General features: G+C 43.2%; 1 protein-coding gene across 1 annotated transcript; it reads right to left on the bottom strand.

Moving 5' to 3' along the window:
* Positions 1-27,853: 27,853 nt before the first annotated feature.
* LOC122941830 (CMP-N-acetylneuraminate-beta-galactosamide-alpha-2,3-sialyltransferase 4-like) lies at positions 27,854-39,680 on the bottom strand. Its single transcript, XM_044299289.1, has 2 exons — positions 39,621-39,680; positions 27,854-29,637 (listed from the first exon to the last, which is right to left on the bottom strand). Exon 2 carries the CDS (start codon positions 29,561-29,563, stop codon positions 28,553-28,555), a length of 1,011 nt encoding a protein of 336 aa, XP_044155224.1. The 5' UTR covers positions 29,564-29,637; positions 39,621-39,680; the 3' UTR covers positions 27,854-28,552.
* Between the last annotated feature and the right edge of the window lie 32,409 nt (positions 39,681-72,089).

The following is a 72,089-nucleotide window of genomic DNA, read 5'->3' as shown; positions in this document are numbered from 1 at the left end:
TCTCCAGGTGATTTCGTCTCCACACTACTCGGTGGTCTTGGGGTACCCCTGGCTCCAGAAGCATAATCCGACTTTCGATTGGAGATCGGCCGAGATCCTCTCGTGGTCACCGCAGTGTGGGGCTAGTTGCATCCATGGGCCTGTCAAGTTGCTGTGTACTTCCTCGGACTCTCTGTTGCCTCCTGAATACGAAGAGTACCGGGATGTATTCGATAAGGTTCGCGCGGTTGCCCTACCTCCGCACTGCCCATACGATTGTGCCATAGAGTTACAATCTGGTGCCGTTCCTCCTCGTGGCAAAGTCTATCCACTGTTGGTAGCGGAGAATGAGGCCATGGAGGAGTACGTGAGGGAGGCGCTTTCACGCGGACACATTCGCAAATCCTCGTCCCCGGCAGGGGCTGGATTTTTCTTTGTGAAAAAGAAGGGCGGTGAGTTGAGGCCTTGCATCGATTACAGGGGTCTCAATCGCATCACGATCAAGAACGCTTACCCGATACCCTTGATTTCCGAGCTGTTCGATCGCCTCAAAGGGGCCACGGTCTTTACCAAACTCGACCTGAGGGCGGCATATAACCTGGTAAGGATCAAGGCGGGCGATGAGTGGAAGACCGCGTTTAACACCAGGACCGGTCATTATGAATCCTTGGTTCTGCCCTTTGGGTTGTGCAATGCGCCCGCAGTCTTCCAGGAATTCATCAACGATGTTTTCCGTGACCTGTTGCAGCAGTGTGTGGTGGTCTATTTGGATGACATCTTGGTATATTCTGAATCCATGGAGGCCCACATTCTGGATGTCAGACGAGTGTTGCAACGGTTACGAGAGAACAAGCTGTTCGGTAAGCTTGAGAAATGCGAATTTCACCGATCCCAGGTAACCTTCTTAGGTTACATCATTTCCGCTGAGGGGTTCTCCATGGATCCTGAGAAGGTTTCGGCTGTCTTACAGTGGCCCCAGCCCAGTGGTCTCCGTGCCCTGCAGCGCTTTTTGGGCTTCGCCAATTATTATCGGAAGTTCATCAGGGACTTTTCTATGCTAGCCAAGCCTCTCACGGATCTGACCAGGAAGGGCAGTAATTTCCAGGTCTGGCCGCTCGAGGCCATCCGAGCTTTTGAGGCTCTAAAGTCCGCCTTTGTGTCGGCTCCGATTCTGTCGCATCCCAACCCTGGGTTGCCCTTTGTCCTCGAGGTGGACGCGTCTGAGACGGGAGTAGGCGCCCTTCTGTCTCAGCGTAGAACACCAGAGGGTCCTCTGCTTCCTTGTGGGTTTTACTCCCGGAAACTGTCTTCCGCGGAGTGCAACTATCAGATTGGTGACAGGGAGTTATTGGCCATCGTGCAGGCCCTTAAAGAATGGAGGCACTTGCTCGAGGGTTCGGTGGTTCCGGTTCTCATCCTGACGGACCACAAGAATCTGACCTACCTTTCTGAGGCCAAGAGATTGACACCACGTCAGGCCAGATGGGCTCTGTTCTTGTCACGTTTTAATTACGTGGTCTCCTACCTACCCGGTTCCAAGAACATCAGAGCGGATGCCTTATCACGGCAGTACTCCGAGCTGTCCGGGGAGGAGTCGATTCCGACTTCGGTCATACCTCCGAATCAGATCCTGGCCGCCATTCGCACCAGCCTGACCTCTCCCCTGGGTGAGCAGATTTTGGCGGCTCAATCTGGTGCTCCCTCTGGGAGACCCAACGGCAGATGTTTTGTGCCTGAGGAGTTGCGCACTCGGTTGTTGCGAACCTACCATAACTCCAAGGCCGCGGGGCATCCTGGAAAGAATCAGCTGTCCTGGGCTGTTTCACGTCTGTTCTGGTGGCCTTCTCTACGTTCCGACATCGCCGCATATGTAGCGGCATGCTCCGTTTGTGCCCAGAGTAAGTCCCCTCGGCACCTTCCGTTGGGCCTTTTGCAACCCATAGCCACCGGGGAGCGCCCATGGTCACACCTGGGGATGGATTTCATTGTGGACCTCCCTGCATCCCGAGGCCATACGGTCATTCTCATGATTGTGGATCGGTTTTCCAAAATGTGCCACTGTGTTCCTCTCAAGAAGTTACCCTCTGCACAAGAGTTGGCCACGATTTTCGCCAGGGAGGTCTTCCGGTTGCACGGTTTGCCCAAGGAGATTGTGTCGGATCGGGGGAGTCAGTTTGTGTCCAGGTTCTGGCGCGCCTTTTGCTCCCAGTTGGGGATTCATCTCTCTTTCTCCTCGGCCTACCACCCTCAGTCCAATGGGGCCGCAGAACGATCCAATCAGGCCTTGGAGCAATTCCTTCGTTGCTATGTCTCCGATCACCAAGACAATTGGGTTGACCTCCTGCCTTGGGCTGAGTTTGCCAGGAACACGGCGGTGAACTCTTCCTCTGGGACGTCTCCCTTCATGGCCAATTATGGGTTCCAACCTGCCGTGTTACCGGAGGTATTCTCTCCCCAGGATATTCCGGCTGTGGAGGATCACCTTTCCGTCCTACGTGCTTCTTGGGTACAGATCCAGAGGTCCCTTGAGGTCTCTGCGCAGCGCCAGAGACTCCAGGCTGATCGCAGACGAGCGCCCGCTCCTTCCTACCAGGTCGGAGACCGTGTATGGTTGTCCACCCGCAACCTCAACCTTCGAGTGCCCACTCCCAAGCTGGCGCCTCGCTTTGTTGGTCCCTTCCGAGTGCTTCGCAGGGTAAACCCGGTAGCCTATGCCCTTGCGCTTCCTCCTGGCATGCGGATCTCCAACGTGTTTCATGTCTCCCTGTTGAAGCCATTGGTGTGTAATCGTTTCACTTCCTCGGTTCCTCGGCCCCGTCCGGTCCAAGTGGGCAATCGTGAGGAATATGAGGTGAGCAATATCCTGGACTCACGCCTGGTCCGCGGTCGGTTGCAGTTTTTGGTCCATTGGCGTGGTTATGGTCCAGAGGAGCGTTCCTGGGTTCCCTCCGCAGATGTCCATGCTCCTGCTTTGCTCCGAGCCTTCCACGCACGCTTCCCTCAGAAACCGTTCCTTACTCCGCGGAGGAGGGGCCCTTGAGGGGGAGGTACTGTCATGGTCTTACCTTCTTGCTGTTCTCCTTCGTTTGACATGTGCTGGCGGCCATCTTGGTTTCTGGGTTTCTTGTAGCCTCCCACCCTGCGGCTTCTCCTTCCCACTGGGAGGAGCTGGATGCCTAGCTCATATATATAGGAGGTCTGTGGCTTCAGTTCCTTGCTTGGTCCTCCTGTGTTCACATGCTTCTAAGACTGCTGCTGCTTCTGGTTCCTGATCCTGGCCTCGTCTGACTACCCCGCTGGTTCCTGATCCTGGCTTCGTCTGACTACCCTGCTGGTTCCTGATCCAGGCTTCATCTGACTACCCTTCTGGTTCCTGACCTCTGGCTACGCAAGACCCTGCTTCGGTTTAGCCATCCGTTTGGACTTTTGCTTACAGCTTGATTTTCAATAAAGCCTTCTTATTTCCACTTATCTCTTGTTGTACGTCTGGTTCATGGTTCCATGACAGTAACATAACTCTGGGATGTTACATGTGCACACATACTGCTCCACCATATGTGATGTCCACATTCCAATTGGATATCTGCTCTATCAACTTTCAATGCTCTTTTCTGCGCGTGCCATGTGGATCACGGTTAGCGGCAAATCAGGGTTCCATGCCGGAGAGGGTGCGTGAGAAAGGGAGACCACATCCAAGGGAGGTCAATGGCTGCAATGGGATTAAGCTGAAATGTGGGACAAATTATTGAAGCCGAAGCTTCCAAGTAAAGGAGGGGGCGCATGGCAATTACCCGACTCTGGGAGATAGTGACGATAAATAACAATACAGGACTCTTAAAATGCTCTGTTATTGGAATGATTAAAGGGCTTCTGTCACCCCACTAAAGTGATTTTTTTTTTTTGGGCTAGTGAAATTAGTTATATTGCGATATATGACAATATAATTGTGTTACTTACTTTGATCCAGCAGTTTCTGCAAAAAACGAAGTTTTATAATATGTAAATTCGGTCTCTACCAGCAAGTAGGGCAACTACTTGCTGGTAGCTGCTGCAGAAATCCGCCCCCTCGTCGTGTTGATTGACAGGGCCAGCCGGGATCTCCTCCTCCGGCCAGCCCTGTCGGCATTTCAAAAATCGCGCGCCTGTGTTGATTCGGCGCAGGCGCTCTGAGATGAGGAGGCTCGTCTCCTCAGAACTCCCTCAGTGCGCCTGCGCCGATGACATCACCGAAATAGAAGACGTCATCGGCGCAGGCGCACTGAGGGAGTGCTGAGGAGACGAGCCTCCTCATCTCAGAGCGCCTGCGCCGAATCAACACAGGCGCGCGATTTTTGAAATGCCGACAGGGCTGGCCGGAGGAGGAGATCCCGGCTGGCCCTGTCAATCAACACGACGAGGGGGCGGATTTCTGCAGCAGCTACCAGCAAGTAGCCGCCCTACTTGCTGGTAGAGACCGAATTTACATATTATAAAACTTTGTTTTTTGCAGAAACTGCTGGATCAAAGTAAGTAACACAATTATATTGTCATATATCGCAATATAACTAATTTCACTAGCCCAAAAAAAAAAAATCACTTTAGTGGGGTGACAGAAGCCCTTTAATAAAAAAAAATAGGGAATGTCACTGGGGTATTTTGGATTTGGAAACGTTAGACAGGAGAGGCCCTGCTGCCACTTTGTTGACTCTAGATAACTTCTGCCTGATCGCACGTCCCTGTGACGTCCACCATCCAATTAGATATCTTCTTTTCTGCGCCTACCATGTTGATCACAGTTAGTGGCGAATCAGGGTCCCATGATGGATAGTGAGCATGAGAAATGGATATAACATCCAAGGGAGGTCAATGGCTGCAATGTGATTGAGCTGAAATGTGGGACAAGTTATTAAAGTGGAAGGATCGAATGAAAGGGCCAATTAATGATGAATTTTACAAATTTAAGTCCCTGTCACCTATGCAGAGCAGGGGTTTTTCATTGGCAAAACTGGGTAATGTCCCCCACCATTGGAACAGACGATTTTTAAAAATTTCGGGCCCTGTCACCTATGCAGAGCAGGGGTTTATTCATGGCAAAAATGGTAAAATGTCACCCAAGAATGTAACAGACGAATTAGTGAAATGTATTTCCTTGTCCACTAGGTAGAAAAGGAACTCCACATGGTTTTTAGATGCCATGTCCCATTTGAAGCCCCCCTGATGCACCCTTACAGTAGAAGCTCCCAAGAAGGGATCCGATTTTGGAATCTAGGGGATAAGGTGCCAGTTTTATTGGTACTATTAGGTACATATGGTACTATTGGGTACATATGATTTTTTGATCATTCTTTATAACACGTTATGGGGCAAGGTGACCAAAATATTTGTTGTTTTAGCACAGTTGTTATTTATTTATTTTTACAGCGTTCATCTCAGGGGTTCGGTCAAATGACATTTCTATAGAGCAGATTGTTACGGACGTGGCGATACCTAATATGTATACTTTTTCTTATTTATTAAAGTTTTACACAATAATAGCATTTTTGAAACACAAAAATTATGTTTTAATGTGTCCATGTTCTGAGAGCTGTAGTTTTTTTGTTTTTTTTTTAGAGATTTTCTTATGTAGGGGCTCATTTTTTGCGGGATGAGGTGACGGTTTTATTGGTACCATTTTGTGGGACATAAGCCTTTTTTATCACTTGGTGTTGCACTTTTTGTGATGTAAGGTGACAAAAATGTCTTTTTTTGATAGTTTAAAAAAATAATAATTTATGGTGTTTATTGGACTGGGTCGATTATATGATATATATTGATAGAGTCGACCCTCACGGACACGGCAATACCAAATATATCTATTTTATTTTTTCTATTTTTAACATTTTTTTTTATTCCTTACTTGGGGATTTATTTATTTTTTTACATGTGAAACCTTTTTTTTTTTTTTTACACTTTTCGTCCCCCATAAGGTCATACAAGACATAGTAGCCCCAGTTACAGGAGAAATACACCCCCCAGAGAGGCTGTACAGTGCAATTCAGCGCTGTACAGCCCCAGTGCAGGGCTGATCGAGGTCTCTGAAAGACCTCATACAGCTCCTGCACTCTAGCGCTGTGTATACAGCAATCCAGAAGGCAAGGACACCTGGGCACTGTCCCTGCCTTCTCTCTGGGTTGCCCTGCTGTCACTGACAGCAGGCAACCCGATCAGCAGCTGCACGATTAGCGTGCAGCTGCAGTTTCTGAATGGATGTTCTGGAACGTCCGTTCAGAAATAGAGAACCACCTCCCGGACGTTTATAGTCAACGTGTGGACGGGAGGTGGTTAACCTGTCCACTAGGTAGAGCAGGGGTATATCACATCCAAATATTGGTGAATGTCACCCAACAATGTAACATAAAAATTAGTGAAATTTATTAACCTGTCTACTAGGAAGAGAAGGGGTATATCACAGTCAAGAATTTGTGATTCCCTTATGTCCTACCAGCAGCACAGATGGGGTTAACTGCCGGCGGAATTTTTAATGAGCCCAAAGAATAACCAATAGAAGAACTCCAGCTCCCTTAAAGGGAGGGGTTCGCCCCCCATCCCAGCGTGTTTATTTCTGTCCTTTGGACAGGTGGACTGGCGAAGATCTCCCTCTCTGGGGCGCCCATTTAGACGGATCCCCAGTTCGGGGATCTTGGTCTCCTAAGGAGCGACATCTTTCCTCACATCTCCGCGAGATGCGTGCTATCCGGCTAGACCTCCTTCACTTCGCCCCTCAGATTCGGGGCAAAGCTGTGAAAGTCCAGTCAGACAACATGACTGCCATGCTTTACATAAACAAGCAGGGAGGCACAAGATCCTTACCCCTTCTTTCAGAAATGGGGTAATTCTGCGGTGCGCAGAGCTGAACCTATCCCATCTATCTGCCACTCAAATCCGAGGCTCCCTCAACATCATTGCGGATCGCCTAAGTGGTCACTGCATCCGGAGATCTTCAAGCAGCTAGTCCTCAGATGGCGTATGCCAGAAGTGGATCTTATGGCAACCAGGTTCAACGCCAAGGTACAGAGGTTCTGTTCCCTATACAGGGAGGACAACCCCCTGGCGATAGATGCTCTGACAATACCGTGGAGGTTCAGGCTGGCTTACATCTTCCCTCCCTTTTCCATGATTCCAAGGGTATTGATGCAAATCCGTCAGGATCAGGTCTCGGTAATAGCCATCATACCATTTTGGCCCAGGAGATCCTGGTTTACCCAGCTCATTCAGATGAGTCGGGGACAATATTGGAAACTCCCCCCGGAGCAGACACCGGTGTCGTGGGACACGCATCTCTGCCCAGATCTGCACAGATTCAACCTGACAGCCTGGAGGTTGATGAGTCCCTTCCCAGAGTGGATGGGCTCTCTGAGTCGGTCCTGAGAACTTTGTTGCATTCCAGAGTTTACCAAGAAGGCCTACTCCCGGATCATGAGGACCTTCACCTCATGGTGTAGTTCCAACCAGGTGGCGTCTGCAGATCCGCCCCTCTCTGCGATCTTACAATTCCTCCAGGATGGGTTGGATAGAGGTCTCTCCCCTTCTACCCTGAAGGTCCAAGTTTTTGCCATCTTGGCCTGTCTCAACAGGCCATATTCTCGGGACCCGCTCATCAAACGCTTCCTTAAGGGAGCAGAAAGATTGAAGCCTACAATACTGAAACCCGTTCCCCAATGGGACTTGTCAGTAGTTCTCAAGGGGTTAGCATCTCCCCCCTTTGAACCTTTGGAGGAGGCAAGCTTTAAACTTCTAACACTCAAGGTGGTCTTTCTTCTGGCTATAACCTCAGCCAAAAGAATTTCGGAGCTGCAAGCTTTCTCCGTTTTACACCCATACATCATTTTCTTACAGGACAGAGTCCTTCTAAAATTTCTACCTTATTTTAGACCTAAGGTTCCAACTTTTCAAAATATCAATCAGGTAATTTCTCTACCTGTATTATTCTCCGCCTCCTCCTCTGATGTTCCAGTCCGACATACACTGGACATATCGAGATGCCTCCAGATCTATGTGGATAGATCCAGAGAATTCAGGATAGATGAGAACCGCTTCATCCTGTTTTCCGGTAAGTCTGAAGGCTGTAAGGCGTCTAAAACGACTATTAGTCGCTAGGTCAAGGAAGCCATTAGGGAAGCTTTCACCTCCCAAACCTTAGATCCTCCGGAGTTTGTGAGGGCCCATTCTACTAGGGCCGTAGCTACCTCTGTCGCGGAGAGAAGTCTTCTCCCCCTAGAGTTGATCTGTAAGGCGGCTTCCTGAATCAACCTTCATCTCTCATTATAGAATAGATGCTAAGGTAGCAGAGTTTTCGGACTTTGGGCAGACAGTTCTTACTTCTGCCGGGCATGAGGACCCTCCCTAGGGGATTCTTCTTGCTATCTCCCCATCTGTGCTGCTGGTAGGACGTAAGGGAATCGTTAATTTCTAACGATAATTTGTTTTCCCTTAGTCCTAACAGCAGCACACAAATTTTCCCACCCTAAGTACTTTTCTTGGTATAGGCAAGCTGGGCTGGGGGGCGAACCCCTCCCTTTAAGGGAGCTAGAGTTCTTCTATTGGTTATTCTTTGGGCTCATTAAAAATTCCGCCGGTCCTGACAGTCCACGGGGGGCAGTTAACCCCATCTGTGCTGCTGTTAGGACTATGGGAAAACAAATTATCGCTAGAAATTAACGAATTTCACCCGAAAATTTAACAAATTATTGAAATGACATAAAATACATACAAATAAAAAATAATAATCTTGAAGTATGAGGTGGAGGTCCATATGGAGTAGGAGGTGGAGGAGGCGATGGACGTAGCAGTGTAGTTGTAAGCGGTGGTGGAGGAAGACGAGGTAGCCTACACTAGTTTTTGGTTTTAATTATTATTTTTTGTTTAAATTAGAGTACACCCCAAAAGAGTGGGAAAAATACAACAATGAGCAATTGCGCTGTAGTATAACAATGGCTGGGTAAGGCCGGTATACATGTCTTTTCTGCACAAGGTACGGACAAGTCCTGTGGGATCCACGCCTGGTTCATTTTTATGAACGTGAGCTTGTCCACAATGGCTGTGGACAGACAGCTGCGCTTGTCTGTGATAACGCCCCCTACTGTGCTAAACACACATTCAGACAATACACTGGCTGCAGGGCAGGCCAGCACCTCCAAGGCGTAAATGGCAAGCTCAGGCCATGTGCCCAATTTGGAGACCCAGAAGTTGAAGGGGGCAGAACCATCAGTCAGTACATTTAGGCTGTCACAACCAGACATCTGAGAAGCTCTGACAGATGCCTTTCAGAACCTCCTCCTTGAGCTTTCTTTGTTTTGGTTTTCAGTTCCTCATCTCGTTAGTAGTGATGAGCGGCAGGTGCCATATTCGATTTCGACGAAATTCGCGAATATTCGATAGAATATTCGTTTTATATTCGTCGAAATCGAATATTCGTCATTATTCTTGTTATCGCGATTAATATGCGATTTAAATAATCGAATTTCGATTTTAACTTAAAGGCTACTCTCCTATTGAAATCGCAATTCGATTTTTTCAAGTTATAATAATCGAATTTCGATTTTAACTTAGCACTGCTATATGCCATATTAGGCTAACTAATATGGCATATAGCAGTGCTAAGTTAAAATCGAAATTCGATTATTATAACTTGAAAAAATCGAATTGCGATTTCAACGTAATTCTCAAATCCGACAGTACATTCTAGTATATGGAGTCGTTCCCATGGTGATGGGGACGCTCCATAAGCATGGAATATGGCTTCAATGGCTTGGTAGAATTAGCGAATTGACGAATATATTCGTTATATTCCACAAAACGAATATAACGAATGTATTCGTCATATTCCACAAAACGAAGATAACGAATGTATTCGTCATATTCCACAAAACGAAGATAACGAAGTATTCTGCATCTTCATTTTAGCTACCTATTCATCAATTTCGCTAATTCTAGCAATGATATAGGAAAGTTGACTATAGAGACAGCTAAGTTCAATTCGCTATGCGATTATATTACTGCTTTTTTTTTTAAATAAATAGAATAATTATAATACCTGATAATTATTATAATTATACTATTTATAAAAAAAAGCAGTCATATAATCGCATAGCGAATTATACTTAGCTGTCGTCTATAGTCAACTTTCCTATATCATTGCTAGAATTAGCGAAGTTGATGAATAGGTAGCTATGCAGAATACTTCGTTATCTTCGTTTTGTGGAATATGACGAATACATTCGTTATATTCGTTTTGTGGAATATAACGAATATATTCGTCAATTCGCTAATTCTACCAAACCATTGAAGCCATATTCCATGCTTATGGAGCGTCCCCATCACCATGGGAACGACTCCATATACTAGAATGTACTGTCGGATTTGAGAATTACGTTGAAATCGCAATTCGATTTTTTCAAGTTATAATAATCGAATTTCGATTTTAACTTAGCACTGCTATATGCCATATTAGTTAGCCTAATATGGCATATAGCAGTGCTAAGTTAAAATCGAAATTCGATTATTATAACTTGAATTAATCGAATTGCGATTCCAACTTGGACCTGGTTTACTATATGGTTGGCTTCAATGGCTTGGTAGAATTAGCGAATTGACGAATATATTCATTATATTCCACAAAACGAATATAACGAATATATTCGTCATATTCCACAAAACGAAGATAACGAAGTATTCTGCATAGCTACCTATTCATCAACTTCGCTAATTCTAGCAATGATATAGGAAAGTTGACTATAGACGACAGCTAAGTATAATTCGCTATGCGATTATATGACTGCTTTTTTTTATAAATAGTATAATTATAATAATTATCAGGTATTATAATTATTCTATTTATTTAAAAAAAAACAGTAATATAATCGCATAGCGAATTAAACTTAGCTGTCTCTATAGTCAACTTTCCTATATCATTGCTAGAATTAGCGAAATTGATGAATAGGTAGCTAAAATGAAGATGCAGAATACTTCGTTATCTTCGTTTTGTGGAATATGACGAATACATTCGTTATATTCGTTTTGTGGAATATGACGAATACATTCGTTATATTCGTTTTGTGGAATATAACGAATATATTCGTCAATTCGCTAATTCTACCAAGCCATTGAAACCATATTCCATGCTTATGGAGCGTCCCCATCACCATGGGAACGACTCCATATACTAGAATGTACTGTCGGATTTGAGAATTACGTTGAAATCGCAATTCGATTTTTTCAAGTTATAATAATCGAATTTCGATTTTAACTTAGCACTGCTATATGCCATATTAGTTAGCCTAATATGGCATATAGCAGTGCTAAGTTAAAATCGAAATTCGATTATTATAACTTGAAAAAATCGAATTGCGATTTCAACGTAATTCTCAAATCCGACAGTACATTCTAGTATATGGAGATGTTCCCATGGCGATGGGGACGCTCCATGAGCATGGAAGTCGGCAGAAGCGGCAACAGGCACTGACTGGAGCAGCCAGGAAGCCAGGAATCCAAAGGACAGGTAAGAACAACTTTAGGGAAGTGGGAAAGAAAAAAATATAACAATAAAAAAAAAAAAAAAAAAAAAAAAAAAAGAATATTCAAATATCGAATTTATATCACTATATTCGAAATATTCGCGAATTAGCGAAGTGCCGATATTCGCGAAAAAAATTCGATATTTGAATATTCGCGCTCAACACTACTCGTTAGCCTCTCTCAGCTGTCTTGTAGTTGAACTGATTGCATCCCTTTAAATTCCTCCCCATAATGCATTAGTGTGCTGTTTATACAACTTCCTGGAGTGTGTGTGCATGCTGATCCTATTTCCCAGTCTTCTACAAGATAAGTGTTGTACATTCATTTGTGATTTTCTGTTTGCTGGATCCCAGGTGACCCTGACTTCCTCCGTGTCTAGTGTAGGCAGCCGGTGGTCGTGTCCCCTCACTATTGTAGGGTGTTAAGGTGTCATATAGTCAAGGTACAAGGTTATGCGATTATCCACCATTGGGGTGTTCGCATAGGCTGAGCAGTCAGGGAGAGTGCCAGGTCTTATGCAGGGGTCTCCCTTTTGTTCCTTAGTTTTGGGATCCACTGAGTCATATATTCATTTTGCATTGTCTTGTTTCCTGTACACCTTCCGTGACATTATAAAACGCCCAAAACCGTCTCAAGCATGGATTCGGTTTCACTTTTGACTGAATGCTTCCAGGGTCTTTCATTGGAGGTAGCTGATCTCCGTAAGACTCTTTCTCAGTTTCTAGTGACCGTTCAGCTTGCGTTCATGGAGTTAGCTCTGAGCCTAAGATCTCGCTCCCGGATACGTTCTCCGGGGGTAGTGAGAATTTTGTGCGTTTCAGAGAGGCTTGCAAACTCCATTTTCGCCTTCTTCCCCATTCCTCTGGTGATGAGGAACAGAGGGTGGGGATCATTATATCGCTGCTCAAGGATAACGCTCAGTCCTGGGCCTTTTCACTGCCGGTGGGGGCACGGCCCCTCCGTTCAGTGGATGAATTCTTTTTAGCCCTGGGTCAGATATATGATGATCCGGATCGTGTTGCTTTGGCTGAGTCTAGACTACGTCTGTTATGCCAGGGTAAACAATCCACAGAGATATATTGCTCAGAATTTCGGAGATGGGCAGCTGATACTGGTTGGAATGATGCTGCACTACGAAGTCAATTTTGCCACGGTCTTAAAGAGGGATTGAAAGATGCATTTGCCTTTCATGAGAGGCCTATCTCCTTGCCTCACGACATCTGTTTCTGAGGTTTCTACTAAGACTGTACCACCTTTTCTCTCTGAATTTTCGGATGTCTTCTCTGAGAGTGGAGTTCAGGATTTGCCCCCGCACAGGGAGTACGATTGCCCTATTAATCTCATCCCAGGCGCCAAGCTGCCTAAATCTCGTTTATACAATCTTTCCCAACCTGAAAGGGTCGCTATGCGTGCTTATATCTCTGAGAGTCTGAGAAAAGGACACATACTACCCTCGAAGTCACCTGTTGCCGCTGGTTTTTTCTTTGTTAAGAAAAAAGATGGTTCTTTAAGACCTTGTCTGGATTTCAGGGAGCTGAACAGTACCACTCACTGATATGACCAGAAAGGGGGTAGATTTTTCTTCCTGGTTGGTAGAGGCGCGTAAGGCCTTTTCTAATATCAAGGAGAGTTTTTCTTCCGCTCCCATCTTGGTACAACCTGATATTTCTCTACCCTTCATAGTTGAGGTTGATGCTTCTGAGGTGGGTGTGGGTGCGGTCTTGTCTCAGGGTTCCTCTCCTGCCAAATGGCGACCGTGTGCCTTTTTCTCGAAGAAACTCTCCTCCACAGAGAGAAATTATGATGTGGGAGATAGGGAATTGTTGGCCATCAAGTTGGCTTTTGAGGAACGGTGCCATTGGCTAGAGGGAGCCAGACACCCTATTACCGTGTTTACTGACCATAAAAATCTGGCCTACTTGGAGTCAGCCAAGCGTCTGAACCCGAGACAGGCCAGATGGTCTTTGTTCTTTTCAAGGTTTAATTTTGTTGTCACGTTCCGCCCTGGGGTTAAGAATGTGAAGGCAGATGCCCTGTCACGTTGTTTTTCCTGGAGGTGGGAATTTTGAAGACCCGGGTACCATTTTGGCTGAAGGTGTGGTAATCTCTGCTCTTTTTCCTGAATTGGAGGCAGAGGTGCAGGCAGCCCAGTCAGAGGCTCCTGATCTTTGTCCTCCTGGGAGGATGTTTGTGCCTCTCGCTTTAAGACACAAGATTTTTAAGGAACACCACGATACGATCCTTGCTGGGCACCCGGGGGCAAGAGCCACAGTGGATCTCATCGCTCGGAGATTCTGGTGTCCTGCGCTTCGTAAGTCGGTTGAGGGTTTTGTGGCAGCCTGCGAGACTTGCGCTCGTGCCAAAGTCCCTCATTCACGGCCATCAGGTCCTCTCCTTCCCTTACCCATTTCTTCCCATCCTTGGACATATCTGTCCATGGACTTCATTACGGACCTGCCTCGTTCCTCGGGGAAGACTATGATTCTGGTGGTGGTGGACCGTTTTAGCAAAATGGTGCATTTCATCCCTTTTCCTGGCTTGCCCAATGCTAAGACGCTGGCGCAGGCATTTATTGATCACATTGTCAAATTGCATGGTATTCCTTCAGACATAGTCTCTGATAGGGGCACGCAGTTCGTTTCCATATTCTGGAAGGCTTTCTGTTCTCACTTGGGGGTTTGGTTGTCATTCTCTTCTGCTTTCCACCCGCAGTCGAATGGCCAGACAGAACGCGTCAATCAGAATCTGGAGACATATCTGCGCTGTTTTGTGGCGGAGAATCAGGAGGATTGGTGTTCTTTTTTGTCCCTTGCTGAGTTTGCTTTAAATAACCGTCGTCAGGAGTCCTCTGATAAGTCACCATTTTTTGGTGCATATTGGTTTCATCCGCAGTTTGGGACATTCTCGGGAGAGGGGTCTTCTGGTTTACCTGATGAGGACAGATTCTCCTCATCTTTGTCATCGATTTAGCAAAAGATTCAGGATAATCCAAAGAGCATGAGTGAGAGATATAAGCGTGTGGCAGATAAGAGACTGTGCTTGGTCCGGACCTGAATGTTGGTGATCTGGTGTGGTTGTCTACCAAGAATATCATAATCTCCTCCTCCGATTATGGTTGATGGTAATCTTGAATTTCAAGTCTCTAGGATTGTGGATTCTCGTGTTGTCCGCGGTTCTCTCCAGTACCTCGTTCATTGGGAGGGTTATGGTCCTGAGGAGAGGAGGTGGGTCCCAGTGACGGACATTAAGGCCACTCGTCTCATCAGGGCTTTCCATAGGTCCCATCCTGAGAAGGTCGGCTCTGAGTGTCCGGAGTCCACTCGTAGAGGGAGGGGTACTGTCACAACCAGACATCTGAGAAGCCTTGACAGATGCCTTTCAGAACCTCCTCCTTGAGCTTTCTTTGTTTTGGTTTTCAGTTCCTCATCTCGTTAGCCTCTCTCAGCTGTCTTGTAGTTGGACTGATTGCATCCCTTTAAATTCCTCCCCATAATGCATTAGTGTGCGGTTTATACAACTTCCTGGAGTGTGTGTGCATGCTGATCCTATTTCTCAGTCTTCTACAAGATAAATGTACATTCATTTGTGATTTTATGTTTGCTGGATCCCAGGTGACCCTGACTCCCTCCGTGTCTAGTGTAGGGAGCCGGTGGTCGTGTCCCCTCACTATTGTAGGGTGTTCAGGTGTCATATAGTCGAGGTACGAGGATTTGCAATCATCCACCATTGGGGTGTTCGCATAGGCTGAGCAGTCAGGGAGAGTGCCAGGTCTTATGCAGGGGTCTCCCTTTTGTTCCTTAGTTTTGGGATCCACTGAGTCATATATTCATTTTGGATTGTCTTGTTTCCTGTACACCTTCCGTGACATAGGCGTGTGCACACATACTGCTCCACCATGTTGGTGAAATGCTGCCTCCTGCTCAGACGTTCCATATCAGCTGGTGCTGCTGGTTGTTGTAACGTGCTGACAAAACTTTTCCACATTTCGGCAATGCCAACCCTGCCTTCTGAGGTGCTGGTGGTGCCCCAGCTGTGTTGGCGACCTCTTCCTCGTCCTCTGCCTTCGCCTTGTGCTTCCACTGTGCCCCCGCTGTCAGGTAGGAATGACACCAGCAGCGCATCTACCAGCATGCGCTTGTACTCGCGCATCTTACGATCACGCTTCAGTGATGGAATTAAGGACGATACGTTGTCCTTGTAACGGGGATCCAGCAGCGTGGCCACCCAGTAATCAGCATAAGTTAGAATGTGGGCAACTTGGCAGTCGTTGCGGAGACACTACAGCATGTAATCGCTCATGTGTGCCAGGCTTCCCAGAGGCAATGAAAAGATGTCCTCTGTGGGAGGAGTATCGTCTGTGTCCTCTGTATCCCCCCAGCCATGCACCAGTGATGGCCATGAGCTGGTTTGGGTGCCACCCTGCTGTGAACACGGTTCTGCCTCCTCCATCTCCTCATCCTCCACCTCGTCATCCTCCAGAACTGCACCCTGGCTGGACAATTGTGTACCTGCGTTTGTGGGTGCAGGAACCCATTCTCGGAGCCACTTGTGAATGACTAGCCTGAAACCATATGAAATGATCCCTCCTCCTCCTGTGCCACATCCTCTTCCATCATTGCCCAAAGCGTTTTTTCAAGGAGGCATAGAAGTGGGATAGTAACTCTGAGAACGGCATCATCGGCACTGGCCATGTTGGTGGAGTACTCGAAACAGCACTACAAGGAACACAGGTCTAGCATAGGGGCTAGCATAATGTTCCGCAGAGTGACTCAGCCGTGTGTGCTGTAGCTAAAACTCCACTATCGTCTGGCCAGCATGTGCAAGGTGGATTTCCACCTTGTGGGCACGTCACATATGAGGCAGTGATCGGGAAGGCCGAAGTTATGCTGCAGCGCTGACGAGGGAGCAGCAGCAGGTTGAGAATGCCAAAAGCATGCACAGACAGCCTCCACTTTCTGCAGCAGCTCTGAAATATCGGGGGAATTTTTAAGGAGCCTCTGCACCACCAAATTCAGCCAGGCAAGGGATGTGCGTCAAACCGGCTAAGCCCAGAGCTGCTAAGAGATTTCGCCCATTATCGCACACCACAAGGCCGGGCTTGAGGCTCACTGGCACCAACCACTCATCCATCTATTGTTCCATGCCCGTCCACAGCTCCTGCTCCGTGTGGGGTTTATCCCCCAAACAGATACGTTTTAAAACTGCCTGCTGTAGTTTACCCCTGGCTGTGCTAAAGTTGGTGGTGAAGGTGTTACGATGACTGGATGAGGAGGCGGTAGAGGATGAGGAAACGGAGTAGGAGGAGGAAGCAACAGGAGGCAAACCGAAGCACCCTTCAATCCTCGGTGGTGGAAGGGCAAGCGCCAAACTGCTATACCCAGTGTGCTGTTAGAGAATAATGTTGAGCGCGATATTGCAACTTCGCTAATTCACAAATATTTCGAATATAGTGCTATATATTCGCTATATCGAATATTTGTCATTTTTTTACATCTGAAAACATGATTCCTCCCTGCTTCTTTCTTGTGTGTCAATGAGTCATTAAGCAAATTAAGCAGGAAGGAATCATGTTTTAATATGGAAAAAAAATGACAAATATTCTAATAAATGAATATATAGCAATATAACGAATATATTCGTTATATAGAATATTTGTTATTTTTTTTTTTTATGTGTACTGTTATTCCACTTTGACATACTCCTCCCCGACAAGCATCCCTGTCACCATGGGAACGTCTGTGGGTTAGAAACTACCATCGGAACTGAGTTTTCCCTGAGATTGTGAAAACTCAGATCCGATGGTATATTCTGACCCACAAGCGTTTTCATGGTGACTGGGACGCTTGTCGGGGAGGAGTATGCCAAAGTGGAATAACAGTACACATTGAAAAAAAGATATATACAAATATTCTAAATAACAAATATATTCGCTATACTGCTATAATTTCGTTTTTTTTTTTATATTCATCATAATCTAAAACAAGAACATATAGCAATATAGTGAATATTCATAAAATACTCATATAGACTGCAATTTAGCTAGTATAGTGCTATAATCTTTTTTTATAGTCTTTTTTTTTCTCTGCTGAACTTCAGATTTGGAAAAAATGTACACTATTAAAAAAATATATTATAGCACTATATTAGCTAAATTGCAGTCTATATGTGTATTTTACGAATATTTGCTATATTGCTATATATTCTTGTTTTAGAATATAACGAATATTCTAAAAAAGTAAGTTATAGCTATATAGCGAATATTTGTAAAATACACATAGACTGCAATTTAGCTAATATAGTGCTATATCTACTGCTGTCTGTGATGGTTCTCATTTGTCCAGGTCATGGTATATCTGCAAATAATAAATCAAGGCAACTGGACTTACTGTAGATTTCTTAAAAATGTTTTACTTGTTCTTCCAATGAGCTTTCTCAATTCTGAGTGACTGTACAAGAATTCTCTGGGAACAAATATGTAACTGAATCAACATCTGGTAATTATACCCAGCATGGGGTCAGAGGTCATTATACCCAGCATGGGGTCAAAAGTATTGATTCTACTGCTATATATTCAGTTTTGAAAAATCTCAAATAGAAACATTCGCAAATATGAAACGAATATTCTAGCGAATATTCGCAAAATTTTGCACATTCAAATATGGGACCAGCCGCTCATCACTATTAGGGAGATATAACGTACCTGACTGTGCTTACTGGTCCACGTATCCGTAGTTAGGTGGACTTTGCCACAGATAGTGTTGCGCAGTGCACACCTGATTTTGTCCCCCACTTGGTTGTGCAGGGTAGGGGTGGCTCCTCTGGAAAAGTAGTGGCGGCTGGGCATGACCTACTGTGGGACAGCCAACGCCAAAAGGCTTTTTAAAACTATCTGTCTCCACCAGATGGAATAACAGCATTTCAAAGTCCAGTAATTTTGAAATGCTGGCATTCAAGGCCAGGGATCGCGTGTGGGGACGGGGGTACTTCCTCTTCTGGTCCAGTGTTTGGGAGACGAAAGAGCTGATCGCTTCCGTGGGACATTGTGGAGATGCTTGGTGACCCAGGTGGTGGTTTTGCTGGCAGATCCTCTGTTTTCGCGAAGGTAGGTGCCACTGTCACTCCAGAGGTGGATGAAGAGGCCAAGACTGTAGTAGAAGAGGAAGCAGTAGGAGCCAGAGACCTTTCTTGGTTTTTGAGGTGTCTACTCCACTGCAGCTTGTGCTTTGCACTTAAATGCCTGGTCATGCAGGTTGTGCTCAGGTTGAGAACGTTTATGCCTCGCTTCAGGCTCTGATTGCACAGCGTGCAAACCACTTGTGTCTTGTCGTCAGCACATTGTATAAAGTACTGCCACGCCAGTGAACTCCTTGGAGCTGGCTTTGGTGTGCTCAGTCCCTTGCTGCGTTGGGCAGTAGCAGGCGTACTGTCTAGGGGACGGCCACTCCGCTTTTGCACCCTGCTCCCTCTTCTGCTGTGCTGGTGGCTCAGTCATCAAAAAGCAGAAGAGACTGCTGCATGACTTGGGGCTCAGACTGCTTGGATGATTTGCAAGGGGTGAGGTGAAAGACTGATGGACATGAGCTGCAGGTCCTAACTCTGATCTTTCAGCAGGAGACTGGGTGGGAGACAATGTGAAGGGACTGGAAGTACTGTCAGCAAACCAATCTACTATCGCCTGTACTTGTTCTGGCCTCACCATTCATAGAGCCGCATTAGGCCCGACCAAATAACGCTGAAGGTTCTGTCGCCTACTCGCACCTGAGGAAGGTGTTTCACTTGTGCGTGTAGCTGGCACAGATCGACCACGTCCTCTCCCTCCAACAGGAGCTCCACCAGCAGCACCACAATCGGGGCCAAGTCCCTTATTCGACGTTCTCCTCATTCTACGCAAATTTAGGATATTGCCCTAAATGGGTGTTTTTTTTTTATAACAGAATATAACAGTAATATCTAACGCTTGTATTTCACACTGACAGATGCAGAAAGGGCTGTAAAATATAGTATTTTGCACAAAAAGGGTGTTTTTAAAAACCCAGAAAATTATTGCAGTATTTCAAGCTTAAATTTCACACTGACAAATGCTGCATATGCCCCAGATGGAGGATATTACCAAAAATGGGTGATTTTTAAACCCCAAAAATTATTGCAGGATTTTAGGCTGTATTTAACAATGACAGATGCAGCAAACGCTGCAAAATTAGTATTTTGCCCAAAATGTTTATTTTTATTTTTTTATAACAGAATATGACAGTAGTTTCTAACGCTTGTATTTTACACTGACAGATGCAGCAAGGGCTGTAAAATTTTGTATTTTGCCCAAAAAGGGTGTTTTTTAAAACCCAGAAAATTATTGCAGTATTGCAAGCTTCAATTTCACACTGACAAATGCTGCTTAGGCCCCAGATGGAGGGTATTGCCAAAAATGGGTGCTTTTTTAAACCCAGAATATGATTGCAGGATTTCAAGCTTGTATTTTACACTGACAGATGCAGCAAAGGCTGTAAAATGTAGTATTTTGCCCAAAAAGGGTGTTTTTTAAAACCCAGAAAATTATTGCAGTATTTCAAGTTTAAATTTCACACTAACAAATGCTGCATAGGCCCCAGATGGAGAGTATTGCCAAAAATGGGTGCTTTTTTAAACCCCCAAAAAATTGCAGGATTTTAAGCTTGTATTTAACAATGACAGATGCAGCAAACGCCGCAAAATTTGTATTTTCCCCAAAATGGGTGTTTTTTTTAAAATAACAGAAAATGACAGTAGTAACTAACGCTTGTATTTCACACTGACAGATGCAGCAAAGGCTGCAAATTTTGTTTTTTCCCAAAATGGGTGTTTTTTTAATAACAGAATATAACAGTAGTATCTAACGCATGTATTTCACACTGACCGATGAAGCAAAAGCTGTAAAATTTTGTATTTTGGCCAAAAAGGGTGTTTTTTTAAAACCCAGAAAATTAGTACAGTATTTCAAGCTTGAATTTCACGCTGACAAATTCTGCATAGGCCCCAGATGGAGGGTATTGCCAAAAATGGGTGCTTTTTTAAACCACAAAAATTATTGCAGTATTTCAAGCTATATAGTGATATAAATTCGATATTTCAAATATTTGTTTTTTTTGTTTTTTTTGTTTTTTTTATTGTTATATTTTTTTTCCCACTTCCCTAAAGTTGTTCTTACCTGTCCTTTGGATTCCTGGCTTCCTAGCTGCTCCAGTCAGTGCCCGTTGCCGCTTCTGCCGACTTCCATGCTCATGGAGTGTCCCCATCACCATGGGAACGTCTCCATATACTAGAATGTACTGTCGGATTTGAGAATTACATTGAAATCGCAATTCGATTATTTCAAGTTATAATAATCGAATTTCGATTTTAACTTAAAGGCTACTCTCCTATTGAAATAGCAATGCGATAAATTCAAGTTATAAAAATCGAATTTCGATTTTAACTTAGCACTGCTATATTCCATATTCATTAATTCTAGCCTAATATGGAATATAGCAGTGCTAAGTTAAAATCGAAATTCGATTATTATAACTTGAATTAATCGAATTGCGATTTCAACTTGGACCTGGTTTTCTATGGTTGGCTTGGTAGAATTAGCGAATATGACGAATATATTCATTATATTCCACAAAACGAATATAAAGAATGTATTCGTCATATTCCACAAAACGAAGATAACAAATGTATTCTGAATCTTCGTTTTAGCTACCTATTCGTCAACTTCGCTAATTCTAGCAACCATATAGGAAAGTTTACTATAGAGACAGCTAATATTCGTTAATTCTACCAAGCCATTGAAGCCAACCATATAGTAAACCAGGTCCAAGTTGAAATCGATTAATGCGATTAATATAACTCGAAGTAATCGCATGGCGATTTTAACTTAGTAAGGCTATATTCCATGCTCATGGAGCGTCCCCATCACCATGGGAACGACTCCATATACTAGAATGTACTGTCGGATTTGAGAATTACGTTGAAATCGCAATTCGATTATTTCAAGTTATAAAAATCGAATTTCGATTTTAACTTAGCACTGCTATATTCTATATTAGGCTAGAATTAACGAATATGGAATATAGCAGTGCTAAGTTAAAATCGAAATTCGATTTTTATAACTTGAATTAATCGCATTGCTATTTCAATAGGAGAGTAGCCTTTAAGTTAAAATCAAAATTCGATTATTATAACTTGAAATAATCGAATTGCGATTTCAACGTAATTCTCGAATCCGACAGTACATTCTAGTATATGGAGTCGTTCCCATGGTGATGGGGACGCTCCATGAGCATGGAATATAGCATTACTAAGTTAAAATCGCCATGCGATTACTTCGAGTTATATTAATCGCATGACGATTTCAACTTGGACCTGGTTTACTATATGGTTGGCTTCAATGGCTTGGTAGAATTAGCGAATATGACGAATATATTCGTTATATTCCACAAAACGAAGATAACGAAGTATTCTGCATCTTCGTTTTAGCTACCTATTCGTCAACTTCGCTAATTCTAGCAATGATATAGGAAAGTTGACTATAGAGACAGCTAAGTTTAATTCGCTATGCGATTATATTACTTAGCTTTTTTTAAAAATAAATAGAATAATTATAATACCTGATAATTATTAAAATTATACTATTTATAAAAAAAAAGCAGTCATATAATCGCATAGCGAATTAAACTTAGCTGTCTCTATAGTAAACTTTCCTATATGATTGCTAGAATTAGCGAAGTTGACGAATAAGTAGCTAAAACGAAGATGCAGAATACATTCGTTATCTTCGTTTTGTGGAATATGACGAATACATTCGTTATATTCGTTTTGTGGAATATAATGAATATATTCGTCATATTCGCTAATTCTACCAAGCCAACCATAGTAAACCAGGTCCAAGTTGAAATCGCAATTCGATTAATTCAAGTTATAATAATCGAATTTCGATTTTAACTTAGCACTGCTATAGTCCATATTAGGCTAGAATTAACGAATATGGAATATAGCAGTGCTAAGTTAAATTTGAAATTCGATTTTTATAACTTGAATTAATCGCATTGCTATTTCAATAGGAGAGTAGCCTTTAAGTTAAAATCAAAATTCGATTATTATAACTTGAATTAATCGCATTGCTATTTCAATAGGAGAGTAGCCTTTAAGTTAAAATCGAAATTCGATTATTATAACTTGAATTAATCGCATTGCTATTTCAATAGGAGAGTAGCCTTTAGTTACAATCGCAATACGCGATTATTTAAATCGCATATTAATCGCGATAACAAGAATAATGACGAATATTCGATTTCGAAAAATATAAAACGAATATTCTATCGAATATTCGCGAATTTCGTCAAAATCGAATATGGCACCTGCCGCTCATCACTATTTCAAGCTTGTATTTAACAATGACAGCTGCAGCAAACACAGCAAATTTAGTATTTTGCCCAAAATGGGTGTTTTTTTAATAACAGAATATAACAGTAGTATCTAATGCTTGTATTTCACACAGAATGGCTGCCGCCGTCCACCTGGCTATCAGACAGATAAAAGTTTTTCTTCTGTCTCTCTGGGCTCAGGTCAGGGTAAAAAGATTGTGCACTGCACCCCCAAAACTAGTTACAAGCACTTCAGATTAAAGATTCTTTCCTATTCTCTCCCTCACAGCAGCAGCATCCTATTCCTACACTAATCAGAGCAGAGTGATGTGCGGTTTTCCCTTTACATTCTGCTGATAGATTGACTACGTTAAGATAATCTACCAAAGCACTTAACATTATTTCTCCACCTACTTTGAAAGTGAGGTAATTAATTCACACACTAGCCTTTTATACTTAATAAAAGATAACACTGTATATGCCACCTAATTCTATGTATTTCAAAAATATAAAACCCCTCTGGTAAAATACATACTAATATGTTTCCATGGGTACACCCAAACAATATATAATGAATATAGTTTGGATATGATAAAAGTACAGATTTATATTTTACTTCCAATTATTCAATAACATAAGCATATAAATATTGCATATAATATCATAATATGATCAAATTATTGCCATTATGATCACTACAATTAATATTTAAGTCACACCAGGCAACCTTTAAATAAACCCTTTTCTATTCATTGGGGAAAAAAAATCTTTAGAACACTCCATCTTTTGTCCACTGTCTTTTGTAGAGGCCTGAAGAATCTGTATGGTACCTGTCTGAGATCCCCCACAATTTATGACATGAGAATGTTTATGTTAAGATTCTTGACTCTTCTCTGTAAGTCTTTGTCCAAAAAAGAATAAACTCACATTGACCTTCTCTCAAGCAGACAAAATGGTTGCCACAATGCCCAAATACCAATCTGTAAAGCAAGATGTAAAGGGCTTTAAAAACTTGATTCTTTTCTGCCCAATATTTCTGACAGCAGCAGCAGTCAATAAGTGCGTAGTGTTGGGGGTAAAATCACCTACTTGGCGGTGTGGCAGGTTTTTGTTAAACAGCCGGAGGAGGTGAACATGGCCATATAAAGAATCTGTTGGCAGAAGGTGAAGAGTGGCCAGGGTGTCAATGTTGGCACTGCGGCCCTGCGTCAACATATGCAGTGTCACCATAAGTGGCCTGGAAGAACCGTGACTCAGATTTGGTGGTCCAGCCTGTTGCAGCATCACCCAGTGGCACACAGCCAATGTCAGGCAGTCAAGGCTCCACCACCTCATCCGAAGGGAGCTGTGTGTTCTTTCCATCATCTGCTGGTCCTGATGCTCCTGCTTCTTGCCCTCCTACTCCTCATCAGTCATTCCGTCAGCAATCGATCACCGAAGAGATTGCCAAGAGACAACAGTATGCGTGCACTCATCCAACAGCGCAGAAGCTGAACGTGCCCCTGTCCAAGTTGCTGGTGCTGCAGTCCCTCCCTTTCCAAGTGGTGGACTCTGCACCTGTCAAAGAACTAATGGCTTGTGCCGAGCAGAGGTGGAGAGTCCCAACCCATCATTTGCCCAAAATGGCAGTACCAGCCCTGCACACACATATAGAACAGAAGGTGGGCCAGTCCTTGAGCCTGTCTGTGTCTGCCAAAGTGCACGGCAGCTCCGACGTGTGGAGCTGTAACTAAGGTCAGGGACAATACATGTGCTTTATGGCCCACTGGGTAAATGTGGTTCCTGCACAGCCACGCCAGCAACTTGGCCAGGTGATGGCGCCTCCGCCTCCACGTAATCACACCGTTGGTCCTGTGACAATGTCCGCCTTTGTCTCCTTATTCTCCACCGTGTCCTCAGCCTCCACTGCAGGGACAATTCACAGTGCTTCTCCAGCATACCACATGTGCAGGGAACGGTGGCGTCACACTGTTCTGCATCTCGTTTGCCTGGGTGAACTGAGTCACACAAGGGAGGAACTGCTCCGCGTCCTTCATCAAGAAATCAAATCCTTTCTCTGTGACAACACAAAATCGGAGCCATGGTGACCGACAACAGGGAGAACATGTTGTCGGCGCTGCATCAAGGAGGGCTGAGCCATGTGCCCTGCATGGCACACGTATTTAATCTGGTTGTCAAGCGGTTCCTGAAATCTTCCACCCATCTGCAAGACATCCTAAAAATGGCTAGGAAACTTTGCATGCACTTCAGCCACTCGTACACCGCATAGCACACCCTCCTTGAGCTGCAGCGGCAGAACAGCATCCCCCAACATAGGCTTATATGCAATGTTACCAACCATTGGAATTTCACCCTCCATATGTTGGACCAACTGTATGAACAGAGAAAGGCCAGATACGATTTCTTGATGATCCAAGTGGACAGGAGTACTCCCCAATGTAACTTAGATGTCAGCCAGTGGCAGCTCATGCCACCTGCCGTTTGCTCAGACCCTTTGAGAATGCCACGTTATTTGTCAGTCGCCAGGACTACGGGATGAACGATGTAATTCCACTGCTTTATGTCCTGGAACAGATGCTGGTAAATCTGGTTGGTCAGGGGATTAAAAACATGGCGCCTAGATCTCATGGTCACGTGAGCCCTGTGGGGGCTGAACTGGAGGAGGAGGAGGACATTGGAGCACAAGCAATGTGTATCGAAATGGTTGGTTTATATATACAGGTGACAGGAGAGAAGGAGCAGGAGCAGCCAGAGGAGCTACAGGGCCATGAGGAAGAGGAGACAGAGGACCCAGAAACACCGTGGCAGTATGCTGTGGAGATGGAGGCAGGGAGTCCCTCTGAGGCACTGGTACAAATGGCCCAATGCATGCTCACTTGCTTGAGTAGTGACAGACAAATTGTCACCATTTGGCAGATGACTTCTGGCTTTCCACCTTGTTGAACCCTCGCTACCAGTCCAAAATAGGGGCCTTTTTCACACCCACTGGGAGGACAAACTGAACTACTATAGAGACATCCTATGTAGTCAGTTGGCCGCTGCCTATCTGCACCATTGTCCATCCTCTCGCAGGTCTGACCAGGGGGGCCCTCTGCGCTCACATTCCACTGCCATGGCTGCTGGGGAGAGTGAGGTGGCAGGAGTAGTACCAGCTCCATCAGCAGCAGCCTGAGTCTAGAGTCGCTGATGAGCAGCTTTATTCACCTGCATAGTGAAGAAACTACTCACCAGCAGCTAGACATAAAGAAGGACCTGAACAAGCAATTGGTGGCATACTGGCAGTGCACCCTGCCAGCCGTCATTGAAGATCCGCTGGACTAATGGGCAGCCAAAATGGATTTGTGGCACCAACTAGCTGAGTTTGCCCTGGAAAAGCTCTTCCTGGTATTGCCACCCACCTCCCCACTCTGTCACCGGGTCACGCTGTGGTCTCCTGATGCTGCTGCCACTTCCACACTATGTCACTTCGCCACTCTGTGGTCTCCTGATGCTGCTGCCACCTCCTCACTATGTCACCTTGCCACTATTCGGCCTCCTGATGCTGCTGCCACCTCCACACTATGTCACCTTGCCACTCTGGGGTCTCCTCATGCTGCTGCCACCTCCACACTATGTCACCTTACCACTCTGTGGCCTCCTAATGCTGCTGTCACCTCCGCACTGTCATTGTGCCACTCTGTGGCCTCCTCTTGATGCTGCCAAAACCTCCACACTGTCATTGTGCCACTCTGTGGCCTCCTGATGCTGCTGCCACCTCTACAATATGTCACCTTGCCACTCTGTGATCCCCTCATGCTGCTGCCACCTGCACACTATGTCACCTTGCCACTCTGTGGGCTTCTGATGTTCCTGCCACCTCCAGATTATGTCACTGGGTCACTCTGCGGTCTCCTGATGCTGCCGCCACATTCACACTGTCATTGTGCTACTCTATGGCCTCCTTCTGATGCTGCCAACTACCTCCAGACTCTGTAATTGGTCTCCTCTGTGGTCTCCTCTAGTGATGAGCGGCATAGGCAATATTCAAATTTGCGATATTTTGCTAATTTTGGTCGAATATTCGCCATAAATTTGCAAATTCGAGAATTTGTGATCTCCAGTCATTATTTACTTGATTGCAAAATCGACAATGTACTATATTGGCGACAACAATTCGCGGTTACAATATTCGTGAACAACACTAAGAGGTAGGCAACTTTCCTATTGGTTGCTAGGGATGTTGCTAAGTGCGATTAGAAAATTTGCGATCAACACTATTCGCGAATACGAATATATAGCACTATAGTCTAAATATTCGTGAATTCTCGAAGTGCCGATATTCTCGATTAAAATTTGCGATTCGAATTTTCACGCTCAACACTAGTCTCCTCATGCTGCTTCCACCTTACCACTATGTCATAGGGCCACTCTGTGGACTTCTCATGCTATTTCCACCCTCTTCATGACTGGGCACAACGGATTGAGTCTGTGTAGCAGCTTTAAGACCTGTATGGTCCCATCAGAACTGACTTGTGATTTGGTAGCCAAAAGCAGGCGTGGGTACAAAACACAGAAGATATCCAAATACTCCATTCACGTGTCATCTCTGTTTTGGATCCACTTCTGTTTTTTTTGGGGGGGGGGCATTAGCAACACTGATGGATTACTGAGCAAATGCTGACGAGTGAATACAGATGCTTAACAGACAGGATCAGATTTTTAGGGGTTATTATGATGGATCAGAGGAAGGGCAAAATAATCTGTGACGTCAACAAACACTTACTGCTGACACCCTCTCCACTCTGTCAGGAGGGACTCTACTTGTATAAGCGTTTAATAGAACAGGTTCTGTAGACATCTATGTGGAATCAGCTGACGACTGTGTAAAAGGAGTGCACTTCTTTTGGCACTAACATTGACTTGAGTTATTTGGTCAGTTTTGGCCCTGTGGCTGCCCAAATAAGTGAAGTGTGCAGTGATTCTAAGAGCGACTTTTGTCATCTGAATGTCATACTGACTCACAGTAATATTTCACTACCATAGCAGACTCCCTGTGCATGTTACTGTATTATAAACCACTATAAAGGCTCTCTGCAGCAAGGGAATAGCAGTTTTTTTTTACGCGATTCACTGCAAATAAATTTGGATTGAACCCATTTTTTTCCCGAAAATTGTCTAACCGGCTGAATCTCTTTTTTGAAAAATTTGCTTATCTCTAGAAGCTATATATATATATATATTTTTTTTATGCCCTTTAATAAGGCCTAAATGGGTGAAATTTGCAATGGTGGATCAATACATTTGTTACAGCAGACATTCAGAGATCAAACACTAGCCTTCGGTATCTAAACAGCATATGCAAAGTCAAAGCTCAGCTCTGATTGGTTGGAAGAGGGCCCCCGCGCCATTCCCTGAGGCATCCTCTTTTGTCACTTTCTTAAAAACTCTGTTATCTGAGCCTAGGAAAGCTGTGTGATTATTAACATGGCTGTCGTTGCTGTTCAGATACAGTTGGTGTCCCAAATTTCTGAATGGACAAGCTACCGTTGATTATAAAGAAAAAACTGAATGTGGCTGAATCAGTGGATTTTCAGACCTTTTGAACATGGAATGCTGTTCAGCGTCGTTCATGAATGAGTTATGATATTTGTGGCATTGTTGAATCAATCCCTTTATCCACAACCTCAGAAGTAAGTCAGATTTTTAATGACGTTGTGTCGAAGAAGATTTTTTATTGCAAGGGCTTCAAGAGGAACCTTATGTCCTGTTTTTTTCATGAGCTTTATGGTGCTTTTATCGTAGTAGTGTATGAAATCTGTTTTATTACTTGGTGCTGGATATCCAAATCCTGCGATGTGAACCAGGTCACAAAAGTGAATGGCAAAAGAGATGGCCATCAGGCCAGTGGTAGGTTTTATAGAAATCTTCTTGGTTTTGTCACTGTGCATCAAGAGTTTTGTAGCTGCAACGTTCATGAAGTATGGGTTCAGGATTCGGATGTTCTCAGGCTTCACTTTCCAGATTAGTGGTGGGCTTCTCCAGAAACCTGTTTTATTCCTCTTCTCATCATTTAGGATTGTTTTCAGCCATTTCAGATCTAGACCCTTGAATGGCACCAGCACCATTAGAGTCTCTGGATTATTGTCCAATAGCAAGTTGAAGTGTGCAGATTCTGGGTAAAACAAGCGTAGTGTGGTCTTACTGCCCACATCGTTCTTATAATTATGAACCGGGCCATTGTTCAACCGGATGACTATGTCATATTTATCAATGATTTCACCCAAGGAGCTGTTTTTCATGCGGTATCCATTCCCCACCACAACACAGCGACGACACTGCAGTCTATCAATCTCCTGGGGTATTTGATAATGATTGGTGCAAGCTAGCGCCTGCATTATCAGCTCCTCACTTCCATTGGTGCCAAATGGCAAAGCATACAAAGATGAAGTCTGTGTCCAGAAATAGTCACTGAGCTGCAGGAAGATGCTGTGATTTCTTGAGTAATTGGGGAATATTGCAGCTGCTTTGGTAGCAATGTCTCCTGGCGTGCATGCAGCTTGGATATGCTCATATGACGTACTGTACCTGTAATAATCTGTTCTTCTATATAAATTAATTCCGATAAATATTACAGCAGAAGCAAAAAGCTCCATGATCATCAATCCAGAAACATGTTTTCTTGCAGAGTTTTTCATGGTTACTGGTTGAACTTTCTCATTGATAGAATTAATACCTCATTGAAACAAAATTATGTAATCATCTACAAAACCTAAAGGAAAAAGAAATTAAAAACAGGTTAAAGACCAAGGATAAAAATATAACATGCAATAGTGTAACAACATAAGTTCTGTATTAGATCTATTAAAGGGCTTTTTAAATCTGAAGTAAAGAAAGCTGAATAAAAAAGTACTATCAATGAACACGTTTTCTCATTTTTTTTTCTTCTTTTTCCTTTTATTAAGCAATAATATTTCCATACAAAATGAAACATAATAGTTATTTCCATTTCTTAAACCTTACCCCCCCCCCCCCTATTCCCTCCCAAACTGCCACCCCTTTGCAATGTGTCTCCCATTCCCCCCAACAAAATTTTTAGTGTAGTATAATTATGTATTCCCTCCCGGTATTCTTTTAGTTCTGTATAAGTCCAAAACATATGTAACTGATCGGCCTCAGGTGAATCACACCGTGGACAGTTAGAATTGTTTCTCAAACCCTATTTATTAAGCCAGACATGTGTAATATAGATTCTGTGTAAAATATTAAATTGAACCAATATATAATTAAAATTATGAGAAACTAATCCCACATTCACCAGTATCTTTTCCCAATCATCCAATTGAATCATTGGGCAATCCCTTCTCCAGGCCTTTTGCCCCAGAGAGTGTACATTAATAAATTGTGCTTTAAGTAGATATTTATAACATTGAGAAATCTTAACCCTCTGTGCTGGCTTTAATATCAAATAATGCAAAAACGTGGAAGTGTCTATATCAAAAAGCTATTTTTCTTTTATACTAGAAAGTGCCAAACAAAGCTGAAAATACTGAAACCAAGATAAATGAGATATATTTTCTCTTTGTGCTAAATCCAAAAAATGTGACCATCCCCAAGCACCTGTGCATGATAACAGATATTATTATTTTGCCAATACTGATACCCAACCAATTCATCTAAGGCCTGCAAATAATAATTATGCCAAAGGGGAGTGCAACAAAGGGATCCCATTATTCCCAACCAATCTCTAATAGTACTCCAGGACTTGATAAGTAGCTTAACTGCAACTCTATAATCCTGTTGGGGATTAATTAATTGGCCAGATTGAATAAAGCAAAGATATTATCACCTGAAGAAGTATTCACCAAAATTCTACAAAGTGGGCTTTTTTCCTATTCATAATACAGCCATAACTGTGATGCTATAAAATAGCCCTTGAAACAGGGAAGATTTAATCCTCCCTATTCCATCTGCTTATGAAGATACTCGAATTTAAGCCTTACTCGCTTTCTCCCTCAGATTAAATCATTGATGATTCTCTCAATTAGTTTAAAAAACTTATCTTCAATCCATACTGGGGAGTTCCTGAGAATATACAGTAGTTGGGGCAAAATCTCCATCTTCACCAGGGATATTCTATCGGCACTAGATAGCGGGTGTTGGAGCCATATCTTTATTTTAGATCTCAATTTAGTTATCAATGGAATTAAATTAAGCTGTAAGAAATATTCAATCTCAAAAGAAATAGTAATACCCAAATATTCAAGTGAATCAGATATCCTCAAATTGCTGGACAGCTCCTCGGTAAGAGGTTCTAGTCTATCTAAAGGCATAAGAATAGTTTTAGACGAGTTTACATCAAAACCCAAAACTTCACCAAAGGAATTACCAACTCGAATAACCCTCAAGAGTGTAGTATTAGTATGTTGTATGTAAAATAAAACATCATCGGTATATAGGGAAATAATATCTTTTGTGCCCAATGTCCCAAACCCTTCAATCCTAGGGTCCTGCCTGACCCTAACAGCAAGGGCCTCAATATGAATATCAAATAATGATAGACAAAGTATACAACCTTGACTAGTACCTCTCCCCAAGGAAATACACCTTGCAAGCGTCTTATTAATATTCAAATTGTCGGCAATATTGGAGGACCAAAAATGTTCAGTACTTGCACCAAGTGGTCAGAGGTGGACAAATTCTGTCCCTTATGGAGCTAAAGCAAAAGGAAAATGTAGGTAAGGTGGCTTGGTACGCATATTTTCAATTGAGGTTAGCACTTTCTAGTACTTCTAATAGTCACTTATTTACTGTAGACACTCCTGAATTTTTACATGATTTAATTTGTAAGAAAGTTGTCATGAAAGTTAAAGTATCACACTGTTACAGACACTTAATGAAAACATTTTTGGGGGATGTTCTCTCTCCAGGACAGAGCTCTTGGTCTACCTTACTTTCAGAGGTGGGCCCTCCAGACTGGGAGAATATAGGGGAAAGTTTAAATTTTGTTTCACATAATTTTAACCACACTGTCGTACAATTTAATATTATGCACAAAATATATGTGACACCTATATGGCTATATAGGAGAGGACTTAGAGCCTCCTTTGATTGCCCACGTTGTGGTGACCCCGAGGCAGATCATTTACATCTGTTCTGGGACTGCCCGATAGTGGGCAGGTATTGGAGATTGGTTCAAACAAACCTGGCTCGGAAACTCAACATTGACGTCCCCTTGTCTCCCAGGATATGGGTCTTGGGAGACCTATCGGAGGTTAATTGTCAGCCTATAAAATGCCGACTGTTGATCAGGGTGATGTTCCTAGCCAGGCTTCTTATATCTAGAACATGGTTCTCCTCCTCTGCTCCAGACTGTAATAACTGGTTGGGTTTGGTTGAGAAAGTGAAATGCTATGAGATGATTCTGTACAAACAAAGAGGTTCCTACTTAAAGTGGGGTAAAATGTGGAAGGATTGGGACACGGTTAATTAATCCGTTTCCCCCTTCTTTTTTTTTTTTTTTTCTCTTCTGCAAGGTGGGGGGGGGGGGTCGCAGGGTGGGCTGGGGATGATCTTATTATTCTGTTTTTTTTCTATACAAATTGCCATTGCTGAGATGATAAAAATAAAGGAAAATTATCATTAAAAAAAATTAAAAATATTCAGCCTTTCCTTGGGGGATTTGTTGTACAGAAGCTTAACCATAATTACAAACTTAAATCCAAATTCCATCTTCTCTAGCACCCTCCAGAGGCATATCTACTCCACCCTGTCAAAGGCCTTAGAGGCATCCAGAGACAGGATGGAGCAAGAGACCCCCCTGGGAGGGCTGAATATTGTCAAAAAGTGAGTACAAATTATAATGAGTACCGTTATTAGGAATAAACCCATTTTTGGTCAGGATGTATAATAGATTAAATAACTTTAGACAACCTAGTAGTAAGAATCCTTGAGAGAAGCTTAACATCTGTATTAAGTAAAGAAATTGGCCTACATGAACCCATGTCTAATCTTTGCCTTTTTTCAATATTAGTACTATTACCACCCCTCATTGATTCCAGAAGACTACCATCCTCTATTGACTCAATAAATAACTTCAGAACACCGGGTAGAACAACCTCCCTATATTTACAATACAATTCATATGGGTGTCCATCAGATCCTGGAGAAGAGTCAAGGCGTCCTCTAACTCTTGCAAGGAGAGTTCCACATCAAGGGACTCTCATTGGATATCTGTAAGGACTGGAACAGAGACAGAATCCAAATATAAATTAATCACTTTATCTGAAACACTATTTTCTGATGTATGCAATTCCAGAAAATATTTCACGAATGCCTCTTTAATGCATTCCTGATCTTGAATAATTGTGCCTTCAAAAGAACAAATGCTAGCTATCTCTTTTTTTTATCCTGATTAGAGATCACCCTAGCAAGCATTTTCCCTTGGCGACCTGATTTTGTCCCCTCAAAAAACAGCCTTTGCTGGGCCTTATACAGAAGAAAGTCAGAAAAGGCCTGACTTGTCCTCTGCATAATTTCTTAGTTTGTTCTGTGTTCTTACTGGAAAAATCATCAATACCAAGTCTTTTTTAGCATAGCTTTTCCTAAATTAGAGATAAAGCTAATAAACACCCCCCTTGTGAAGGCCTTAAATGAGTTCCATACCAAATGGGTCCTTGCTGAGTTATAATCGATATCCCAAAATAATTCTATCTCCCGTTCAATCAATTCATGGTTGTCCATACTACAAATCCAATGAGGATTAAATCTAAATGGAGGTCTAACACTGTATTTATCATCCACCATACATAACTCAATAAAGGGAGGTAAATGATCAGATAGAGACCTAGCCTCATATTTCATACATTTTATATATTTCAAATAGTTTTTATTTATCAGAGCTAAATCTACCCTAGACATCGATCTCCCAGATTTACTAACACAGAAATATGCTCGCTTCCCCTTCCCCTAAATATTCCAATACATCCACAAAGCCAGATTCCTGGCAAAAACGGGACAAAAGAGACCCTTGTTGTGGGATATACGCGTCTCTCTCCATAGAAACCCTATTGTTTTCTGGATCAATAACACAATTAAAGTCCCCCGTCACAATGAAAAGGCATTCAGGCCACTGATCCATAAAAGTTAATAAGTATTAGGTACATAAAGAGAAAAAGGGGGAGGAATATAAATAAAAGTCAAAATACATAGTTTACCAGATAAGTTTCTCTAGAGGAAAGCAAATCTCCCCTGCTTATCGATGGAGGAGGCCCGGCAGACAAAATCAATCCCTTTGTGAATTAATACTGTTACTCCTCTTGAATAACTAGTAAAAGTGGAATTATAGGTCTGCATGGCACAACCCCCATCGAGTCGAGGGATCTCCCTCTCAGCAAAGTGGGTCTACACTAAGCTGACAATCGCTGTAAGATGTCTCCGGACTCGATCAAAAACTGACTGTCTTTTTAATTTATCACCAAGACCAAGAACATTCCAGGTTAGGATTCTAACTAGCATCAATCAGCCCAAAAAAATAATATACAGTACAGACCAAAAGTTTGGACATACCTTCTCATTCAAAGAGTTTTCTTTATTTTCATGACTATGAAAATTGTAGATTCACATTGAAGGCATCAAAACTATGAATTAACACATGTGGAAATATATACATAACAGAAAAGTGTGAAACAACTGAAAATATGTCATATTTTAGGTTCTTCAAAGTAGCCACCTTTTGGTTTGATTACTGCTTTGCACACTCTTGGCATTCTCTTGATGAGCTTCAAGAGGTAGTTACCTGAAATGGTCTTCCAACAGTCTTAAAGGAGTTCCCAGAGATGCTTAGCACTTGTTGGCCCTTTTGCCTTCACTCTGCGGTCCAGCTCACCCCAAACCATCTCGATTGGGTTCAGGTCCGGTGACTGTGGAGGCCAGGTCATCTGGCGCAGCACCCCATTACTCTCCTTCATGGTCAAATAACCCTTACACAGCCTGGAGGTGTGTTTGGGGTCATTGTCCTGTTGAAAAATAAATGATGGTCCAACTAAACGCAAACCGGATGCAATAGCATGCCGCTGCAAGATGCTGTGGTAGCCATGCTGGTTCAGTATGCCTTCAATTTTGAATAGATCCCCAACAGTGTCACCAGCAAAGTACCCCCACACCATCACATCTCCTCCTCCATGCTTCACTGTGGGAACCAGGCATGTAGAGTCCATCTGTTCACCTTTTCTGCGTCGCACAAAGACACGGTGGTTGGAACCAAAGATCTCAAATTTGGACTCATCAGACCAAAGCACAGATTTTCACTGGTCTAATGTCCATTCCTTGTGTTCTTTAGCCCAAACAAGTCTCTTCTGCTTGTTTCCTGTCCTTAGCAGTGGTTTCCTAGCATTCTACCATGAAGACCTGATTCACACAGTCTCCTCTTAACAGTTGTTCTAGAGATGTGTCTGCTGCTAGAACTCTGTGTGGCATTGACCTGGTCTCTAATCTGAGCTGCTGTTAACCTGCGATTTTTGAGGCTGGTGACTCGCATGAACTTATCCTCTGCAGCAGAGGTGACTCTTGGTCTTTCTTTTCTGGGGCGGTCCGCATGTGAGCCAGTTTCGTTGTAGCGCTTGATGGTTTTTTTGACTGCACTTGAGGACACTTTCAAAGTTTTCCCAATTTGTCAGACTGACTGACCTTCATTTCTTAAAGTAATGATGGCCACTCGTTTTTCTTACTTAGCTGCTTTTTTCTTGCCATAATACAAATTCTAACAGTCTATTCAGTAGGACTATCAGCTGTGTATCCACCTGACTTCTCCACAATGCAACTGATGGTCCCAACCCCATTTATAAGGCAAGAAATCCCACTTATTAAACCTGAAAGGGCACACCTGTGTAGTGAAAACCATTTCAGGTTAACTACCTCTTCAAGCTCATCAAGAGAATACCAAGAGTGTGCAAAGCAGTAATCAAAGCAAAAGGTGGCTACTTTGAAGAACCTAGAATATGACATATTTTCAGTTGTTTCACACTTTTTTGTTATGTATATAATTCCACATGTGTTAATTCATAGTTTTGATGCCTTCAGTGTGAATCTGTAATTTTCATCCTCATGAAAATAAATAAAACTCTTTGAATGAGAAGGTGTGTCCAAACTTTTGGTCTGTACTGTATATATATGTACAGTTCCTACCTCCCCCCCCCCAACCAGGGAGATGCATTGCAACCCACCCCACAGACTACATTCTTCCCACTAACCCAACCCCCACCCCTCCAGCTCTTGATCCGCCATTGTCTTAGGACAGATATCTCAACTGAGACTACCTCTCCTCATTTCACTTCCCACCCGCCACAATGGAAAAAAACTAAAAGGATCAGATGTTATTCTGATCAAGCCAGTCTACCACAAGGTCAGGAGTATCATAAAAGTGAGTCACACTATTAAAGATTATCCCCAGTTTTGCCAGACAGACAAATCTATATTTAATGTTCTTTTCATAAATTTGTCTCTTAACCTCAGTACAGCTACGTCTCTTTTCTTGAATATCCTTAGAAAAATTTGGAAAAAAGGACAATCTATTTCCAATATATAGAATAGGGGGCCACTCCCTTGTCCTTCTCAAGATCATGTCCCTATCTCGTGAAACAAGTATCTTCACAAGAAGTATCCGCGGATACCTTCCAGGAGTTGGTTACCCCCTGGAACTCAATGGGTCCTTTCCACAAAAAAATAATGGAGAGAAATGCTCCCTTCCAAACCTCTCCAGAACCTCTCCAGAATTAAATTGTGTATCATATCACCAGAATTGTGATAGGCCCACAATTTTCACATTACATCGCCTAGACCTGTCTTCCAGATCCACCATCTTTTTTTTTTTTAAAGGCGTTATACTCAGTTTTCAAGCATTTTAACTTCCTTCTTCAGAAGCTCCACAGTTTGTTCTATGGTAGTTACTCTGTCCCGTATTTTGGAGACATCATCTTTCATCAAAACCACATCAGTCTGAAGGTGAGTTGAGATGACTTTTATTAACTCTCCATTTTTTTTTAACCGCACCCAAGATTTCAGTGGTGAGGATTCATCTTTGGATTATTTTCTTTTTATTCTCCTCTCCCTTTCCTCCCTTTTTCTCTCCTTTCTCCTCCCCTCGCTCTCCTTTTTTCCCCCCCTTTCTCCTTTCTCTTCTTTCCCCATTCCCTTCCCTCTCTACCTTATTATATTAAATACCAGAGGGGAAATATCACAAACAATCTGATCAAAACTTGCTGTGGTAAAAAGTAAAAAAAAAGCAAAGAAGAAAAAAAAAAGGAGAAAAAAATAGTATCCAGTACTAGTCCAATAATATATTCAGAAGAAAAATGTATAAATGAGACCTTTGATATGATGAAGCAAAACACAGGAGGGTCGGAGGATATACACAAGAAGACAAAAGGCAGGGTGGATCAAACAAACCAAGGAAGACAGAACAGCATCTCTTCAGATCTTCTTGATCCTAGGACCGGTGGGCAGCGGAGAATGAGGTGGCGGAGGAGCAAGGAGCAGAGTAGCAAAAGAGAGCAGGCAGAAACCAGAGACAGTTCTCCACGGAACACCAGATAGGAGCAGGCAATCATGGCACGAAGATGGGAAGGGTGTTGAGGAGACCTGGACATGCATCAAAGGTCGAAAGCAGTGGGGCCCTCAGGTCATTCAGGGTAGTGCACAGGTTACACAGCGTGGCAGGTGGAGGGGGAGGAGGGATGCACAACGTAGAATGACTACGTCATCACGTCAGCCCCATCAGGATTTTAATATACATATATATATATATATATATTAAATATAAGAAAAAGAACTGGATCGCACATCCTCAATACTATGCTTTTATCTTACTGCTTCTCAGCATAATTAACATCGCTTATCAGCGCAATATATCGTATACCTACCCCTATGCTACATATTGTACATGAGGCATTAGTATAAAATTTGATCAAAAAGCATAGGCCCACTCACCGCGACAAGGTTGCCTCTTTGAATGGGACCCTAACCTAAATTTGGCGCAGCACTGCACGGCAACCACCAATGCAGCAGCACCACCCCAGCAGGCAACAGGATACAGAAGCCAAACAGCACCCCCGCTGTCTGGCAAAGCCACCTTGGCACTGGGCCCCACCAACCCATCAGGACAGCACCAAAGCAAAAAATGGCCGCTGTGCAGTACTGCACCATGTGAACAGGTGTAGAACCGACCCCATCACATACTCTCACCATGTAAACAGCTATGGAACTCACCCTATCACATACTCTCAGGAACTCCAACTGAGAGGTAGGAATTTGTACCCTTATGCAGAATCCTTCTAATTAAAAGCACCTGGGCCGAATGGGGATGAGTGCTGATACCAGTGGAGGGAAGAATATAGATTGTAGAAATGTATTAAATATAAGAAAAAGAACTGGACATCCTCAATACTAGTGATGAGCGGCAGGGGTCATATTCGAATTCACGATATTTTGCGAATATTTTGTAGATCGCACATCCTCAATACTATGCTTTTATCTAACTGCTTCTCAGCATAATTAACATCGCTTCTCAGCGCAATATATCATATATTTACCCCTATGCTACATATTGTACATGAGGCATTAGTATACAATTTGATCAAAAAGCATAGGCCCATTTACTGCGACAAGGTTGCCTCTTTAAATGGGACCCTAACCTAAATTTGGCACAGCACTGCACGGTGACCACCAACGCAGCCAAACCACACCAGTATATATATATATATATATATATATATATATATATATATATAATTATATTTTTTAATTAAAATAATGCTCCCTTAATCAGCTCTATAGTAAATACAATTTATCATGTTTGCTATATATTTTCAATGCCTTTTTGCTGTTTTTAGGATGTACTTTGCGTTCATATGTTGATGCAGCTGTACACTATTATGTACTCAAACTAGCAGAAAGAGACACAAAAAATAAAGGATTAGTTAAAAGCAGCTTGCTGATGAATTGTCTCCTTTCGAACTGCGAGGCAAGCTTAGAATTTTAAATGTCCATGATAATTTGCTAGTAAGAGCCACAATGCGTGATATTTGGTTATTTTAACCATCAGAAACACTTGATGTGTAACCCTACAGGAGGATTCATGTGGGGTAATTTTACGCTATAGTACAATATGCTACAAAATCCTAATGTTTCACATTCATATTTTGAAATGCCAAGGATTTCACATTTTGCAGTGTATATAGTAAAATCCGCATCTAAAGAGACATGTAGATTTTAAAGTGTTTAAAGGGTTTGTCCATGGCATAAAAGTATGTCATGTATGAATCTTCCTTAATATGGTCCCAGTTAATTAAGTTAATTAAACATATTCAAAATTATTAATGTACAAATTGTCTATTAAGTAGCATTTCCTATAAATTTTAAAATAGTACATCATACAAACTAAGCAAAAAGACAAGTAGCTCCTAAGAAATCTACCTACAGAAAAAGTAACTGATCAATAATAATGTCCAAAATTATATTACAGATGTTACCTGTTTATATGTGCATTACAAATTGTTCACCTCACTCTTACTCATTTGTCAGAAGCTCAGAGTAATCATTTGATGTGCTGCAGACAAATGGAAATATATGGCTACAAATAATTTGAATACTGATCGTTAGTCCCCATATGGGGTCACTACTGAGCAGAATATCTTGCCTGCATATAAAGACCCTGAGTCCCAAGTGTGTATCATAATAATACATTATAATTTAACATACCTCTTCATGTTGTGTCACGCTAACAGTGAACTTGACTTTGAGAACTAAGTGACAGAAGATATCGCTTTAACTTGAACACAAAGTTGAACACAACACTACATTTAAAGAACTTTGAACTATTTTGATAAGAAGTAAATAATTTACCACACTCCATTGGTTTATGTGAAAATGCTTTATTGACTGAGTTTTATTGCACTATATATATAATATATATATATATATATATATATATATATATATATCACTGGTTTCAAAAGAGGCACAAGTCATTAGCTTTGTATTCATTGTATTCATTTTTATTTTCATATTCTTGAAAAGGAATCACAGAATCACAGTTTGTATCAGAAAGAATTTATTCAAAGGGATTCTTTTGGAATAAAACTGTGGAACTAACATATTTATTTTAAGTTAGTGGTAATCAACCAATTTCTTTAAATGAAACTATATCTCTCCCTATGATTTGCAAATGTACATATGTACTTAAGTTGTTAAAAGGTAAATGAATCGTGTTTAGGTGGGGTTAAGGTTAGAGACAAGCTAATTTCTTGAAATTAATTTTGGATATGATTCTAATGAATCAGTTTCAAAATTCACTTTGGGTCTGAAACAATTCTACTTGAACCAAAAGTGTTCCAGTTGGCCTGAAAATTAGTAATTAGTATATGGCATATTTAACATTGAGTACTTTTTTACTTCCACCCCCATTTTAGCTTTTTAACAAAATGACAGTAATAATGAATATTGTCAAACACTGACATATATAACTATGACTACATGCATGTTTAACTGGCAGTGGGTGTAGACCCACTGTACCAAGTAACTAGTTTGACTTTGGCCTTGGGTTTGACTAAGGGTGTTATCTGGGCAGTCCCCGTGTTACATTAGTTCATTTGTTACTGCAGTACAGGAAACAATGTCTTCCCTGCTTGTGATTTCCATAAAAAAAAAAATTGTGTTAGTGATTCATTTTTTCTTGTGGTCTAAAGGGTGTATCTGCAGTAAGCCAGATTGGGGTTATGCACACTGGCGCAATAATATGCACTGACTAGGGTCAGGTGTAGGTAATATGTAATAGTTTTTTGTTTGTGACGCCAATTGCAGCATGCGAAGGGTACAGTCTCAGGGCCCTTTAAGGTGTTGCAACCCACGTACCACGTTAGGAATGCCAGAGTGGTGTAATGTCTCTGTGTAGCAGTAGTAATAGTGTCAATGGTGTTTCCTACCTTGGTACGGCTGGACTACTGGATCCTGGCTCACTTGCAATAAAATGAGTGTTGCTAGTAGGAGTAATTGAGGAACTTGGTAGTAATGAATGAGATCCAGACTTGGAATATAATTCAACTTGTCTTTATTGGAGGCAGCATTAATCCATATGAGATACAGCAATAGTCTTGGGTCCCAGCGGGTATTGGCAATGTATGGCAGGGATCAGTATCTCTTCTGCTCCTATCATGTGCCTGGAGAATATGGCAGGAATCTATCTTCTTCTCTGTCTATCTTCTGCTGTGCATGGGACTGACTAGCTGAGGAGGAATTTGGCTTCTCCTGGTCTCTGGACGTTACTCACAGTTACACTCACAGGGTATGGTTCTTCCTAGAGATCTGGAGGTGGCTGCTTGCTTTCTACCAGCTGAGGCTGAAGGCTCAGGCTGAGAATGAAGATCTTTGGTCTCAGCCGAGACGCGATCCTGGGTTGGGATCCCTAGAACTGGGAGCTCCTACCAGCACAGCCTTCCCCTAGCCATGGTGGCTGGCAACACTAACTGAACTTCCTTCCCTCCCCATGAGGCAGGACATGGGCGAGCCCACTCTGCTCAAAGAGGGGGAGCTAAACTGGAATGTACTATTCCAGTCTAGATATGCTAAACTGTTACTACGGACATGCTAAATATTGCTGCCATCTGCTGGTGTACATGGAAATTGCAGAAAATATATATAACAGGCTTAGAAAATGCACATTTGTGAGGAATATTAAATAAAATCACATTAGATGACAAGGCACATATTACCAACAAATAGTAGCGGGGAAAAAGAGTTTAGTAACATAACTCTGGGATGTTACATATTTGATGCCAATATCTATCAAAGACTTTGTGCACAGTATGGAGAAAGTGTTTTGTCACGAAAAAGTGTGTATGAATACATAGGGATGTTCAAGAGAAGTTGCGGAAATTCCGGCCATGAAGAAGGAGCCAGTTGCCTGTCCACCTTTACTGCTGATGAAAACGTGCACCTGAACTGATTCTGTTAAATAAGTGCCAGTGGATTACATGGCAAGTAATTTTCAAATCGGCAAGGTTCACATCTGATGAAGCGGTGAAGACAGTGGAGAATTCATGGTTCGCAGCTTAGCCTAACACTTAGTGTTGATCTAGCATCAAAGTGCTCGGGTGCTCTGTCCGAACACATCTACTAAGTACCCAAGTATAATGAAAGTCAATAGGAGAACCCAAGCATTAAACTAGGCACTCCCTGCTCTGAAGAGGGGAGGGTGTCTGGTTCATAGGAAAAGGTCAGGAACAGCATGGGAAGGATGTCTGGATCCATCTTGGACTCCCAGGTCACTGCTCGGAACGATGTTGTTTGAGTAGTAAGCCATTTTTACATACTGACAATAATATGCACCAAACCGAAGACAAAATCGATTTTAGAGGAAAAAAATTTAGGAAACTTTCCTTACTCTATATTTACTTGTAGATAAAGTGCAAGTACTGCCAAAAATTGCAAGGAAGAGGCATTACGATACAACCTGTATATCATATAAAGGAGGGTCTCATTCACAGTGTAATACAATTGTTCAGGTAGTGGGACTCCTACACTCAAAAAGCCTATGCACTAAGTGAAAGGGCTGCCAAAAATTTACAAGGAGCCGGCACTCCAATACACCTTTTGTTACACATAAAGGAGGGCATCATACACAGCTTTGAAAAATTATGATTGATGGCCTGCTGGTGACCCTCAAAAACATTTGGAGCAAGGGCCTGCTGATCTGACCATCTAAAACATTATGGGCGAGGGCCTGCTGCCGCTTTGGTGACTCTAGATAACCTGGGGCCGATCGCACGTCCCAATGATGGCGACGATCCATTCGGATGTCTGCTCTATCAACTTTCGATGTTATTTTTAGCGCAAACCATGGTAACCACGGGTAACGTGAATCAATGTTTGATTCCGGAGTGGGAGCCTGAGAAACGGCTATGTCTACCACATCCAAGCAAGGCAGCATGGGCGCAAATTACCTATTAGGTATAATTTGGTGAGGGCCTGCAAGTGAGCTGACGCTGTAAAAGATTTTATTTGCAGGCCTTAAGGTGAGCTAACCCTGTAAAAGATTTTAGGTGCGGGCCTGCAGGTGAGCTGACCCTGGAAAAGATTGTAGGTGAGGGCCTGCTGGTGAGCTGACCCTCTAAAACATTATATGCGATGGTCTGCTGGTGAGCTGACCCTGTAAAACATTATATGCGAGGGCCTGCAGATGAGCTGATCCTGTAAAAGATTGTAGGAGAAGGCCTGCTGGTGAGCTGACCCTGTAAAAAATTATATGCAAGGGCCTGCTAGTGAGCTGACCCTCTAAAAAGGTTGTAGGTGAGGGCTTGCAGGTGAGCTGACCCTGTAAAAAAATTATATACGAGGGCCCTCTGGTGAGCTGACACTGTAAAACATTGTAGGTGAGGCCCTGCTAGTGAGCTGACCTGTAAAACATTATATGTGAGGGCCTTCTGGTGAGCTGACCCTCTAAAAAATTATATACAAGGGCCTGCAGCTGAGCTGACCCTGTAAAACATTATATGCGAAGAACAAATATGCGAGGGCATTATATGCGACAAATAAGCATGTTAATGTAAGAGGACAAGAAGGATAAAAAAAAAGAAGATTCAACCATATACCCTTGTTTGTGGTGAAAGGGGTGCTTGGGAATACAGTGTAGTTAGTACATTATAAACAACACATGTAAAGTGCCTTTATGTTCATCATCTATCCTCTGGTGGAGTGGAGAAGTCAGGGTCAATCCAGGCCTTGTTCATTTTTATAAGAGTCAACCTTTCAGCATTTTCAGTTGACAGGCGGATACGCTTATCTGTTATAATGCCACCAGCAGCACAAAATACCCACTCAGACAAAACGCTGGCGGCAGGGCAGTCCAGGACCTCCAAGGCGTAGAGCGCCAGTTAGTGCCACGTGTCCAGCTTGGACACCCAGTAGTTGTAAGGCACTGAGGGATCATTGAGGACGCTGACACGGTCTGCTATGAACTCCTTCACCATCTCCCAAAATGTTTCCCTCCTTGTGACACTAGGCCGCGCATCAGTGTGAGGGTGCCTGGCAGGGTGTCATGAAACTGTCCCAGGCTTTGGAGAGTGTTGGCCTGCCTCTGTTGGAACTGCTGTGTGTTCCACTTGTCTCCCCTCCGCTACGGACTCTGCCGCTAGCGTTGTCAGATGGAAATTTTGGGAGCAATTTTTCAACAAGGATCTTCTGGCATTGCACCGTTTTGCTCATCCTCTGCACCAGAGGAATGAGAGATGAGAAGTTCTCTTTGTAGCGGGGTCGAGAAGGGTGAACAACCAGTAATCCGTGTTGTCTAAAATACATATAATGCACGGGTCGCGGAAAAGGCAGCCTAACATGAAGTCAGCCATGTGTGCCAGAGTACCGACAGGCAAGACTTCTATGTCCTCAGGAGGATCACTCTCAATCTCCTCATCCTCTTCCTCCTCTTCTGCTAACCCACGCTGAACAGGTGGAATTAAACTTCCATGGGTACTACCTTCTATACCGGAGGCAACCGACTCCTGCTCCTCCTTTTCATCGTCCAATTTACGCATAGAAGACAAACTAAGGGTAGTCTGGCTGTGTAATGTTTTCCCCCATTTTCACCTCTTCCACATGGAAAGCGTCGTCCTTAATTGTGAGCAGCGAGTGTTTGAGTAGACACAGAAGTGGGATGGTTACGCTGATAATATCATTATATCCACTCACCATTTGTGTTGATTACTTAAAGTTTCTTAAAACCTCACAGAGGTCAGACATCCATGCCCACTCCTTACTTGTGAATAGCAGACGCTGACTGGAAAGGCAATGACCATGTTGCAGTTGGTATTCCACTACTGCCCTCTTCTGCTTACAAAGCCTGGCCAACATATGAAACGTAGAGTTCCAGCTCGTGCTCACGTCACACAACAGCTGGTGAGCTGGCAATTTCAAGCACTGCTGCAGTGTTGACAGACCGGCTAAAGCTGTCGGACATTTATGGAATTGTGCACACACGTGGCACACCTTCGCCAGTAGCTCAGGCAAATTGCAGTAGGTTTTGAGAAACCGCTGAACCACTAAGTTTAAGACGTGGGCTAGGCATGGGATGTGTGTGAGCTTGCCGAGCTCCAAAGCCACCACCAAGTTACAACCATCATGAGACACAACCATGCCTGGTTCTAGGTTGAGTTGCGAGAGCCACAGCTCAGTCTGGTCTCTTATCCACTGCCACAGCTCTGCGGAGGTATGCTGTTTGTCCTCTAAGCATATCAGCTTCAGCCAGCCTGTTGCCGCTTCCCCACTGCAGTGCTACACTGCTTCCATCTACCGACTGATGACTGACTGGTGCTGCACGCGGATAATTCGGAGGTGGAAGTGGAGAAGGAGGTGGAGGAGGAGAAATGGGAGTTGGCGCCACTAACATAGGTACTGGCGGAAACCCTTATCAATGTAGGGCCCGCAATCCTTGGCGTCGTTAGCACCTGTGCCATCCCAAAGTACGTCTTGCTCCCGGCCTCCACAACATTCACCCAGAGTGTCATCAGGGAAATATAGTGTCCCTGGCCGAATGCACTTGTCCATGTGTCCGTGGTTAAGTGGACCTTCCCAATAACTGCATTGGTCCGGAAACGTGCAATGTTATGGGACACATGTTTATGTAAGGGGGGCACCGCACACCATGAAAATTAGTGGCGGCTGGGGACTGCGTAACACAGTGTCCACAGTGTCCACAAGCCTAAATGGCAACATTTCCAGGGCCAGTAATTTGGAAAGCTGCACATTTAGTGCTATGGCCTGTCGGTGGGTGGCTGGGTATTTTCACTTGCGATCAAATGCCTGGGGTAAGGACATTTCTACGCTGCACTGGGACACAGAAGTGGATGTGGTCGCTGATGGTGCTTACGAAAGTCCAGGTGCAGGGCGGGAGGCATCCGGACCTGCTCCTTCGACAGGGGATTGACCAGCATGTAACACAGGGGAAGAGAAGGCAGTGGTGTGACCCGCAGACACAGATTGTGGACCCAGGCATTCGTCCCACTTATTTTGGTGCTTGGATGCCATGTGGTGAATCATGTTGGTGGTGGTGCTAGTGTTCACACCCCGGCTCATTTTGGTATGGCATAGGTTGCAAACTACGATTCTTTTGTCATCTGCACTTTCCTCAAAAAAGAGCCATACTGCGGAACACCTACCCCTTGGCAATGGAGATTTCCACAAGGGGGTGCTCCATAGAATAGTTGCGTGCCTATTTGGTGTGGACCGCCTTCTCGTTTTTTCCACCCCTCTACCTTTTCCAGCCTTTTGCGGTGCTTCAGATCCCTACCCTCTGTACTGCTGTCCTCACTCGGCTTTCCACCTTCACAGGATGGGTCAGTGACTTGATCAACTACCACTTCCTCTTCCACTTCTTCACTCTGCTCATCCTCCTGACTTGTTGACCTAACCACTACCTCAGTGATTGACAACTGTGTCTCATCCTCTTCACCAACCACTTGAGACAGTAATTCCCATTGAGTTATTGGCAACCGTGTCTCCTCATCATCCACCTCATTAAACCGTAATTGCCGTTCCCCACCATCATCTTCTTGTGATTGTGGATTCTCAAGAGTTTTGGAATCAGGGCACCACATCTGTCCCTCTTCAAGCTTGCTTGGCGAGAGGGCCAAATCAAGGAATGGCGTTTAAAAGAGCTCCTCGGAATATCCAAGTGTGGGATCACTTGTTTGCCCAGACTCTCCATGGTGGGAGGAAGGAGGATCAGCATGAGAATTGGGTTAACCAGACTCTTTGCTACTGAGATTGGACTTGCTGGAAGACTTAACTGACTGGAAGCATTATCTGCTGCAATCCAACTGGCCACCTGGCCGCACTGGTCTGACTTCAAGAGTTGTGTCCTGCGCCACCTTGCAAACTGGGACATGAAGCTAGGTATCGTGGATGATTGTTTTTCTTGTTCTCTGGCAGCAGGCAAAGATTCACTGTGCCCAGGGCCACGGCCTCTGCGTGCACCATCAGCATCACGGCCACTGCCACGTTCCTTACTACTCGACTTCTTCATATTAAATGTTATATATGATTAAAAGTCTGTCACACGTACAGTAGCGTAGGATTTGGAAGTGTATGTGCAAACAAATTTAAAAAGGTATTTGGGATGTGGAAACGTCACACAGCAGACATCTTGCAGGTAATGTCAATGCTGTCACCATGAAAAATTACAGGTAATGTCACAGGTATTTCCGATGAGGAAATGTTATACAGGAGAGGTATCACCGGTAATGTCACTCTCCGCAGCATCTACGCAAAAAAGTACACTGTATGTCACAGATATTTTTGGGATGCGCACACTTTACACTGGAGATGTAGCGTAGCTAATGTCACTGTCCCCAGCAGACAAAGTCTACAGAAAAAGTATACTGGATATCACAGATATTCTTGGGATGCGCACACTTTACATAGGGGATGTGCACACCCAGGGCCATTTCTAGGGAATTTTACCAACAGGGCGAACATTAAAAAAGCCCCCCCCCCCCCCCCAAAGGGGTTGTCTAGTTTAAGTAAGTTGCATTTATCATGTAGAGAAAGTTAATAGAAGCCGCTTACTAATATACTGTTATTATTAATATTGCCTTTGCTGTCTGGATTCATTTTTCCATCACATTATACACTGCTCGTTTCCATGGGTACAGACCACCCTGCAATCCATCACTGGTGGTCGTACTTGCACACTTGCTATATTGTGCAAGCATGACTAGCACTGATAGATTGCAGGGTGGTCTGTAACCATGGAAACGAGCAGGGGGGCTGTCCTGCCATATGTATTGATATTCTATTGTAAGGATAGGTCATCGATATCTGATTAGCTGGGATCTGACACCCGACACTCCTGCCGATCAGCTGTTTGAAGAGGAGGCAGCACTCCATGCAAACACTATGCATACACTATGCGTCGTCTTCTGCAAAGCGGTGACATAGCGCAATGACAAGTACTTGTCATTACACTGCACTTCTGAGACGACAGACTTTGTAATGAAGAGGCAGCAGTGCTCACATGGAGCGTTGCCTCCTCTTCAAACAGCTGTTCAGTGGGGATGCAGGCTGTCGGACCCCCTGTTATCTGATATTGATGACCCATACTGACTATAGGTCATCAATATATATGACAGCCCTTTTTAACTGATGTTTGGGCTCACTGCAGAGTTCAGAAGAGAAAAAGCACTACCTAGTTTGGTGACTTATTCAGCAATGACCAACAGCAGTAGAGGCTCTGAGGTGAAATAAAACAAAAAAAAAACCTGACCCAATTTTATAAAAAAAAAAGCACCTCTCACAGAATTTACCAAAGGTGGTAATGAGTCTTTTTACCGCACAGGTATTTTGCAAAAATTAATATACAGGAGGTGGTGCAAATTGAATATTTACATTTTACCACAGATATGCCATTTCAGTGCTTAATATGTTCTGCGCAGTCTATGCTAGTGAGAAAAATAAGACCTCAAATTATTATGCTGGGATTCCTGGTTTTAGAAACCCCCTACACGTTACCCTGATCCCAGACCTAAACATATAACAGGACACAGGAGTAAGGGTACATCTGCATTTGAGGCCCAATGTGGTTATTTTACACATCCTATGCTGACAACTGTAGAGGTCCTTATCCATTCAGAATGCATTAGGACAAAACTGATCCTGTTGGACCGCTTCTGAAAGCCCTGAAACGGATCTCACAAACGGAAACCAAAATATCAGTATGAAAGTAGCCTAACTGTCCTGCACCTCTTAAGCAAGTCTATGCAAATGCAACAGATTTAACACACACACACTTGGTGAGTTATCACATCTAGTTAATTTGTTATGTAGGTCCCTCAAGGTATTTATTAAGGGGCGTGGTGACCATTTTCACCCCACAGCTGTAATGCACACAAGATGATGCAAAGTAAAAATTTTAATTTTTCCATAGATATGCCAATTCAGTGCCCAATATGTTGTGTCCATTATGTGCCAGTGTGAAAAGTAAGCCCTTTCATTATAATGCTTTGCTTCCTGGTTTTAGAAACACCCTATATGTGGCCCTATTCTTTTGAATGCATATGAGGGCTTAGGAGTAAAAGAGCACCATGTGTAGTTTGAGGCCAAATGTGGTGGTTTACAATGCTTGTGCTGACTACTTTAGAGTCTTAGGTGTAAAATAATAAATGGAACTTCAAATAAATAATCTTAGAATGAAGTTACAATGTTCATATTCTACAGTCTGCATATCATAAAATCTCTGCTGAATAACTATGGTGTCAAAATGCTCACTCCACCATTTAAATAAATACATTGAGGATACAACTACACACAATTGAAATAAAATGTAATTTCTCTTTTCAAGTCCCAATATTAAAAGATTTTCTATAAAACACCTGTAGGTGGGGTCAAGCAAATCACTATACCCCTTGAGGAGTTCCTTCAGGGGTTTAATTTTCAAAATGGGATAACTTTTTGGGTGTATTCACTGTAATGGTACCTCAGGAGCTCAGCAAATCTGACATAGCCTTGAGAACCATTCTAGTGAAATCTGCCCCCCAAAATCCTAATAGTGATTCTTCTCTGCTGTGTGCCCATGCAGCATTTCACAAACAGACATGACTCTGAGGTGTTACCATTTCAGGCAAAAATGTGAGGTGCTTTTTCTTTTCTACACCATTATAAAAATGAAAAATCTGGGGCTAGTTCTACTTTTTCATATAAAAAAATTAAACTTTTCATGTTCCCCGCTCTATGCCCATACAGTAATTTACAACTACATATAGGGTGTTTCTGTAAACTGCTAAATCATGGTGTTAAAGTTGTGATTCACTTGTTGTCATTGTTCCTAGTGTTCAGGCACTGGCTTCTTGTGGGCATGAATTACGGCCATTGTGCTTTGCAGCTTTCCTCAGTTTGGTACTGCTAGAGTTAAATAAAAATTTAAAAAAATAAAGATTAAAAACATCCAGCACAATGTAATAAATGAATAGGTTGATGTACATGGCTACATTTACGTATAAAAGAAAAATCACAGAAGATGCACAATAGATGCAACCATATAAGGACTAGAATTGAGCGGACACCTGGATGTTCAGGTTCGGCCAAACTTCACAAAAAGTTTGAGTTCGGAACCCGAACTGGACCCCGACCCCGAACCCCATTGAAGTCAATGGGAATCCGAACTTTTGAGCACTAAAATGGCTGTACAAATGTCATGGAAAAGTCTAGAGGGCAAACAATTGTGGATAGGGAAATGACTTTAAATATCATCAAATACATAAAAATAAAAAATAATAATCTTGATCTAGGAGGACGAGGTCCATATGGAGTAGGAGGTTGAGGAGGCGGTGTATGTGGCGGTGTATTTGGAAGCGGCGGTGGAGGAAGAGGAGGTAGCCTACACTGCTTTTTGGTTTTAAATTATTATTATTTTTTTTAATTAGGGTACACCCCAAAACATTGGGAAATATAACCTGTGATATCCCCCTCCAGTCGTGCTAAACACACGTTCAGACAATTCACTGGCTGCAGGGCAGGCCAGTACCTCCAAGGGGTAAAGGGCAAGCTCAGGCTATGTGCCGAATTTGGAGACCCAGAAGGTGCAGGGGCTGACCCCTGTCAATCAGTTCGTGTAGGCGTGTGCATACTTACTGTCCCACCATGTCGCATATCCCTGTGATGTTCACAATCCAATTTGATATCTGCTCTATCAACTTTCGATGTTCATTTATGCGCCTACCATGGTGATTACGGGTTGCGGGGAATGAGGGTTCCAGGACGGAGAGGGAGCCTGAGAAAAGGATACCACATGCAAGGGAGGTCAATGGATAAAATTAAATGTAATCGAGCGGAAATGTGGGACAAAGTATTGAAGCATAAGCTTGCAAGTTAAGGAGGGGGCGTGCGGCAATTACCCACTCCGACTCGGGGAGGTAGTGACGATAAATAACAATATAGGACTCTTAAGATGCCCTGTTATTGGAATTATTAATAAAAAATTATAGGGAATGTCACTGTGGTATTTTTGATTTGTAAACATTAGCCAGGGGAGGTCTGCTGCAGCTTTGTTGACTCTAGCTAACTTCTGCCTGATCGCACATCCCTGTGACGTCCACCATCCATTTGGATATCTTCTCTATCAACTTTTGATGTGTCTTTATGAGCCTTCCATGTTCATCACGGTTATCGGCGAATCAGGGTTCCACGCCGGAGAGGGAGCGTGAGAAAGAGAAACCACCTCAAAGGGAGGATTAATTGTTTCAAATTTAAAATGATAGAGCGGAAATATGGGACAAAGTATTAAAGCCTAAATGTGGGACAACTTTTTAAAGTTTAAACATTGAATGAAAGCATGTGTCGCGCATCAATTAATTAAAAATTTCTTAAATTTTTTTTCCCTGTCCACTATGCAGAGCAGAGGTTTCTATCTGGCAAAATTTGAAAAAAGTCACCTGACAATGTAACAGATGATTTATTTATTTTTTATTTATGTTCCTGTCATCTATTCAGAGGTGCCCCAGTGACATCCATCATCCATTTGGATATCTTCTCTATCAACTTTCAAAGTTCTTTTCTGAGCCTAACATGTTGATCACGGTTATCGGCGAATCAGGGTTCCACACCGGAGAGGGAGCGTGAGAAAGAGAGACAACATCCAAGGGAGATAAATGTATTACATTTTTGGGGGATTGAGCGGAAATATGGGAAAAGTTGTTCAGGCACAAATGTGTGACAAATTACTGAAACGCAAATGTGGGAATAGTTATTGAAGCGCAAATGTGGGACAACTTTTTAAAGTTTAATCATTGAATGAAAGGAGGTGGCGCGCATCAATTAAAGAAGAATTTCTTAAATTTTATTCCCTGTCACCTATGCAGAGCAGGGGTTTTCCATCTGGCAAAATTTGAAAAATGTCACCTGACAATGTAACAGACGATTTTTTTAAATTTATGTTCCTGTCATCTATGCAGAGGTGCCCAGTGACATCCACCATTCATTTGGATATCTTCTCTATCAACTTTCAAAGTTCTTTTCTGAGCCTAACATGTTGATCACGGTTATCAGCGAATCAGGGTTCCACGCCAGAGAGGGAGCGTGAGAAAGAGAGACAACATCCAAGGGAGATAAATGTATTAAATTTTTTGGGGATTGAGCGGAAATATGGGAAAAGTTATTGAGGCACAAATGTGGGACAAATTACTGAAGCGCAAATGTGTGAAAAGTTATTGAGGCGCAAATGTGGGAATAGTTATTGAAGCACAAATGTGGGACAACTTTTTAAAGTTTAATCATTGAATGAAAGGAGGTGGCGCGCATCAATTAAAGAAGAATTTCTTAAATTTTATTTCCTGTCACCTATGCAGAGCAGGGGTTTCTATCTGGCAAAATTAGAAAAATGTCACCTGACAATGTAACAGACGATTTTTTTTAAATTTATGCTCCTGTTACCTATGCAAAGGTGCCCCCGTAACGTCCACCATCCATTTGGATATCTTCTTTATCAACTTTCGATGTTCTTTTCGGGGCCTAAATGTGGGATTGAGCGAAAATGTGGGAAAAGCTGTTAAAGCGCAAATTTTTTTACAAATTATTTAAGCGCAAATGTGGGACAAATTATTAAAGAGCAAATGTGGTAAAAATGATTGAAGCTCAAATGTGGGAAAAATTTGTAAAGCACAAAGGTGGGACAAATTATTGAAGCGCAAATGTGGGACAACTTGTTAAAGTTTAAGCATTAAATGAAAGAGGGTGGCGCGCATCAATTAAAGAAGAATTTCTGAAATGTTATTCCCTGTCACCTATGCAGAGCAGGAGTTTATTCACGTCCAAAATTATAAAATGTCAACCCAAGAATGTAACAGAAAAATTACAGAAATGTATTAACCTGTCTACTTGATAGAGCGAGGGTCTATGACAGAAACATTTTTTACACCCACAATTTGTGAATTTGAACTGAAATTAGTTATTTTTTTACCTGTCTACTAGGTATGGCAGTGGTACATCACACCCAAAAATGTAACAGACAAAGTAGTGAAATGACATAAAATAAAATACGTACAAATAAATAAAAAATTGATTTATGAGGTGTAGTTCCATATGGAGGAGGAGTTTGAGGAGGCGGTGGACGTAGCGGTGTAGGTGGAAGCAGCGGTGGAGGACGAGGTAGCCAACACTGGTTTTTGGTTTAAATTTATTTAATTTTTTTAAATTAGGGTACACTCCAAAAGAGTGTGAAATATCCAAAATACAAGAATAAGCAATTGCACAGCAGTATAACAATGGCTGCTTAGTGCCGGTATACATGTCTATTCTGCACAAGGTACGGACAAGTCCTGTGGGATCCATGCCTGGTTCATTTTAATGAACGTGAGCTTGCCCACATTGGCTGTGGAAAGGCGGCTGCACTTGACTGTGATGACGCCCCTGCCGTGCTAAACACACATTCAGATTATACACTGGCTTCAGGGCAGGCCACCACCTCCAAGGCATAAAGGTCAAGCTCAGGCCATCTGCCCAATTTGGAGACCCAGAAGTTGAAGGGGGCAGACCCATCATTGAGTAAGTGTAGGCTTGTGCACACATACTGCTCCACCATTTGGTGAAATGCTGCCTCCTGCTAAGACGTTCCAAATCAGCTAGTGGTGCTGGTTGTTGTGGCGTGCTGAACAAGCTTTTACACATTTTGGCCATGCTAACCCTGCCTTGTGAGGTGCCGGCGGTGCCTCAGCTGTATTGGCGACCTCTTCCTCTGCCTTCGCATTGTGCTCCCACTTTGCCCCCGCTGTCAGGTGGGAATGCCACCAGCAGCGTGTCTACCAACGTGCACTTGTACTAGCGCATCTTACGATCACACTCCAGCGACGGAATTAAGGATGGTATGTTGCCCTTGTAACGGGGATCCAGCAGTGTGGCCACCCAGTAATCAGCACAAGTTAAAATGTGGGCAACTCGGCAGTCATTGTGGAGACACTGAAGCATGTAATCGCTCATGTGTGCCAGGCTGCCCAGAGGCAACGAAAATCTGTCCTCTGTGGGAGGTGTATCGTCTGTGTCCTCTGTATCCCCCCAGCCACGCACCAGTGATGGCCATGAGCTGGTCTGGGTGCCACCCTGCTGTGAACATTGTTCCTCCTCCTCCATCTCCTCCTCCTCATCCTCTACCTCCTCTTCCTTCAGAACTGTTCCCTGGCTGGACAATAGTGTACCTGGCGTTTGTGGGTGCAGGAACCCACCCTCGGAGCCACTTGTCAAAGACTGGCAGGAAACCCTACAAAATGATCCCTCTTCCTCCTCCTCCTGTGCCACATCCTTTTCCATCATCGCCAGCAGAGTTTTTTCAAGGAGGCATAGAAGTGTGATAGTAACGCTGAGAACGGATGGCACTGGCCATGTTGGTGGAGTACTCGAAACAGCGCAACAAGGAACACAGGTCTCACATGGAGGCACAGTCATTAGTGGTGAAGTGGTGCTGTTCTGCAGAGCGACTCCCCCATGCGTGCTGCAGCTGAAACTCCACTATCGACTGCTGCTGCTTGCACCGTCTGGCCAGCATGTGCAAGGTGGAGTTCCATCTTGTGGGCACGTCGCATATGAGGCGGTGAGCGGAAAGGCTGAATTTACAATGCAGCGCTGACAGGCGAGCAGCAGCAGGGTGAGAACGTCGAAAGCACGTACAGCCGGCCCGCACTTTATGCAGCAACTCTGACATATTGGAATAATTTTCAAAGAATCTCTGCATCACCAAATTCAGCACATACACCAGGCAAGGGATGTGCGTCAAACCGGCTAGTCCCAGAGCTGCTATCAGATTTCGCCCAATATCGCACACCACCAGGCCGGGCTTGAGGCTCACTGGCACCAACTACTCATCAGTCTGTTGTTCAAAGCCCGTCCACAGCTCCTGCGCGGTGTGGGCTTTGTCCCCCAAACAGATACGTTTTTTAAATATGCCTGCTATCGTTTACCCCTGGCTGTTCTGAAGTTGGTGGTGAAGATGTTATGCTGACCGGATGAGGAGCCGGTAGAGGATGAGGAAGCAGAGTAGGATGAGGAAGCAACAGGAGGCAAACTGAAGCGCCCTGCAATCCTCGGGGGTGGAAAGACATGCGCCAAACTGCTATCCGCTTCAGGCCCAGCCGCCACTGCATTTACCCAGGGTGTGTTATGGAGATATAACGTCCCGTGCTAACTGGTCCACATATCCGTAGTGACGTGCACCTTGCCACAGATGGCGTTGCACAATGCACACCTGATTTTGTCCCCTACTTGGTTTTGCAGGGAAGGGATGGCTCGCCTGGAAAAGGTAAGGCGGCTGGGCACGACGTACTGTGGGACAGCCACCACTATAAGACCTTTAAAACTATCCATCTCCACCAGACGGAATGGCAGCATTTCAAAGGCCAGTAATTTAGAAATGCTGGCATTCAGGGTTAGGGATAGCGGGTGGGTAGGTGGGTACTTCCTCTTCCTCTCCAGTGTTTGGGAGATGGAGAGCTGAATGCTTGCGTGGGACATTGTGGAGATGCTTGGTGACCCATGTGGTGGTGTTGCTGTCAGATCCTCTGTTTGCGGGGTGGCAGGTAGCACTGTCACTCCAGAGGTGGATGAAGAGGCCGAGACTGCAGCAGAAGAGGAAGCAGGAGGAGCCAGATACCTTTCTTGGTTTTTGAGGTGTCTACTCCACTGCAGCTCATGCTTACCACTTAAATGCCTGGTCATGCAGGTTGTGCTCAGGTTGAGACTGTTTATGCCTCACTTCAGGCTCTGATTGCACAGCGTGCAAACCATACATGTCTTGTCGTCAGCACATTGTCTGAAGAACTGTCACACCAGGGAACTTCTTGGAGCTGGCTTTGGTGTGCTCGGTCCCTTGCTGCAGTGGGCAGTAGCAGGCGTACTGTCTAGGGGATGGCCTCTCCGCTTTTGCACCCTGCTCCCTCTTCTGCTGTGCTTGTAGCTCTGTGCGACCACCGCCTCTTCCTCCGAACTACATCGTCACTCGCATGACCTTGCTTCCATGTGGGGTCGAGGACCTCATCGTCCTCCACATCATCTTCTACCCAGTCTTCACCCCTGCCCTCCTTGTCGGTCTGCACACTTTCGAAAGCCCCAGCAGTTGGCACCTGTGTTCCGTCATCATCCAAGACGCGCTGCAATGGTCCTCCCATGTACTCATCTTGAAAGATAAGTGGTTGGGCATCGGTGCACTCAACCTCTTCCACTTCTGGGCCAGGGATATATGTATGCCCTGGGAAACCCTGCTAACAGAGTCATCAAAAAGCAGAAGAGATTGCTGCATGACTTGGGGCTCAGACTGCTTGGCTGATTTGCAAAGGGGTGAGGTGAAAGACTGATGGACATCAGCTGCAGGTGCCAACTCTGATCTTTTGGCTGGAGACTGGGTGGGAGACAATGTGAAGGAACTGGAGGCACTGTCAGGCAACCCAATCTACTATTGCCTGTACTTGTTTAGGCCTCACTATTCATAGAGCCGCATTAGGTCCGACCAAATGCCGCTGCAGGTTCTGTCGCCTACTCGCACCTTTCACTTGTGTGTGTAGCTAGCACAGACCCTCCACATCCTCTCCCTGCAACAGGAGCTCCACCAGCAGCACCACGACCTGGGCCACGTCCCTTATTTGATGCTCTCCTCATATTTCTCAAATTTAGGATCTTGCCCTAAATAGGTGTTTTATTAGTAGCAGAATAGAACCACAGTATGTAAAGGGTTATCTCACATGCCCTGATCCAGACTAGGCCACAACTAAAGATTTGTGCCCAAAATGGGTGTTTGTTTAATAACTGAAAATAACCACAGTATGTAAAGAGTGTATCTCACACTCCCTGATCTACACTAGGCCACAATTAAAGATTTGTGCCCAAAATGGCTGTATTTGAAATAACTGAATAGAACCACAGTATGTAAAGGCTGTATCTTACAATGACCTATGCAGCAAAGGCTGCAAAATAAAAGTTTTTTGCCCAAAACAGGTGTTGGTTTAATAACTGAATATGACAGCACTATATAATTCTTGAATTTCACACGTGCTGATGCTGCAAGGCCATAAAAATTGTGTATTTTGCCCAAAAATGGGTGTTTTATTAATAGAAGAATATAACCACAGTATCTAAATGGTGTATCTCACACCGACTGATCCAGACTAAGCCACAATTAAATTTGTTTGACCAAAATGGCTGTATTTCAAATAACTGACTAGAACAACAGTATGTAAAGGCTGTATCTCACACGTACTGATCCAGACTAGGCCGCAATTTAAGTTTTTTGCCCAAACTGTGTGTTTGTTTAATAACTTAATATGACAACAGTATATAACCCTTGAATTTCACACGTGCTGATGCTGCAAAGGCTGTAAAATTGGGTATTTTGGCAAAAAGGTGTGGTTTTAAAAACCCAGAAAATTATGGCTGTATTTCTAGCTTAAATTGCACACTGACTAATCCAGATGTTGAATATTGCCCAAAAAGTTGTTTTTTTTACTAACAGAATATTAAAGCTGTATACAGTCAGGTCCATAAATTTTGGGACACTGACACAATTCTAACATTTTTGGCTCTATACAGCACTACAATGGATTTGAAATGTAACAAACAAGATGTGCTTCAACTGCAGACTGTCAGCTTTAATTTGAGGGAATTTACATCCAAATCAGGTGAACGGTGCAGGAATTACAAAAATCTGCATATGTGCCTCCCACTTGTTAAGAGACCAAAAGTAATGGGACAATTGGCTTCTCAGCTTTTCCATGGCCAGGTGTGTGTTATTCCCTCATTATCCCAATTACAATGAGCAGATAAAAGGTCCAGAGTTAATTTTAAGTGTACTATTTGCCTTTTAAATCTGTTGCTGTCAACTCTCAAAATGAGATCCAAAGAGCTGTCACTATCAGTGAAGCAAGCCATCATTAGGCTGAAAACAAAACAAACCCATCAGAGAGATAGCAAAAAAAATAGGCATGGCCAAAACAACTCTTTGGAACATTCTTAAAAAGAAGGAACGCACCGATGAGCTCAGCAACACCAAAAGACCTGGAAGACCACGGAAAACAACTGTGGTGGATGACTGAAGAATTCTTTCCCTGGTGACGAAAACACTCTTCTCAACAGTTGGCCAGATCAAGAACCCTCTTCAGGAGGTAGGTGTATGTGTGTCAAAGTCAACAATCAAGAGAAGACTTCACCAGAGTGAATACAGAGTGTTCACCACAAGAAGTAAACCATTGGTGACCCTCAAAAACAGGAAGGCCAGATTAGAGTTTGCCAAACGACATCTAAAAAAGCCTTCACAGTTCTGGAACAACATCCTATGGACAGATGAGACCAAGATCAACTTGTACCAGAGTGATGGGAAGAGAAGAGTATGGAGAAGGAAAGGAACTGTTCATGATCCTAAGCATACCACCTCATCAGTGAAGCATTGTGGTGGTAGTGTCATGGTGTGGGCATGTATGGCTGCCAATGGAACTGGTTCTCTTGTATTTATTGATGATGTGACTGCTGACAAAAGCAGCAGGATGAATTCTGAAGTGTTTTGGGTAATATTATCTGCTTATATTTAGCCAAATGCTTCAGAACGTATTGGACGGCGCTTCACAATGCAGATGGACAATGACCCAAAGCATACTTCAAAAGCAACCAAAGAGCTTTTTTAAGGGAAAGAAGTGGAATGTAATGCAATGGCCAAGTCAATTACCTGACCTGAATCCCATTGAGCATGCATTTCACTTGCTGAAGACAAAACTGAAGGGAAAATGCCCCAAGAGCAAAACAGTTGCAGCAGAGGCCTGGCAGAGCATTACTAGGGATGAAACCCAACGTCTGGTGATGTCTATGCGTTCCAGACTTCCGGCTGTCATTGACTGCAAAAGATTTGCAACCAAGTATTAACCTCTTCAGGACACATGACGTACCGGTACGTCATGATGCCCTGGTACTTAAGGACACATGACCTACCGGTACGTCATGTGTTGTTTCGATCACTGCCGCCCGGCTGGCAGTGATCGGAACAAGGTGCCTGCACAAATCATTGAGCAGGCACCTAGGCTAAATGCGCGGGGGGGTCCCGTGACCCCCCCATGTCGGCGATCGCAACAAACCGCAGGTCAATTCAGACCTGCGGTTTGATGCGCTTTTTGCCGTTTCTGATCCCTGCGGTCCCTGACCGCGGGGATCAGAAACTTTACAATGCCCAGAATATATATGTTATTCCTCCCCCTGCACCCCTGAATGATATTATGTGGGCGGGTGGTGCAGGGGGAAGGTTGCGGGCGGTGCGGGCGGTGCGGGAGGCGGGCGGTGCGGCAGGTGGGATCGTGATCCCCCGCCCGCCTCCCATTGCGTAATCGTTGGTGTAGAGTGGGTATACCAGGGTGCCAGCACATTGCTGGCACCCTGGTATAAACGGCTGACATCGTTGATGCGATGTCAGCCGTTTAACCCTTTCCATACATGGAAAAGGTTAACAGCGCAGGGAGCTCCCTCCCTCTCCGATCGGGGGGCTGCTGTGCCTTTGCAGCCCCCCGATGGGAGAGGGAGAGAGCCCCCAGACAGCCCCCCGACACCCCAGTCCTTACCCTTCCCCGTCTGCGAAGTTGTGGCAGACGGGGAAGGTTCCCATGGCAACAGGACGCCTGCTCAGGCGTCCTGCTGTCCATGGTGCTGAACAGATCTGTGCTGAAAGCATAGATCTGTTCAGTGTAAGTAAAATACAGTGCAGTACCCTATATAGAGTACAGTACTGTATTATATAGACATCAGACCCACTGGATCTTCAAGAACCAAGTGGGTCTGGGTAAAAAAAAAAGTGAAAAAAAGTGAAAAAAAAGTAAAAATCAAAAAACACATTTATCACTGATTAAAAATGAAAAAAATTAAATTCCCTACACATGTTTGGTATCGCCGCGTCCGTAACGACCTGATCTATAAAACGGTAATGTTACTTTACCCGAACGGTGAACGCCATAAAAATAAAAAATTAAAAACTATGATAAAATAGAAATTTTGCCCACCTTACTTCCCAAAAAAAGGTAATAAAAGTGATCAAAAAAGTCGCATGTACGCCAAAATTGTAACAATCAAACCGTCATCTCATCCCGCAAAAAATGAGACCCTACTTAAGATAATCGCCCAAAAACTGAAAAAACTATGGCTCTTAGACTATGAAAACACTAAAACATCATTTTTTTTGTTTCAAAAATGAAATCATTGTGTAAAACTTACATAAATAAAAAAAGATGTACATATTGGGTATTGCCGCGTCCGTATGGACCGGTTCTATAAAAATATCACATGACCTAACCCCTCAGGTGACCACCGTAAAAAAATAAAAATAAAAACGGTGTAAAAAAAGCAATTTTTGGTCATCTTACATCACAAAAAGTGCAATAGCAAGCGATCAAAAAATCATATGCACCCCAAAATAGTGCCAATCAAACCGTCATCTCATCCCGCAAAAAATGAGACCCTACTCAAGATAATCGCCCAAAAACTGAAACAACTATGGCTCTTAGACTATGTAGACACTGAAACTTTTTTGTTTTAAAAATGAAATCATTGTGTAAAACTTACATAAATAGAAAAAATTGTATACATATTAGGTATCGCCGCGTCCGTGACAACCTGCTCTATAAAATTACCACATGATCTACCCTGTCAGATAAATGTTGTAAATAACAAAAAAAAAAACTGTGCCAAAAAGGTATTTCTTGTTGCCTTGCCGCACAAAAAGTGTAATATAGAGCAACCAAAAATCATATGTACCCTAAACTAGTACCAACAAAACTGCCACCCTATCCCGTAGTTTCTAAAATGGGGTCACTTTTTTTGAGTTTCTACTCTAGGGGTGCATCAGGGGGGCTTCAAATGGGACATGGTGTCAAAAAACCAGTCCAGCAAAATCTGCCTTCCAAAAACCGTATGGCATTCCTTTCCTTCTGCGCCCCGCCGTGTGCCCGTACAGTGGTTTACGACCACATATGGGGTGTTTCTGTAAACTACAGAATTAGGGCCATGAATAATGAGTTTTGTTTGGCTGTTAACCCTTTCTTTGTAACTGGAAAAAAAATATTAAAATGGAAAATCTGCCAAAAAAGTGAAATTTGGAAATTGTATCTCTATTTTCCATTAAATCTTGTGCAACACCTAAAGGGTTAAAAATGTATGTAAAATCAGTTTTTAATACCTTGAGGGGTGTAGTTTCTTAGATGGGGTCACTTTTATGGAGTTTCTACTCTAGGGGTGCATCAGGGGGCTTCAAATGGGACATGGTGTCAAAAAACCAGTCCAGCAAAATATGACTTCCAAAAACCAAACGGCGCACCTTTCACTCTACGCCCCGCTGTGTGGCCATACAGTAGTTTACGGCCACATATGGGGTGTTTATGTAAACGGCAGAGTCAGGGCAATAAAGATACAGTCTTGTTTGGCTGTTAACCCTTGCTTTGTTAGTGGAAAAAATGGGTTAAAATGGAAAATAAGGCAAAAAAATGAAATTTTCAAATTTCATCCCCATTTGCCAATAACTCTTGTGCAACACCTAAAGGGTTAACGACGTATGTAAAATCAGTTTTGAATACCTTGAGGGGTGTAGTTTCTTAGATGGGGTCACTTTTATGGAGTTTCTACTCTAGGGGTGCATCAGGGGGCTTCAAATGGGACATGGTGTAAATAAACCAGTCCATAAAAATCAGCCTTTCAAAAACCAAACGGCGCACCTTTCACTGTACTCCCTGCTGTGTGGCCGTACAGTAGTTTACGGCCACATATTGGGTGTTTCTGTAAACGGCAGAGTCAGGGCAATAAAGATACAGTCTTGTTTGGCTGTTAACCCTTGCTTTGTTAGTGGAAAAAATGGGTGAAAATGGAAAAATAAACAAAAAAATGAAATTCTCAAATTTCATCCCCATTTGCCAATAACTCTTGTGCAACACCTAAAGGGTTAACGACGTATGTAAAATCAGTTTTGAATACCTTGAGGGGTGTAGTTTCTTAGATGGGGTCATTTTTGGGAGTTTTCTATTATCTAAGCCTCACAATATGACTTCAAACCTGAACTGGTCCATAAAAAGTGGGATTTTGAAGATTTCTGAAAATTTTCAAAATTTGCTTCTAAACTTCTAAGCCTTGTAACATCCCTAAAAAATAAAATATCATTCCCAAAATGCTACAAACATGAAGTAGACATATGGGGAATGTCAAATCATCACAATTTTTGGGGGTATTACTATGTATTACAGAAGTAGAGAAACTGAAACTTTGAAATTTGCAAATTTTTGAGATTTTTGGGTAAATTAGGTATTATTTTGTGCAAAAAAAAATAATTTTTTTGACTTCATTTTACCAGTGTCATGAAGTACAATATGTGACGAAAAAACAATCTCAGAACGGCCTGGATAAGTCAAAGCGTTTTAAAGTTATCAGCACTTAAAGTGACACTGGTCAGATTTGCAAAAAATGGCCTGGTCCTAAGGTGTAAAAAGGCTGTGTCCCTAAGGGGTTAAAAAGTGAAAGTTTGATTTATGATTATTATTCTGTCCCATTACTTTTGATTCCTTAACAAGTGGGAAGCACATATCCAAACTGTTGTAATTCCTATACTGTTCACCTGATTTAGATGTAAATACCCTCATATTAAAACTGACAGTCTGCAGTTAAAGCACATCTTGTTAGTTTCATTTCAAACCCTTTGTGGTGGTGTATAGAGTCACAAATGTTAGAATTGTGTCGATGTCCCATTATTTATGGACCTGACTGTATTAAATTTGAATTTCACATGTGCAGATCTGTAAAATAATGAATTGTGCCAATTTTTTTAAAAACCCAGAACGTTATGGCTGTATTTCTAGCTTAAATTGCACACTGACTTAATTCAGATGTTGGATATTGCCAAAAAAGTGAGTTTTTTTTTTTTTTTACTAAACGAATATGAAAGCTGTATATAACCATTGAATTTCCCTCGTGGTGATGCTGCAAGGGCTGTAAAATTGGGTATTTTGACAAAAAAGTGTTTTTTTTTAAACCCAGAAAATTATGGCTGTATTTCTAGCTTAAATTGCACACTGACTAATCCTGCAAATGCAACAGATGTTGTATATTGGCAAAAAAGGGTGCAGTATTTCAAGCTTGGATTTGAATGTCACAAAAGATCAGATGCAGCTGGTGCACTGAGCTTGCATAAAATGGCCGCCGCCCACCTAACTAACAGGTGGATAAAATGTATTTTTTTTCTGTCATTGGGATCAGGACAGGGTAAAAAGATTGTGCCCTGCACCCACACAACTAAATGTATGTAGATTGCTGAGTTAGATTCCAGTTCTGAACAAAGATTCTGTCCAATTCTCTCCCTGAAATCACCAGCAGCATCCTCTCCCTACACTAGTAACAGCAGAGTGACGTGCAACGCTACGTGACTCCAGCTTATATAGATGCTGGGTCACATGCTGCACTGGCCAATCACAGCCATGCCATTAGTAGGCATGGCTGTGATGGCTTCGAAGGTCAGACAGTTAAACGCTTGTTGATTAGCTGCTCTGCAGCCTTTAAAAAAGAGCTAAGAAATCACCAAACACCGAACCCGAACTTTTACTAAAATGGTCAGGTCTGGGGTCCAAAAATCCTAAAGTTTGGTACGAACCCGAACTTTACAGTTTGGGTTCGCTCAACCCTAATAAGGACTAATCCCTCATTCTGATATGATAAAATCTGATACTCTAAGCCAATATATTTTGATCAAAACACATCTGTTTCTGCCTACCTGCGCCACGTATGCCGTTGGGCTAGGGTTAATCTTCTGTAGCTCTGTGTGTGGACCTATTTGACTAATGTGTTAATTTTCCCAGGTATATATGTGTGATCTGTCCCTGGTTGTGCAACAAATTCTGTTTGGGTCTGTTCGGATTCTGTCTGCTTGATTTGTGTTCTGTCTGTGTCTGAATTATGACCTAGTAACATCTGCCATTTCACTGTATCTGTTCCGTGGATTAGTAAGCATTCTGTTTGTCTGACCTTGTCTGCCAGCCTTTTCTTCACTTGGTTCTGTCTATGTGCAATGTCAGTGCCTCTAATGCTTTTCACTTGAATCTCTGTGCCCTGTAAGTCAGCTGCTAACTATATTGGGACTATTTCAAGCAGTGGTGGCCTAGTAGTGGCCTGTAGTGAAGACCAGATCTCTGTATAGATGCGAAAGGATGAAAACCAGGGGACTGCCAATACAATGCCCTCAGGATTAGCCCAACATTAAACCAATTAGTTGGCAAAGTAGTTCCTTTACCACTGTCAGTAACACAGGGTAATGAAATGTGAGTGTTTTTTTGCTGTTATATGTTGCTATACAACAAAAAAGTCTCAAAATGGAAAATCTGCACACACATTTTTTTTTTTTTATGTAACCCCTAATTTGATAGAATTTTTGTGGAACATCTAATGGGCTAACAAAGTTTCTAAAGTCAGTTTTGAATAATTTTAGGGGTGTAGTTTCTAAAATGAGTTTTCTATTATGTCAGGTGGTTTCTATTATGAGAGTCCCTCAAAATCACTATAGACATGAAATGATCGTTTAAAAGTTGTTTTTGGAAATTTGATTGAAAAATCAAAAATTACTTATAAATTTATAATGCTTCTAAAGTCCTAAACCAGTAAAATAATTAAAATATAATGCCAATATAAAGTAGACAAATGGTAAATTTGAATTATTAACTATATTGAGAGGTATTGCTATCTGTCTTAAAAGTAGAGGAATACAATTTCGAAAATGTACATTTAAAAAAAAATCTGTAAACCTTAATAAAAACAAAACATAAACTAAGGTAAAACATATTGACCTAAATTTTCCAATGTGTCATGAAAAACCCGAACTTGACCCCGAACCCCTTGAAGTCAATGGGAGCCCGAACTTTGGAGCACTAAAATGGCTCTAAAAATGTAATGGAAAGGGCTAGAGGGCTGAAAATCACAGCAAAATGTGGTTAAGAGAATGGCAAGTGCTCTGCAAACAAATATGCATTGGAAAATTACTTAAAATAACATAAAATACATTCAAATAATAATCTTGATCTAGTAGGAGGAGATCCATATGGAAGAGGAAGTTGAGGAGGCAGTAGATGTGGCGGTGTAATGAAAGCAGCGGTGGAGGAGGAGGTAGCCAACACTAGATATGTCGTGAACATAAAATTTTGCAAATGTTCGCAAACGGGCAAACCGGGCAAACTACCATTGACTTCAATAGGCAGGCAAATTTTAAAACCCACAGGGACTCTTTCTAGCCACAGTAGTGATGGAAAAGGGGACTAACACCTGGACTGTGGCATGCGGGAGGGGGATCCATGGCAAAACTCCCATGGAAAATTACATAGTTGACGCAGAGTTGGGTTATAATCCATAAAGGGCATATATCACCTAACAATCCTAAATTTTTTAGAAAAACATGGTTTAAAATATCCAGTGGGTGTATACGATCAGGTATGATGTTGTATCGATCAGGTAGTGTAATGGTTACGCCCACTTCACAGACATTGACAGACCAAACTCCCCTTTTAATGCACCGCAAACAACCGCAAACAGTCAATTTTCCCAACCGCAAACTCCCCATTTGCACAAGGTTGGATACCAAGCTAGCTATGTCCCGTTGGTGTCATTAAATGTTTCTTCCTCCACCCAGCCACGTACAACACCAAGGGTCCCCGAAAGGTGAATTGTATAGATTTTTCGAACGGGGAGATGGTTAAAAAAACGTTGGCTACCTCCCCTTTGTTTTAATCCACGGTCACTGCGTCTGCGCTGTGCAATTTACTGTCACACCCGATATAAGTGGTATTTTCTTTAGTACTATTCTCATCAGTTTAATCCCTGTTACGTCCCCAATCTGGGGTCCATTTATTGAATTGATTTTTCGAACGGGGAGATGGTTAAAAAAACGCTGGCTCCCTCCCCTTTGTTTGAATCCACGGTCACTGCGTCTGCGCCCTGCAATTTACTGTTACACCCGATATGAGTGGTATTTTCTGTAGTTCTCTTCTCATCAGTTTAATCCCTGTTACGTCCCATATAAAGGATTGCCTTTTGTGAAAAAAAATTTAGGCCGGGTGCCTTCGACTGCCTTCACAGTGACAGACCAAACTCTGATACATCAAACTGAATTGATTTTAGGAATCGGGAGATGGAAAAAGTCTGCTACCTGTCGGTCGAGTCGTTCTCTAAGACTGGATCCCGAAGGGCTGTGGCGATGTGTAGGACTGAAAAAGCTCTGCATGTCCTCCATCAACAACACATCTGTAAAGCGTCCTGTCCTTGCCGCCGTGGTCGTGGTAGGAGGAGGATTACTGTCACCTCTTCCCCAGTTCAATTCCCGTTGTGCTGTAACATCCCCCTTATAAGCTGTGTAAAGCATATTTTTTAGTTTGGTTTTGAACTGCTGCATCCTTTCTGACTTTCGGTAATTTGGTAACATTTCCGCCACTTTCTGCTTATACCGGGGGTCTAGTAGCATGGCCACCCAGTATAGGTCGTTCTCCTTCATCCTTTTTATACGAGAGTCCCTCAACAGACATGACAGCATGAAAGACCCCATTTGCACAAGGTTGGATCCCGTTCCTCCTCCTCACTGATGTCATTGACGGTCTGTACTTCCCCCCAGCCACGTACAACACCACGGGTCCCAGATAGGTGACAACAACGAGCACCCTGGGATGCCTGCTGTGGTTGGTCTTCATCCTCCTCAAAGCCACATTCCTCCTCTGAATCCTCTTCCTCATACTCCTCTTGCAGCGTTGCCGCAGGTCCGGCAAACGATGATGACAAGGCTGTTTCTGGTAGTGATGGTGACCACAACTCTTCCTCTTCCTCTTCACGCTCATCTACAGCCTGATCCAGCACTCTTCGCAGGGCACGCTCCAGGAAGAAAACAAATGGGATGAGGTCGCTAATGGTGCCTTCAGTGCGACTGACTAGGTTTTTCTCCTCCTCAAAAGGACGCATGAGCCTACAGGCATTTCGCATTAGCGTCCAGTAACGTGGCAAAATAATTCCCAGCTCCGCAGAGGCTGTCCTAGCACCCCGGTCATACAAATACTTGTTGACAGCTTTTTCTTGTTGGAGCAGGCGGTCGAACATTAGGAGTGTTAAATTCCAACGTGTCGGTCTGTCGCAAATCAAGTGCCTCACTGGCATGTTGTTTCGGCACTGAATGTCTGAAAAGTGCGCCATGGCCGTGTAGGAATGCCTGAAATGGCCACACACCTTCCTGGCCTGCTTGAGGACGTCCTGTAAGCCTGGGTACTTAGACACAAAGCGTTGTACGATGAGATTCAACACATGTGCCATGCACGGCACATGTGACAACTTGCCCAAATTCAATGCCGCCAACAAATTGCTTCCATTGTCACACACCACTTTGCCAATCTCCAGTTGGTGCGGGGTCAGCCACTGATCCACCTGTGTGTTCAGGGCGGACAGGAGTGCTGGTCCGGTGTGGCTCTCTGCTTTCAGGCAAGTCAACCCCAAGACAGCGTGACACTGTCGTATCCGGGATGTGGAATAGCCCCTGGGGGCTGGGGGGATTCAGTTGATGTGCAGCCAGACGCCGCTGCAGAAGAGGACTCAGCCGAGGAGGTTATCAAAGAGGATGGAGTAGAGGAGGTGGCAGTAGGCCTGCCTGCAAGTCAGTGGCGGTGTCACTAACTCTGCTGCAGAGCCACACATTCCATGCTTGGCAGGCGTCAGCAGGTTGACCCAATGCGCAGTTTACGTGATATACCTACCCTGACCGTGCTTTGCAGACCAGGTATCAGTGATCAGATGGACCCTTGCCCCAACACTGTATGCCAGAGATGCCATGACTTCCTGTTCAATCACTGAGTAGAGGTTTGGGATTGCCTTTTTTGAAAAAAAAATGTGTCCGGGTACCTTCCACTGTGGTGTCCCAATAGCGACAATTTTTTTTAAAGGCCTCAAACTCCACCAGCTGGTATTGTAAAAGTTGGCGGGCTAAGAGTTCCATCAAGCCAGCTGTCAGACGCCGGGCCAGGGGGTGACTCTGTGACATTGGCTTCTTACGCTCAAACATTTCCTTTACAGACACCTGACTGTGGGCAGATGAGATGGAACTGCTGAAGGTGAGAGGCGGAGTGGCGGGTGGTTGAGAGGGGGCAAGGAGGACAGCAGTGGTTGACGTGGCTGAAGATGCTGGACCAGGAGGAGGATGGTTGCTTTGAGTTTGTGTGCTGCTTTTACTCATGTGTTGATCCCATTGGCGTTTGTGACGTGAGATCATGTGCCTTCGCAAAGCAGTTGTACCGAGGTGGGTGTTGGACTTCCCACGACTCAGTTTCTTTTGGCACAGGTTGCAAATGGCATTGCTGTTATCAGAGGCAGACACACAAAAAAAAATGCCACACTGCTGAGCTTTTCAATGACAGCATTCTGGTGGTGGCAACAGCATGCATTGATTGGCATGCTGTCTGGCTGACCCCGGGTGCCGATACATGCTGTCTGACTGTGCCACTAGCTCCTTGTGATGACCTCCCCCTGCTTCCAACTAGTCTCCTCCTTTTCTCTGTCTCCCCTTCAGAACTTTCCCCTCTTCTTCTTCTCTTCGAGCAGGCACCCAAGTGGCATCCACGGACACATGGTCATCATCAACCGCTTCACTTGTATCTGACACCTCAGCAAAGGAAGCAGCAGTGGGTACAACATCATCATCATCACACTGTATGTCCATGTGTGTAATGCTGCCTGACTGAGACATATCCCTGTTATCTACATCCTCTGGCAATAAGGGTTGCGCATCACTAATTTCATACAACTGATGTGTAAATAACTCCTCTGAGGGATCAAGCGGCTGTGGTGGCTGTGGTGGTAGTGGTGGTGGTGGCGGCGGGCGGGAGAGTGGTAACTTGAGAGCAGGTGAACAAAGCTGAGGTGGAGGAGGATGGTGCGTCAAGGTTCTTAGCGGAAGCTGTTGAAGAATGGGTGTCCTGTGTAAGCCAGTCAACTATTTTCTCTGAATTTTTGGGGTTCAGGGTACGCGGCCTTTGAACACTAAGCATTATTCCAGGGCCAGTGGAAATCACAGCACCACAACCACTACAGCCCTTGCGGGGTGGCCTGCCTCTGCCTGTCATTTTTTTTTAGATAAGTGGTACTATGCATGCAAGGTACTGTGCCACCCTATATAAGTGGCGGGCAGTGGGCACAGAACAGTCTGTGTGGGCCTGACACACACTGGCTTGCAACTGGGATTATATCACAGAAAAATAATAAATTGATTTTTTTTTTCTGCAAGGTATTTCTGAGTGACACCCTGTAACGATAGGAGTGGTGGCCTAGCAGCAAGTGGCCACAGTACAGTCTGTGGGCCAGACACACACTGGCTTGCAACTGGGATTATATCACAGAAAAATAATAAATTGAATTTTTTTTTTATCTGCAAGGTATTTCTGAGTGACACCCTGTAACTGTATGAGTGGTGGCCTAGCCAGTGGCCACAGTACAGTCTGTGTGCCAGACACACACTGGCTTGCAACTGCGAATATATCACAGAAAAATAATATATATATTTTTTTCTGCAAGGTATTTGTGAGTGACACCCTGTAACGGTATCAGTGGTGGCCTAGCAGCAAGTGGCCACAGTACAGTCTGTGGGCCAGACACACACTGGCCTGCAACTGGGATTATATCACAGAAAAATAATAGATTTTTTTTTATCTGCAAGGTATTTGTGAGTGACACCCTGTAAGGGTATGAGTGGTGGCCTAGCAGCAAGTGGCCACAGTACAGTCTGTGGACCAGGCACACACTGGCTTGCAACTGGGATTATATCACAGAAAAATAATAAATTGAATTGTTTTATCTGCAAAGTATTTGTGAGTAACACCCTGTAACGGTATGAGTGGTGGCCTAGCCAGTGGCCACAGTACAGTCTGTGGGCCAGACACACACTTTTCTTGCAACTGGGATTATATCACAGAAAAATAATAAATATAATTTTTTTATCTGCAAGGTATTTGTGAGTGACACCCTGTAACGGTATGAGTGGTGGCCTAGCAGCAAGTGGCCACAGTACAGTCTGTGGGCCAGACACACACTGGCTTGCAACTGGGATTATATCACAGAAAAATAATAAATTGATTTTTTTTATCTGCAAGGTATTTGTGAGTGACACCCTGTAACAGTATCATTGGTGTCCTAGCAGCAAGTGGCCACAGTACAGTCTGTGGGCCAGACACACACCGGCTTGCAACTGGGATTATATCACAGAAAAATAATACATTTTTTTTTTTCATCTGCCAGGTATTGTGACACCCTGTATGAATGGTGTGCACACAGTACTGTCTCTGGGCGACGTAGTCACTCACTGGCTTGCAACTGCGATTATATCACAGATAAATAATATAAATTTACTTTTTTTAATCTGCAAGGTATTGTCTGTGACACCCTGTATGGATGGTGTGCACACAGTACTGTCTCTGGGCCACACAGTCACTCACTGGCTTGCAAATGCGATTATATCACAGAAAAATAATATAAATATATATTTTTTTATCTGCAAGGTATTGTCTATGACACCCTGTATGAATGCTGTGCACACAGTACTGTCTGTGACTGAGCCTGCAGCCTCTCACACTGGGCAGCCAGGCAACTGCAATATATATATATATATATATATATATATATATATATATATATATAAAAGCAGACTGATGTACCAGCCCTAAAAAGGGCTTTTTGGGGTGCTGTCAGGACGCTGTCCTTACAGCAGATGAGTTCGAAATTTTTTTTTTTTTTTTAATCAGTACACATATATTGCAGCCTAAAGGCTGCAATATACTTGACTTTAGGAGTAGTAGTGTTTGCGAATTTTGCTCTATATTAGTTTTTTCGAATATTCACTATATTACTATATATTCTTGTTTTAGAATATTACGAATATTAGAAAAAACAAAGTTATAGCAATATAGCGAATATTAGAAAAAAACGGATCTAGAGCAATTTAGCTAATATAGTGCTATGATCTTTTTTTTTATAGTTGTAAATTGAAAAATTTGCAATAAAAATTCTAATCCGAAAATTCGAATTACGAAAATTTGCTTAATACACAATCATTACCTTGCTGATTTTTCGAGTAAAAAAAAAATCGTGAATTTTCGAATATTCGACGAATATTCTAAAAAATATTTGCGAAATATCGCGAATTCGAATATGACCCCTGCCGCTCATCACTAGTAGGCGTGTGAACACATACTACTCCACCATCTCGCACATCCCCATAATGTTAACGATCTAATTGGATATCTTCTCTATCAACTTTCAATGTTCTTTTTTGCACCTACCATGGTGATCATGTGTAACGGGGAATCAGGGTTCCATGCCGGAGAGGTAGCGTGAGAAAGGGATATCACATCGAAGGGAGGTCAATGGTTGAAATGTGATCTAGCAGAAATGTTGGACAAGTTATTGAAGCAGAAGCATCCAAGTAAAGGAGGGAGCGCGTGGCAATTACCCACTCCCGACTCAAGGAGGTAGTGACGATAAATAACAGTAAAAGACTCTTAAGATGCATGAATTTGGAAACGTTAGACAGGAGAGGCCCTGCTGCCGCTTTGTTGACTCTAGATAACTTCTGCCTGATCACACGTGGACGTCCCTGGGACGTCTACAATCCAATCTGATATCTTCTCTATCAACTTCTGATGCTCTTTTACGCGCCTACCATGGTGATTACGGGTAACGGGGAATCAGGGTTCCTTGCCGGAGAGGGAGCGTGAGAAAGGGATATCACATCGAAGGGAGGTCAATGGCTGAAATGTGATTGTGCGGAAATGTGGGACAAGTTGTTAAAGCAGAAAGATTGAATGAAAGGAGGGTGCTCGCGTCAATTAAAGACAAATTTTAGAAATGTAATTCCCTTTCACCTATGCAGAGCAGGGTTTTTTCATCAGCAAAAATGGGTTAATGTCACACATGAATGGAACAGACGATTTTTTAAAATTTCAGTCCCTGTCAACTATGCAGAGCAGGGGTTTATTCACGGCAAAACTGGATTCATGTCACCACCAATTGAACAGACGATTTAAAAAAAATTAGGTCCCTGTCATCTATGCAGAGCAGTGGTTTGTATACGGCAAAAATTTTAAAATGTCACCCAAGAATGTAACAGATGCTTTTGCACCCTGCTCCCTCTTTTGTTGTGCTGGTGCC

This window comes from Bufo gargarizans, chromosome 6 (genome assembly GCF_014858855.1).
Source record: "Bufo gargarizans isolate SCDJY-AF-19 chromosome 6, ASM1485885v1, whole genome shotgun sequence".
Classification (NCBI taxonomy): domain Eukaryota; kingdom Metazoa; phylum Chordata; class Amphibia; order Anura; family Bufonidae; genus Bufo; species Bufo gargarizans.
The sequence above is the reverse complement of the archived record's forward strand: the minus strand, read 5'-3'. Positions and strand labels throughout refer to the sequence as shown.

Bases quoted from the DNA above. Each gene is read 5' to 3' on its own strand.
- LOC122941830 (XM_044299289.1), bottom strand. From the start codon at position 29,563: ATGAAAAACTCTGCAAGAAAACATGTTTCTGGATTGATGATCATGGAG.